The sequence below is a fragment of the Mauremys reevesii genome, linkage group 7, assembly GCF_016161935.1.
Source record: "Mauremys reevesii isolate NIE-2019 linkage group 7, ASM1616193v1, whole genome shotgun sequence".
In the NCBI taxonomy this organism is placed as follows: Eukaryota; Metazoa; Chordata; order Testudines; family Geoemydidae; genus Mauremys; species Mauremys reevesii.
In genome coordinates, this window is record NC_052629.1 from 75035307 (window position 1) to 75103706 (window position 68400).

Sequence of the window (68400 nt, forward strand, 5' to 3'; positions counted from 1 at the left end):
TGATCTTAACACTTTCAGTGCCCTTATAAACTTAGATGCTTCTCACCGCAGGCTGGCTGGTTGCTCTTCAGCCAGGTTCTCCCCTTTGATCGGTGCTTCAGATGCTTGGTGTGGTACCTGTAGGTGTAGGTGGAAGAGGTAGGAAGACCATGGCAAATGTCTCTCCCTTTTATCATGTTCTTTCTTCCCTCTTGGTTCCCTCCCCCCACACTTCAGAGTCAGGTGAGCACTACCTCATTGCAGTCCCAAACTGACCAAAAGAAGGGGGATGACTCACTTAACAGTCCAACAGATCCTTTGTTGCTGCCTAGGCCAGCATCCTTTGTTCCTGTGAGGCCAGGCTGGGTTTGTCCCATACATGCCTTGATGAGGTGTGAACTGCCTCTCTGCTCTTAGAGAGTTTATGCCTGGGCTTATTTTAAGCCATGAGGATACATTTTCAGCCTCATAACTATATACATGAAATTATAACCTATAACATCACTATAACAATGCTCAGTGCATCATGAGCTTTCCGAAGACACACGATATGACAAACTTTGCATTGGATAGCACACAATCATTTTACAAGAATGAACATGGGGGTTCTGGGGGTTCCCCTGAGGTACAGAGCATCACAGGGGGGCCAGGAGCTGAGTGGGAACAGGGGTCAGGGGCCAGGGATTGGGAGGAAGCAGGGGTCTGGGGCCAGGGGCTGGGAGTGAGCATGGGTCAGGGGCCACAGGCTGGGAAGGAGCAGCAGTCGGGGGCTGGGAGGGAGAAGGGTTTGGCATTCACGCAATGGGAGGGAGCTGGAACTGAGGGCTGAGCCAGGGACCCCTAAGCCAGGGAATTGTTGCAGGCAGAAGGCCACTGGCACCTTAGGCCAGAAGGACTGGATGCAGGAAACACATCAGGAAAATGCCTTGCCCCCAGCCGAAGCGGAAGCCGCTTCGGCTTCCGTCCCTGACCTCGACCCCCAACTGTGGCTGGGCTCCTGGCTCCCAGCCCCTGGGGGGGCAGAGACAGATTACAGTACAACTAAAGGGAGGGGGATTTGCAACAAATTAAGTTTGGGGGCCACTGCTTTAAATCTTGCTGTGTAAACATCTATCGGGGGAGGGGGCAGTAGCTCCATGGGGCTGCCCCAGAGCAGCACGGGGCCTGGGCTCTAAGCAGGGGCCTCTGGCTGATGGGCTGTAACACGTGCTGCTGCCATGCCAGGGCACCCCAGGACATAGGCATGGCGAGCTCAGGGAGTGGCATGGAGCAGGACAGCCCAGTGTGAGCCTGCAAACAGCCCTCCAGGGCAGGGTCAGCCCCAACCAGCTCCACAGCTCTGCCCTGTGGCCTTGCTGCCTTGCCGATGAAGGTGCCATGTCTACAGGCTATGCTATGCTGCTTGAACCACTGTTCTGGTCACAAGATCCCCACTCCCTGTCCAAAGCCAGAGATGAACCCAGGAATCCTGGCTCCCAACCACCACCCCCCAACCCACTAGAACACCCTCCCTCCACTCCCATCCCAGGGCAGGGACAGAACCCAGGAGTCCTGGTTCCAACATTCTAGCAAACATTTGTGTTTGCAGAAGGCAGGTTGTGCACTCTCCTGCTCGGCACACAGGACAACAGTCTACTGCTGCCGCAGGTGTGGGGAGCTCTGTGCTGTGTCTGTGAAGGGCCTTGCAGTCCCCTCAGCTCAGGGATCCCAGGCTGGCAACCAGATGGCAGGAGGGGCTTGTCAGAACTAAACCAACAGATTTTAAACGGAATTTAGGGTTATATACAAATATGCAAATTATTTGCCAAAATGCAAACTAGTTTATTGAGCGATTTGCATACACAGTGCCCCTCTTTTCCCCCAAAGGGGGCAGCCTGGTCCTCTGCCACCAGCTGGCCCTGCAATCTCAGCACACCCAGAGTGGGCATCCTCTGTGGGGACTGCCCAGAGATTCCAGCCGAGCACAGACCACCACCCATCAACTGCCTGTCCCCTCCGCTTAGGGTGACCAGATGTCCTGATTTTATAGGGACAGTCCTGATTTCTGGGTCTTTTTCTTATATAGGCTCCTATTACCCCCACCCCCTGTCCCAATTTTTCACACTTGCTGTCTGGTCACCCTACCTCCGCACCCCCACCCCGCATCCACACCCAGCCTCCACAGCCCCTGCCCACCCAGAGCTCTGCAAAGGCCTTTCCTCTCGCACATGCAGCACCCCCATGCGCCCACCCTAGCCCCACCCACAGCTCTGCAACTGTCTGTCCCCCCAGGCTCCCCCACACAAACCCCATGCTTACCCCAAGCCCCCACCCACCCAGAGCTCTGTAACTGACTGTCCTCCACGTGCCCACCCACGCAAAGCTCTGCAACTACCTGTCCCCCCGCACACACCCCCGCACACACACCCAGCCTCCGTCCACTCAGAATTCTGCAACTGCCTGCCCCCTTGGGCCCTCCTGCACCCCCCCACCAAACCTCTGCAACTGCCTGTCCCCAGTGCCCACCTCCCCAGTGCTCTGCAACGGGGCTGGGGGGCTGGTGCCCGCAATGCCCGGGGCTGGTGTGCCCATGGTGCTCTGGCTTGGGGGAGTGGATGCCCCTGGTGCCTGGGTTGCCCAGAGATGGAAGGACCGGGCCCCCACCGGGGCCCCTCGCGCCGTCTGGCCCCGGCCAGTCCCGGGGATGCCCCTAGCGGGCTCAGGCCCCCGCCGCCCCGGGAGTCACGTTACTGCGGCCTCCCATTGGCCCGGCCCGGCCCCTGGGTCGCGGGGAGACCGGGGCTCATTGGCTGCTCCGGGGCGGGGGCCGGGCCTGGGACAGCGAGCGCCTGGGATCCAGCTCGCAGCTCCGGGCCAGCGCCGAGCGCCGGGCTGGCGGGGCGCCCTGGGCTTCCTGCGCGCACCAGGGCTGCCCGCCTAGCGCCCCCCCGCCCGACATGCGCCGCGCCCGGCTGGACGCCTCCTCGGCCGCCTCCGGGCAGAAGTGGTGAGTGGCCAGACTCGGGGCGCGCTGGGCCCGGGAGGGCAGCGGGTCCGGCCGGGCAGCCTGGCTCCCCCTGGCAGCGGCGGGGCAGGGTGGGGCTAGACCGGGGAAGGGCGCTGAGGATGCAGGGCAGAGGCCAGGGACGTGCCTGGAGTACTGGGGCTCAGCTCTGCCCGGACCACGCGTGGCACCGCTGGGCTCGGTCGCCTGCCCGTGCTGGGCACATGCCAGCCCTGCCCGCTCCTGTGCCCAGAGCGGCACGCGGGGCCGAGCAACCCCAAGCGGGGCGTCACCAGGGTCAGGCCACAGTGTCGAGCCAGCCTCTGTGCTGGCCCAGAGCTACCCCCAGCCCCTGTGATTGGGCCTGCCCGGCTCTGGGACCTCCGGGACCCTAGCAGGGCCCAGATTGCCCCCAGCCCCCCTTCTGCTCTGCTAGCTTCGGGAGCTCCATGCCCAGGGACTCAGCCCGGCTCCAACCTTGCCCTCTCTGCATGGGGTGAGGAAGGGGCTGGCTGCCCACAGGGAGGTGGGCGCTGGGCTGCCCTGCCATGGGGTGGGGGGGCTGGGGACGTTGGTGGATGGCAAAGTGTGACCCGGTCGCAGTTACTGGCGGCTGGAGGAATCTCCGGCCATAACTTCAAAACGTGACCAGGGACTTGGGGACTGACATGAGAAGCCACAGGGGCCTGATTCCCCCCCATCCCCCGCCTGCCTCAGGGACCTGATCTCCTGTGTGACCCGGGTACAGGCCCCCTCCTCTCCCCCGGTGGCCTCAGGGGCCTGATCCCATGTGGCCTGGGCACTGCCCGCTGCTGGTCTCAGCCAGTGCTCTTCTGAAAATCTGGTTTTTGGCCCCAGGGTGGGTGGGCAGTGCTGGTGCAGGGCAGGGTCCCTGGAAAGGGTTGTGCACACACGCACACACACATCTCCGGGCACCCACATGCACTTTTACCCGCGCAGGGCAGCAGGCACGTGTGTTTTGTGTCCAGGGTTGGGTGGTCCCTGCAGGCAGGGGAGGAGCAGCAGGATTCCTCCTCTCACAGGCGGCTGACACAGGAAGCCATTTTTGTTGGTTTACATCTGATGTCAAGAAAGTGCTGATTGCCGAACAACTGGTTGCTGGGTGACAGGATAGTGATGTCAGAGCTGGGGGAGCCAATCCACCTGAGGGGATAGTGACATCAGAGCTGGAGGAGCCATTCCGCCCAAGGGGATGGTGACATTAGAGCTGGGGGAGCCAGTCCGCCCAAGGGGAAAGTGACATCAGAGCTGGGGGAGCCAATCCGCCCAAGCTGGCCTCAGTTCAGCCCTGACTGGCAGTGGCAGAGGTGCTGTTGGGCCCTGTCACTTGGGCCCATGTCTCCCTCCTGTAGGGACTGCCCTGGGCTAGGGCTGGGGCTAGGGCTAGGGCTGAACAGGCAGATCCTGTGGCTGTTCTGGAGCCCTGGCCATGGCCTCTGCTATGGGCGTGGGCCCCTGGCACTAGTCCTGCTGTCTCGGCCCGTGTGGGTCTGCACACTTGGCAGGGCAATTTCCCTGGCCCCTGGGGAGCATGTGGCCCTGATACCCTCAATGCCCCAGTTCAGGTTGGAGCTTTGACGGAGCCAGATGATAGATGGTTTCCATGGCATGTTGGATGCCAGGCTGCCAGGACCAGCTGCCCAAGCTACCCCCTGCAGGGCTGCGCTTGGCCGGGGCCTTAGCTGGTGTGACTCAGAAGAGCTGGGAGCAAATGAGAAAGGACCCGGCACTGCCTGCAGGGATCCTGGAGCTGGACATGCCCTGGGTCCATCCAGCCCCCCAGGACCCAGGGCAGTCTGCACACCCCATGCCTTGCAGCTCAGCTGCCCTCAGCCAGCAAGTGGGAGTCACCGACTCATTTCTAGGACAAAGGGACTGAGCCTGAGCCGTGGTGCTGTCGCTCACAGTCGGGGACACAAGGGTGGAGCCGTGGGGCGACTGGGTGAGCAGCCCCTCGTGGTGCAGTAGTGCAGGAGGTTTCCAGGGCTTGGGGCTGCAGCAGGCAGAGTGGCCGGGCTGCAAAATCCTGGAATTGCCAGAGTTTCCCTGCAGGAAGTGCAGCAACGCCCTCAGTCGGGGCGCGGAGGGGGAGGCGTGGTGGCTGGCAGGCAGGGTGGGATGTGGGGGTGGCTGGAAGCAGGAGAAGCCCCACCCCAAAGCACAGAGCTGGCAGCACTAGGGAGCCTCTCAGGCTGGGTTCGCCTTGTTAAGGCCCCAAATGCTTCTGCTCCCATGGCCTCCCCTTGGCAAGGCTCCTGGCACTCCAGCCCCGACATGTCCCTGCTGGTCACCTGCCACACAGTGCACTACTCTGTGTACCTGGTGGGGCTGGGAGTCAGGACTCCAGGGTTTGCTTCCCTGTTGTGGGCGGGAGTGGGGGCCAGTGGTTAGAGCCAGGCCAGGGAGTCCAGACTCGTGGGTTCAGTTCCCAGCTCTGGCACACTTGTGTGTGTCCGTGGGGCAACCCCAGCCCCGATGTTTGCCCAGCCGTCTGGGTGTGACTGCAGCGGTTGGTACTGACAAGGGGACCTGAGCAGGTCTCATCAGAGCGTGCCTGTTGGCGTGGCTGGTGCCCCATGTGTGCCTGGCCCTGGTGAGCAGTTCAGCTCCCTCCTCCCCAGTCCTGATGCCTGCCTTGGCTGTGTGGGACAGCTCCGATGGGCCCCAGAGCGCATGTCGCCCCGTGCTGTTGGCACGTCCCGGTGGAGTGTGGCCCGCGGCTGCCCAGGCCCTGGCTCATGGCCCTTCGCCAGTGGTACATGCCTGCCCTGAGGAATTCCCAGGGGTCGGTGGGAGCCAGGGTCCTTCCACACCACTCCGGGCCAGGCCCATGTGGTGCCCCTTCCCTCTGTCCCCCAGCGCTGGGCTCTCCTGGGCACCCAGCATCTCTGCCCAGGCCCAGCTTGTGTAACTCCAGCTGCCGTCTCTATTTGTCATGTCCCAGCGGCTGGGCTGGGGCTGGAGCTGGAGCTGCAGCTGCCGATGCGGCGGGGCGGCTGCTTGCTCACCCCGACATGCCGCAGCACGCGGAAGGGATGGGCCCACTCGGTGCAGGAGCAGCAGGAAAGTGGTGCCCTGGGGCTGGGTGCACGTCCGGGCAGCAGGGCCCTGCGTGTGCGGCTCCCCCTTGCAGCTCCACACCTAACCTGGGCAGACACTGCTGCAACCACAGAGACCACTGCTTGAGTGCCTAGCCGGACCCCCGCATCTCCCAGGGCAGCTCCTGTAGCTACCCAGAGAGAGGACAAGGACTCAGCCCCAGCTCTGGGGGCCCTGGGCCCAGCTGGGCTTGCTGCCCAGGAGCCCAGAGCCTGGTAAGTCGTCTGAGGGCTCCCCTGGGGGCTGAGTGACATGGGGATCAGAGCGGGGCTCCTTGCAGTCGGTGCTTGGTGAGCACGGGTGGTGGGGGATAGCATTTGTGTGGAGGTAGGGTGTTTCTGGGGGAGGGGGGGGGGAGGGGGGAGGGTGTGGGGGACGGTATGTAGGTGGTGGTGGGGTGTTTATGGGAGGTGTGGAGAAAGGCCAGAGGGTGTATGGGGGAAGGACATGGAGAGGGTGTATACAGGAAGGGGATGTGGGGCATGGTGTATATGAGGTTGTGGTTGCATATGGGGTATGTGGGGACAGTACGGGGGGGTGGATGGGTGTGTGTGGATGGAGGGTGTGGGGTGGCAGGGGGTGTATAGGGGCGTGTGGATGGGGGGCATGGGGTGGCAGGGTCAATGGGGGTGTGTGGAGATGGAGCGGGGATGGATGGGGAGCAGAGGGTGGATGGGGGGATGGGGATGGGGTGAGGGATGGATGGGGGCATGGGGTGGATGGGGAGTGTGTGGACCGGGCTTGGGTTGGATGGGGGCATGGGGGACGAGGGGATTGGGCGAAAGGTGAATGGGGGAAGGGGACAGGATGGGGTGGATGGGGGTGTGGGGTGGTAAAGGGTGGATGGGGGCATGAGTATGGGGTAGGGAGGTGGATGGTGGGCGTGGGGACAGGGCAGGGGTATGTGGGGTGGCATGTGGTGGATGGGGTGGGCACTCTGGTGTTCCATAGCCGGTCACTGGGGACAGGGTTGCTGCCATGGAACGACCTGGCCCGTGGGGCTGGGCCCTGCCCTTGTGCCCAGCTGATAATCCCTGAATGTCCATCCCATCCTGGCTCCTGCGGGGCTTGTTGCCATTGGGCCGGTGCTGGGAGAGCATTGGAGAGGACCAGGACCGCGGACAGGGTGACACGTGTTGGGATGGGGGAGACAGTGATGGGGCTGTTTGAGGCAGGGGATGGTAATGGGGCTTTTTGAGGGGACAGGGCTGTTGGAGGTGTTGGGATGGTCAAGGAGCTGATGGAGGCAGGGGACGGGGCTGTTGGGACAGGTGATTGGGGACGTCGCTGCAGGAGGCGGGGGATGGGGCTGTTGGAGGTGTCAGGCCCGGTGATAGGGTTGTTGGAGGCGGGGGACGAGGCAATTGGAGGTGTTGGGAGAGGTGATGGGAGACAGGGCTGATGGAGGTGGGGGATGGGGCTGTCGGGATGGGGGACAGGGCTGTTGGGAGGTGTTGGGATTGGTGATGGGTGACAGGGCTGTTGGGACATTGATGGGGCTGATGGAGGTGGGGGACGGGGCTGTCAGGACAGGGGACGGGGCAGTTGGTGTGGGGACGGGGCTGATGGAGGTGGGGGATGGGGCTGTTGGAGGTGTCAGAACGTGATGGGTGGCAGGGCTGTTGGGAGGACAGGGCTGTTGGAGATGAGGGATGGAGCTGTTAGGGGGATGGGACTGATGGAGGTGTCGGGATGGCTGGGGGGGTGGGGCTGTTGGAACGTTGATGGAGGTGTTGGGATGGGTGACGGGGCTGATGGAGCTGTTGGGATGAGTGATGGGTAATAGGGCTGTTGGGAAGACAGGGTTCTTGAGATGGGGCCGGGGCTAATGGATGTGGTGCATGGGGCTGTTGAAGGTGTCGGGACGGGTGATGGGTGACAGGGGTGTTGGGACATTGATGGGGCTGTTGGAGGTGTCTGGACGGGGTTGATGGAGGCAGGGGATGGGACTGTTGGAGGTGTTGGGATGAGTGATGGGGCTGTTAGGGAGATGGGGCTGTTGGGACGGTGACAGGGCTGATGGACGTGGGGGACTGGGCTGTTGGGTGACGGGAGACAAGGCTCCTGGGGAGACGGGGTTGTTGGAGGTGTCAGGACGGATGATGGGTGAAAGGGCTGTTGGGGGGATGGGACTGTTGGAGGTGTTGAGATGGGTGATGCGGACAGGGCTGTTGGGTGGACAGGGCTGTTAGGGGGATGGGCCGGCCATGCTGTGTGGGAGGGCAGCGATGACGTCACCATGTTCCTCTCCCCACAGTTGTGCCTGCGGGCAGCGGGGGACACGCTGCGGGACCAGATGCAGGGCATGATGCGGACTCTGCATGAGCTGAAGCGGGTGCCAGGCCCAGCTCCACAGCTGGGCCTCCCCAAGCCGGCGCCAGCTCTCCCCGGGCCCTGCTGGGAGAGGCCTGCAGAGAACCGGGCATCGGCTGTCTCAGAGGCAGACTCTGCCTGCTGCCTGGAGCTGGCGGAGGAGGAGGAGTGCGCGCCACCTGCTAGCGAGAGGAGCCTGGAGTTCGACTCGGGCTACTCGGAGGTGTCAGGGGGCACGTGGCGGGAGGAGGGACCAGTGCTGCGCAGGAACCCCCCGCCCTCCTGCCAGTGGGCACACAGGCTCTCCACAGGGGGCTTCCTCCGCAGCAGCCCTAGCCAGGTCCCTGGCTGGCGGGTCCGGCCCAAGTCCACCTCAGATGCCTGCCTGGAGCAGTGGCGGGTGCTGGAGCCGACGGAGACGCAGGACTGGACTGTGGCACTGCTCTCACAGAGCCGCAACCGGCAGCCGCTCGTGCTGGGTGATAACTGCTTTGCTGACCTGGTGGAGAACTGGATGGACCTGCCTGAGGAGAGTACACTGCCCCGCCGGCTGGCCAAGCCCCACAGCTTCTTGCTCAACCTCTCGGGCAATGTGCGGCGCAAGCTGGCCAGCCTGGCGCGCCCCAAGGGCCCAACTGCCCCCCAGCCTGGCCCCAAGCACCTTGGTGGGCGGGTGCAGGGACCCCTCTTCCACCAGTCACATGGCGACATTGCCAAGCTCACCATGGACTGCACCCGCTTCGCTGCCCTCCTGAACAGCCGCAGCCGGCAGCCAATCATCTGCAACGATATCATCGGCTACATTTAGCCCTGCCCTCAGCACATTCCTGTCCCAGCTCTGCATTTTTACCCAGCTATGTAAATAAACAAACAGCTTTTGTATGGAATGTGCGACCAGAGCCCATCGCTTGGGGGAGAGGGGGCAGCACTGGGCACGGCCGGAGACCGTCACTGGCCCAGTGTGCTCTTGTCCTCACCAGGGATTTTGTGCCAGCTTCACCTGGGTGGCTGCAGCCTGCACTGGAGCAGGGGAGGGAGCCTGGCTCACCTAGATGGTGCAAACGCAGTGCACGCACCCACACACACAGAATGATCAATGCACGCACACGTACTCCCCCACAGTGCACATGCATGCACTGCGTGCTGCACAATCATGCTGTATGCACAGGGCACACCCATTTAAATGCTGATTTTTTCCCCCCTTTTCCCTCGCCAGCTGCCAGGGAGCCGCCGGTGCGGGGGTGCCAACCTGTCCTGCCCCTGCCCACCTGAGGCTGCCATGCCCAGCTCCCATGGTTGAGGTGGCACCAGGCTGGGCCCCGATCTATGGCACAGAGTTGGTGCTGGTGCCAGACTGTCCTGAGACTAGGGGGTCCTTGAAACACCTCCAGCCAGGCCCCTCGCTGTCCCAGAGGCTGCCCAGGGAGTGGGGCTATTGAACCTGTTATGCCTCTCCCTATTTCAGCAGGAGAATTGCAGCAGGTGAGTTAACGGATGGAGGTACTGCCCAACCCCCCCCCAGAATGAGCAGTCCTCTGGTCCTACTGACAGGGGCAGGAGTTTATTAGCTGTAGGGGGGGGCGGGGGCAGGCCTCACTCCTAGGGCGCCCGTCTACATCCTGGGCTCTCCACTGCAAGGCCAGCGTCCCGCTGAGTATCTCAGGGGCCCTATAGCGTACAGCCGAACCCTTGCTGCCTGTCTGTGCCCAGGGAGGCACCTGGCAGCAGGCTTCACTCAGCCACAGGGCAGCCAAACATGCACGGGCGGTAAGACGTCGTCGTCCTGTTGGTCCTCACAGACCAGGTCCAGCACCAGGATCCGGGGGGGCGGCCAGGCTGCTCCAGGGGGGCCGCCCACCAGCTGCGTCAGTCTAGGGAAGGGAAAGGATGAATAAGCCATGGGACATCCAGCAGGAGCCAGGCCCGGTGTATGTGCCCAGAGGCTGTGCCAGTCAAACCCCTGGTGACCCTGCATCAGTGGAGACTTGGCAGTGCCACTGGGCACAGCCCTGGCTGGGGAGGGGGCTGGGGTCCAAGCACCCAAAGCCAGGTTTGAAGAGCCCCTTTGTGTGGGTGTCCAGCTGGCCTGCCCAGGGCAGCAGCCCAACCTCTGAGTGACTCCCCATGCCAGGCCTGCGGGGGTCGGTCCCTGCCCCTCGCCAGGCTCCCCTAGCCCCATCCACCCCGTGCTGAGCCTGGCCCCAGTCCTGCTCCTCACCGAGCCCAGGGCGCTGGCAGGGGTCTTTGGCTGGAGGAGCTCCCATGGCTAGGCCTGAGGGCAATGCCACCTGGCCCTCGGAGCCTCCCTGCTGAGCACAGCCAGCCAGGGGCCAGGCGGGGGTCCCGATGCAGGAAGCAGGATGTTTACCCAGTGGTCAGACTGGCTGGGAGCCAGTGATGCAGCTGTCGGAGGAGGGGGGAGCTGGAGTCCTGGTGAGTGGGGGAGGGGCAGTAGGGGGGAGAGCTGGAGCCCTGGATGGGGGGAGGGGCAGGGGGAGCTGGAGTCCTGGCGACTGGCAGGGGAGGGGCAGTGGGTTATGCAGGAGCTGGTAGCGGGGGGAACTGGTGCTGGACCCCAGGACCCCACTGGGGATGGGGGCTCATGGGAGGCCCATCAGTCCCCTGCAGAGCCAGCCCAGGGCCAGAGGGGAGCCGGCTGCCAGCCCAGATGCCCAGGACAATGCTTACCTGCGGGCGAGCTGTGCCTCACGTTTCTGCTTGGCCCAGAAGCTGGCATAGAGAATGGTCACCCCACACAGCACTGTGCGCACTGGCAGGCCATGCACCCCCTGTAAGGCAGGAGGGGCGACAGGAATGGAGCAGGTCAGTGCCAGGCCCAGCACTGGGCGCTGGCTTCCCATAGGATTTTGTGGAATAGGAAAAAAGGTGTAAGTGGGGGGTCTCCCCACCCCCACCACCAGGTCTCTCCCAAGCCCCAGATGAGGCTGTTTCCCCAGCCATTGGGTAGCATCAGTGGCTCCCCACAGCACAAGTCCCAGACTGGATGTGCCTGGACTAGGCCAGCACGCAGCGGGCTGTCTGGAGAAAGTGGGCCAGCCAAGACCTTCCCAAGCAGCCATGTCTGCAGTGGCCACCCCAGAGAGACCTGGCTAAAGGGTGGGTGAGAGCTGCGGGGGAGGTGAGTGCCTGCCCGGGGTGGGGGCAGACTGCCCAAGGCCCAGCCACTGCCTTTAGGCAGCGGGGACAGGGCTCAGGTCCCAGAGGGAAAGGGGGGGGTCAGCAGGATCTGGGGGGACACAGGCCTGTTCCCACAGCCCCACCCAGCCCAGGCTGTGGTGAGGGGGAGGAGGGGAGGGTCACCTGCAGCTGGTCCAGGAGCTCCTGCAGGGTCAGCTCCTCCCCGTGGGCACCAATCCCGGGCACCTCGACCCGATGCCAGCAGCTCCATGTCTTCTGGCCATACTGATAGGGACACAAGGGCAGGCTGATGTCAGCATGTGGTGGCACCTCCCTCCCCCACCTCTCTGTAGCCACCACAGGGCCAGGGAGCCAGATCTCCCCATCTTCTTTTCCACCCCTCCCCCTGAGTACCAGCTCTGTGCATGGCCATGTACACTGGCACTGCCCCTCAACAATGACACACGGGTCTCTCCCTGCTCTGCCCATTAATACAGGGCTGCGGGTCGTGAGGGGCACTGCCAGAGCTGGCAGGAGCTCAGGGCTGGGCTAGCAGGGGCTGTGGGTCGGGGGGCATTGCCAGAGCTGTGGGGGGAGCCTAGGGCTGGGCCAGCAGGGGCTGCGGGTCGGAGATGAGGGGCACCCAGGGGGGTGGGTTGTCTGGCCGGTCTCTTTTGAAATTCCCTCCTTTTCAGAATAATCAAAATCACCCCAGAACGTGAATTAGAAAATCCACATCCTGACAGTGGGGCCCAGAGCCTCCCTGGCCAATCCAGCACCCAGCCCACTTCCCCAATGCCTGTCCCAGTCCTGGCCTCTGGCTGGTGAGGGCGAGTGCAAATAGGACCCTGCATCCGAGGGGAAGCAGTGTTAGGGCATGGGGGCCATGCCCAGCCCTTCCACCCCCTCACATGGGGACGGGCAGGATGCAGAGGTCAGGGCAGGACATACGGCCTGGGGGTGGGAGTGGAGACACTGGAGGGGGAGGCACTGGAGCCCCTGGCTGGCCGGGCTGCCACAGAGGACAACCCACCTCCCCTGTGAGCATTGCCAAGGTGGGGGACTGGCGGCCCCTGCTGCCGTCTGTGCCGCCAGCGCTGCCAGCGCCAGGGGGGTCTGGGCTGCTGAGCTCTGGAGAGGCTGGGCTGGGCAGCCCTGCACAAAGCCCCATTGAGGCAGTGCTCCCCCCGCACACACACAATCAGTCATTTCTTCTGCCAAGCCCTGCGGATCTCTGCCCTGCACAGGACCCAGTCAGCTGGGGCTGGGGGCAGCTTTGACTGCCAACAAGCCAGGCCTTTCTGGGCAGCCCGGATGTGAGGAGAGCACACATGGCACACAAGGTCATCAAAAGGGAGATATGTGGAGTGCCTGGGGGGTGGGGGCAGGAGTTCACTGGCTCGGCCCTGGCATGGCTCATCCCCCCAACCCAGGGCCAGCATCGCCCCAGCTGGTCCCACCCTGGGCTGCAGAGATCTAGGGGGCAGCATGGTCACCCCAGCCACCTCCTGCACCACAACCGGCCAGCCCACAGCACTTCCCCCAGCCTCACAGCTTCGCTCCCAGGCCTAGTGCCCATGCTGCTCAGCGCCAGCCCCAGGGCAAGCCAGACCTCTGCCCCTCCCCTGCTGGGCTCTCTGCTCAGCCTTCCAGCAGGGCCCCACTGTGCCAAGTCCCAGCGCCCTGCTCCTGGCCACTCTGCTGCCCTTCAGGCAGTGAGCTCATGGTAAGGAAACTGAGGCGCAGAGGCTGCAGGACCTGAGAAAACCCTTGCAGCAAGCCTGGCAGAGCTGAGCATGGCCCCTGGCTGGGCAGCTGGGGCTGGGGTGGGTGTGCTGGGAGCAGAACAGCCTGACCATTTGCTGCAGCTGGCCCTGACCATTTGCTCTTGCCAAGTGCTGCGGTGGCTCCATGGGGCAGCGGGACTCCACCCCTTCTCACCTGGGTGGGACAAGGCATTAGCACCTGGCTGCTCCCCCCGCCCATCCCCTTCGCCACCTGCAGCCTGAGAGCCTGGCAGAGTTAACACTGTGCCTGCCATGGCACAGCTCCTCCTCTGGCCCCCACACGGAGCTGGGGGCCCTGCCTATGTGGGCACTGCCCCACATCCCCTCAGCCCAGCCTGGGAGATGCCAGCTGTGCCCCAGGAGCTCAGAGCACAGGCCTGGGCCCAGAACTCCTGGGTTCAAGTCCTGCCTGATGCTGCCCCGTTGGATGAACCTGGAGCAGCCCATCTGCTCCCAGCACCTCAGGTCCCCTCTGGGAAAGGGGCTGATGCTCCCACGGGGGCTGGCAGGAGACTGTTCTACTCTTGCCAGCCTGCGCCCCCCTTCCTGCTCCGAAGGGCAGCAGGGCGCTGACCCGGACGTCTCCGCTCCTCCGCACATTGAGCCAGAGCTGGAAGCCAGCCTCTGCCCCTGCTGCCCTTGGCCTGCTCTCCTGCCAGCCCCTGTGTGCTGGAGCCATGGCCCCACTGGTCTCCCAGCCAGGGAAGGGCTCCCCCAAGGCGTCCAGGCCTTAAGAGGGGCTCTGGACCGCCTTGGGCTGCAGCTTGGAGCGCTCAGCAGGGGGTGAATGTCAGGGACTGGGCCAGCATGGACGGGGTGCTCTGCAGCAGGGTGTGGGGAAGGGGGTTCTCCCTGGCCCACAGGGCCAGCCCCCTTGCCCCTGTAGGGGGTGCTCTCTTTGCCCACGCTGGGACCAGCCCACAACCCCATTGCACCCCAGGCCCAGGAGCTGCGGTGTTGCTGTTGTGTTGCCAGGGTCCTGGCCAGGCTGTGGGATGCCCTGCTCCTTGTGGGGGGTGGGGGGTAAGGGCTGTGGGGTGCACTGCTAGGGGAGGGCTGCAGGAGGGCAAGTGCAGGCCGGGAGCTGAGCTAGCTGCGTTAGTGGAGATACATTGAGAGACACATGCCTGGTGCCTCCTCTTCCCCGTCGCCCCAGCCAGCCTGGCTCCCCTTCCCCCGCCCCCACAGGCAGCCTGGCTTCATCCGCGCTTCCTGTGCAGCAGGAAACTTGCCTCCTCCCCCTGACACATGGTCCCAATTTAGGGCCCTGCCTTCCCCTCCCCCCGCTCCCCATCTGCTGCTCAAGCGGAGTGTCAGGCCTGCAGAGGGGAGCAGAGCGGGGGTGCCCGTCCCAGATGGGGAAGAAGAATGTGGAGGGTGTCCATCACAGGCTGGTGGGGCGAAGAGCTGGGAGGGTACCCGTCCCAGGCCGGGGAGAAGCCAGGCATTGGCACACAGCCGGGATGGGAGCAGATGCTGGGTGGCGCTGGCAGGGGGACAGCTAGAGATGGGCAGGGGCTCCATGCTGAGCACCCAAACTTGGGATGGGATGGCCCCTGTCCCCCTGGCTCCACAGATGGCCTCTCCCCACCATGCCCCACAGACAGATGGCTCCTGCCCCCAACCCCATAGTAACAGGTCCCGTGCTCTGCACACAGGCCCCTGCTGCCCCATTGCTCCCCACACCTCTGCTGCATCCCCTGCTGCCCTACAGCCCCCCGCTGCCCCACAGTTCTGCCTGCTCCCCCAACTGCCCCACTGCCCAACAGCTCTGCCTGTTCTCCCCACTGACCTACAGACCCCCACTGATCCCCTTGCTTTGCCTATCCCCCCACTGCCCCACAGCTCTGCCTGCTCCCCCCGCTGCCCTACAGCCCCCCACTGCTCCCTACAGCTGTCTGCTTCACCCGCTGCCCCACAGCTCCATCTGCTCCACCTCCTGCCTTACAGCCTCCCACTGCCCTACAGCTCTGCCTGCTCCCCCACACTGCCCTACAGCCCACCACTGCCCCACAGCTAAGCCTGCTCCCCCCACTGCCCCACAACTCTACCTGCTCCCTGCACTGCCCCACAGCCCCTCCACTGATCCCCTCAGCTCTTCCTGCCCCCCCACTGCCCTACAACCCCTTGCTGTCCCACAGCTCTGCCTGCTCCCCCCACTGCCTCAGAGCCCCCCAGTGACCCACAGCTCTGCTTGCTCCCCACACTTCCCCACAGCCCACTGCTCTGCCTGCTCCACCCGATGCCCTACAGCCCCCACTGTCCCACAGCTCAGCCTGCTCCCCCCACTGCCCCACAGCACCTCCACTGATCCCCACAGCTCTTCCTGCTCCTCTTTCTGCCCTACAGCCCCTTGCTGCTCCACAGCTCTGTCTGCTCCCCACACAGCCCCCCGCTGATCTCCACAGCTCTGTCTGCTCCCCCCTCTGCCATACAGCCCCCCACTGCCCCATATCTCTGCCTGCTCCTACTGCTTCCCTATAGACCCGCTGCCCCACATATCTGATGCTCCCCCCACTGCCCCAAAGCCCCCCACTGATTCCCACAGCTCTACCTGCTCCCCTCACTGCCCTACAGCCCCTGACTGATCCCCACAGCTGTCTCCTCCCCACGCTGCCACACAGCCCCCCGCTGATCCCCAAACCTCAGCTTGCTCCCCCCTCTGCCCTATAGCCCCTGCTGCCCCACAGCTCAGCCTGCTCCCCTGTCTGCCCTACAACTCCACACTGATCTCCACAGTTCTGCCTGTTCCCAACGCTACTCCACAGCCCTTCATTGCCACCGAGCTCTGATGCTCCCCCCTCTGGACTACAAAACCCCGCTGCCCCACTGATCAGCCTGTTCCCCGCTGCCATACAGCACCCTGTATGGGCACTGATCCCCAAAGTTCAGCCTGCTCCCCCGTCTGCCCTACAGCCCCCACTGCCCGATATCTCTGCCTGTACCCACTGCTTCCCTATAGACCCCGCTGCCCCACATATCTGATGCTCCCAACACTACCCTAAAGCCCCCCACTGATCGTCACAACTCTGCCTGTCCCACCTTTGCACTACAGCCCCACACAGTCCCACAGGTCTGCCTGCTCCCCCCACTGCCCCAGAGCCTCCCATAGTCCCCTACAGCTCTACCTGCTCTCCCTCTGCCCTACAGCCCCCCCACTGCCCCACAGCTCTGCCTTCCCCCTAATGCCCTACAGCCTCCCAACTGTTCCCCACCACTCATCCTGCTCCCTCCGCTGCCCCACAGACCCCCAGTGCCCCACAACTCTGCCTGCTCCCTGCTGCCCTACAGCCCCCAACTAATTCCCACAGCTCTGCCTGCGCCCCCCGATGCCCCACAGCTCTGTCTGCTCCCCCTGCTGCCCTACAGTGATCTCGTGCAACAAGGCCTGGCCAGGGGCAGGACGGGGTAGCTCCATGTGGTAGAGAGAAGGGCAGCTACCCAGCATGGTCCAGGCGTCAGGGGCTGGACAGCTCCCCACTGTGCACACAGGATCTCGGCCCCCCACACATGCTGTGCCCTGTGCCCAAGCAGAGGGCACAGCATAGGCCAGGCTCACTCACGTGCACGGCGCCCCTGCAATGCCCCGGCTGTGGCTCCCCTTGCTCCAGCACCACCCAGAGTGGGGGATCCCTAGCTACAGCTGCAGCCCCTTGCCCAGAGCCATGCTTCCCTCCACCACCACTGAGATGCAGCCTGTGCTGGTGAGGAACGCGGAGCAGCCAGGCAGCCACCCCAGACCCGATAGCATACAGGAGATGTGAGTGTAACAGTGAGCCAGGACCCTGGGCGCACCTTCCCTGTGCCAACCTCCCCACGGCCACAGGCTGGGACCATTCCCACACTGTACTTCCAGGGCACAGTCAGGGTGGGTGCAAGGATGTTTCGCGCCCTAGGCGAAACTTCCACCTTGCGCCCACCCCCCCGAGACTTGTGGCAGCTCTCCACCCCCCCTCCACCCTAAGGCGCCCCACAGAAGCTCCCCACCCCACCCCGTCCTGAGGCACCCCCTCCCCCGCAGCAGCTCCCCACCTCCGCCCTGTGGCGCCCACCTTCCCCCTGCGGCAGCTCCCCCCAGCCCGGGAGCCGTGCGACAGCTCCCCTCCCCAGCTCACCTCTGCTCCGCCTCCTTCCCGAGCATGGCGTCGCCGCTCCACTTCTCCCACCTCCCAAGCTTGCGGCGCCAATCAGCTGTTTGGCGCCGCAAGCCTGGGAGGGAGAGAAGCAGAGCGGGGCGGCGTGCTCAGGGATGGAGGCGGAGCAGAGGTGAGCTGGGGCGGGGAGCAATTCCCCTGTGTGCCGGCTCCCCCCCTTTACTAGCTGCAGGTGGCCCTCCCCACGCCCCATTGCCCCAGCTCCGTCCGTTTAAATGCCGACAACGACCGGGGCGGCCGAAGATCCAGCCGCCACAGTCACCAACGATCTTCGGCCGCCACAGTCACCAACGAAGAACCCAAAATGCCGCCCCCCAAATGCTAGTGCCGTAGGCGACCGCCTAGGCCTAGGTCGCCTAATGGGTTGCACCAGCCCTGGGCACAGTCCCCATAGGGCCACGCTGGGGCATCGGGCCAGCCGCAACTGCCAGGGGAGACTGTATGAGTCTCTGCAGCACAGTGCCCCTTGTGCTGTACTGGGGCATAGGTGCCAGTCCGGACTGCCAGGGAGACTCCCACCCTGCTCCCTGCAGCACAGCGGCCCCTAGTGCTGCACTGGGGCATTGGGCCAGCCCTCACTGCCAGGATGCGGGCACCAGGGTCCAGCATCCCCCCAGCCACTGAGTTTGCTGCCCTTGAGGAGGGTCTATCCCCCCCCTCCCTGCCACTCAGCCCCTGCCCAGGTGTGGGGGAGGTCATTGGCAAGGCCGGGCATGGGGTCTCACCTTGTAAGTGGCTAGGGGCGACAGGGGATGGAAGCGGGTGAGCAGCGGCTCCGCAAGCTGCAGGAAACTGTTGCAGTAGGAGCCGAGGTCCTGGTGACCCCACACCAGCTTGTAGAGCTCTAGGCATGCCAATCCGGCCACTGCTGCCGTCGTGGTGGCAATGGCGGGCACGATCCTGCCCGCCACCCGCTTGCTCTGCCAGGCAACAGGAAACTATGTCAGCAGTGGCTGTCAGGGGAGGGCGCAGGGCCCCAAACCTCGCAGCTATCCTGGGGAGGCCTTCACCCCACCTCCACCCCCGCCCCCACACTATGTCTGTCCCCGGGGGGCCCATAGTCCCACCCCCATCCCACATCTGTGTGCAGGGGGGCTGTCATCCCACCCCCATCCCACATCTGTGCCCAGGGGGGCTGTCGTCCCACTCCTGCCACACATCTGTGTCCAGGGGGGCCCATTGCCCTGCGTCTGTCCCTGGGAGGCGCATGGCCCCAGCCCCACCCTTCATCTGTCCCCAGGGAGGCCATCGCCCCACCCCCGCCCCATGTCTGTCCCTGGGAGGCGCATGGCCCTGCCCCCACCCCACCTCTCTCCCTGGGGGGACTGTCCCCCCGCACCTTGTGCCAGTCAGCAGGGGCGATGCCGTAGTTCGCAGCCCGCAGGTTCGACGCAGCCATGATGAAATCCACGTGGCCATTGCTGTCGTCGTCCTGCAAGGCCAGTGCGAGAGAAGCGTGATGAGAACTGGGGGAGATGGGAGGGCACGTGGGTGCCCAGCACGTCTCTGACACGAACCCCTGTTCTGAGTGACTCGGACAGCCAGCTGCCTGGCAACTCTGGCCACTTCCTGACCTGTGGCCCCTGCCTGACCCCATGTGGCCATGCCAGCCCCTGTTTGACCCACGTGGCTTCAATAGCCCCTGCCCAACTGCTGCCTGACCCCACGTGGCCATGCCAGCCTCTGCCTGACCCTGCATGGCTTCACTGGCTCCTGCCCGACCTCATGTGGCAGTAATAGACAGTCCCTGCCCAGACAGCACCCACAGGGCAAAGGCCAGCCAGCTGGTGGGGCCGTGTGCTCCACCCTAGCCCCTCATGCTGCCCCCGGGCACGTTGGAATCTCCTGCAGCCCCAGCCCCTGGGCGATGCCAATCAGGCCAGCCACCCACCCCAGCCACAATGGTGGCTCACAATGCCACCACCTGCCCACCAGCACCTGGGGGAGAGTGACCCCGGCCGGCAGAGCCCCCACTACCTTCTCAAAATGAATAGGCTCCATGAGGTGGGTGCTGCCACACCCCACCTCCAGCAGCGCCTGTCTGCGCTCTGCCAGCTCCTGCCTCAGCGCTGCCAGCTGCTCCTCGTCTGCAGAGGACACAGAGAACAGTGGGGCTGCAGCAGGGGGCGGGTTCCTTGGGCCCATCTGTGGTACTCAGGAAACCCCCGAGCCAGCAGCAGGGCGGGGCAGCTCTGGCAGAGAGACTGGTGCTGAGCACTGTCCCAGGGTGAAGCCACAGACAGCAATGTCCCCAGCAGGCACTGGCCCGAGCTGTTCTGGGATGGTGCCAGGAGCACTGCCAGGCCAGCAGAGCAGGAGCAGGGCCTGTGAGGTGCCCATTGGGGAGTGGAGCCAGTACACACCTCAGAGGGGCCCAGGGGCAGCATGGGACCTGCAGCCGAGCCTCAGGCAAGGAATGGGCCAGGCTCAAGTCCTGCCTGTGCCAAGGCCCTCTGAGCCCCAGCGAGGGCGGTGGTGAAGTCAGGGCACCCCTTTCCCCGGGGAGCCAGGCTAGGACAGGATTCCTCTGGCCCAGGTGGGGGGCACCCATCCGCCCTGGGCAGCAGGTACAAATGGAGATGCAGGCTGATGGGCGCCTGCGAGGGAAATGTCAACTCCAGAAGGGCCCAAGCCAGGCCAGTGAGCCTGCAGGTGTCTGCAGAGGGCGATGGGCTGCTCTGCGCTGGGCCCTGGGGTGCCTGGCCACCAACTCCCACAGGACAGAGCAGAGCCCCTCCCCCCCGGCGTCAAGCAGAGCTCCCTGCTCGCCGGCACCAGGCAGAGCCCCTCCCACCCGACTGGCACCAGGCTGAGCTCCCTGCCCCGGCCGGCGCCTACTTCCCTCCCCCACTGCACAGCCCCTGGCACTGCGGCCCAACCATGGCCCTTACCGACCCCGGCAGGCACCTCCTCCATTTCCTCCTCCGTGACAGGGATCCGCACCGCCACCTCCAGCTGGAAGGGAGGCATGGCCATGGCCCGTAGTGTCTCCCTGGCAGCTGCCCGGTCCCGGGGCACCTGCAGCCTGTGCGTCTGGGCAAAGAGGCTGGCAGCTGCCATGATATACTCCATGTGGGTGCTCTGTGAATACAGTCTGGCTCAGCAGGGGGGAGGGGCAGTCCCTGCTCCCCCTGTCCCACCCCTCCCTGTCCGACCCCTCCCCCTACTCTCCCTGCTCCACCCCTCCATCTCCCACCTCTCCCGCCCACCTATACCTTGCACCGTCAACCGCCCACGCCCAAAATAATTGCCCAGTGCCCTTGCCCATCCATACCATGAACCATCACCCACCCATGTCCAGTGCCCTTGCCCACCTGCTGACCTGTGCTCTGTACCGTCACCCACCCCACCCACCATTGCCCTGCACCATCATTCACCCACCAACCTGTACCCTGCACCGTCACCCGCCCATACCTGGCGCCATTGCCCTGTGACATCATCCACACACCCGTCTGTCCCTGCACCCACCCGCTTCTACCCTGCACTGTAACCTGCCACACCCGGAATCCTCACCCATGCACCCACCCATACCCTGCACCATCACCAGACCATGCCCAGCACCCTTGCCCACCTGCCTGTGTGTACTCTGCACCCAGGTCCAGCACCATCATACGGTCGCCCATCTGTACCCTGCCCCACCCACCATTGCCCTGTTCCATCATCCACACACCTACTTTTACCCTGCACCATCCCACGCCCGGTGCTCTTGCTCATCATTGCCCTGTGCCGTCATCCACACATCTGTCTGTACTGTGTACGCGCCTGCCTGTACCCTGCACCATTACCCATGCCCAGCACCATCATGAACCCGCCTGCCTGTACCTTGCTCCATCACCTGCCCCACCCACCATCACCCTGTGCCATCATCCACCCGCCCTCCTGTACCCTGCACAGTCACTCGCCCACACCCAGCGCCCTTGCCCACCCGACTGCCGGTACCTTGCACCATCACCCACACACACCCGGCACACTCGCCCACCTACCGCCTGTACCCTTTACTGTCACCTGTGCCCACCCACCCTTACCATCACCTGTGCCCACCTGCCCATCACCCACCCGCCCGTACCCTGCACTGTCACGCACCCATGCCCAATGCCCTCACCCCCCACCATCACCTGTCGCTTTTGTCTGCCCACCCGCCTTTACTCTGCACTGTCATGCATGCCCACCTGCCCACACCCGGCACCATCACCCACTCACCCCTACCCTGCACCATCACCTGCCTGGTGCCCGTGCCCACCCACCTGCCTGTGCCCTGCACTGTCACCCACGCCCAGCATCATCACCCTGTGCCATCATCCACCCTCCTGTCTGTACCCTGCACCGTTACCCACCTATACCCAGCACCATTGCCCTGGCCATCATCCAGCCGCCCGTACCCTGCATCATCTGGGATAGAGTACGGAGTATTAACCTGGTAATGTTGCATGGGGGTTTTACTAGTTTACTGTCTTCTGCTAACATGGGGCATGCCTCCGTTTCCCTGAGGTACTGCACCAATACTAGATGGTGATGGGAAATAAGGGTCTGACTTCGCTGAGGGATGATACTTCAGGGTCAGCGGCTGCCCTTCGTAACCTGAGCCCAGGATGGGGTTGGGGCCAGGTGACACCTTCTGCCAGGGAAACTGGACAGAGGCTAGAGGAGGAGCTGAGGGTGTGGCTGGGTGAGACTGCTGGAGGGAGGTTCAGTTTGGAGCTGGCTGGGGAGATGGGGGAAGCCCAGAACCTGGATCTGGGCTCCCCACCTCCCAGGATGGACCTGACTGAGGGGTCCTGTTTTCTGTACCTACAAGCTCTGTTTTAGACTGTGTTCCTGTCCTCTAATAAACCTTCTGTTTTACTGGCTGGCTGAGTCACAGTGAATTGCAGGAAGTGGGAGGTGCAGGGCCCTTACTCCACTACACTTCATGACACCATCACACGCCCACGCCTGGTGCCCTTGTCCACCCACCCGCACTCTGCACTGTCACATGTGCCCAGCACCATCGCCCTGCGTCATCATACACCCACCCGCCTGTACCCTGCACCATCACCCACCCCACCCACCATCACCCTGCGCCATCATCCACCTACCTGCCTGTACCCTGCACCGTCACCCACACACACACTGCACCCATCGCCCACCCACGGCCTGTACCCTGTACTGTCCCATGCCCAGCGCCCTCACCCACCCCCATTCCCTTTACCATCATCCGTGCCCACCCACCTACCAATGCCCAGTGCCCTCGCCCACCCACCCATACCCTGAACTGTCACCCGCCCATGCCCAGCACCATCGCCCACCCACCATCGCCCTGCGCCATCATCCACCCACCCACCTATATCCTGCACCATCACTCACATCCAACCGCCCATGCCTGGTGCCCTTGCCCACTCCTGGTGCCATCACCCGATCACATGCACTCACCTGCTCCCAGGCTCCCCAGCCTCTGCCCCAAGCACAGATCCTGCCCCTCACAGTCTCACCCCCAACATGAGCCCTGCCCCTAGCATGGGTCCCACCCCATGGGCCTTGGTCACCATAACCCGAATTCTAACACAGGCACCACCCCAACAGGGGCCACGCCTCATCCACTAGCCCCAGCACAGTGCTCCCCGCAGCATGGATCCTGGCTCCACTACTGGCCCCGCCCCCATAGCCACACCCCCGACCCACAGGCACCCTCACCGGCTCCCCACTTACATTGTCGCAGTCAAACTCCAGGGGCCGGGGGCATCTCTTGGGTCCTGCCCAGAAGGGGACCCCGGGACTGGTCTCCTGGGGACAGGGGAAGCCAGGAGTCAGGCCAAGGCAGGGAGGGGCCCAGCCAATGGAGGTTCCCCTCCCTATATGCAGCTCCAGGGCAGGTCACACGAACCAGGGGGCCGAAGCTCCATTGTGGGAAATGCAGCAGGGACTTGTGGGCTCAGGGGGCCCCGCTGGAGGGTTCACTGGGAGTTTGGGGGGGCCAGGAGGCAAGGGCCAAAGGGTTAGGAGGGCGTCAAGAGGTGGATTGATAGAGGTCTGGGGGGAATGAGAGCCCAGGAGTTCAGGTGGGGACCAGATCCATGTGAAGTACAGGGGGCAGAGCCCGGTGTACTGAGCCTGGAGGCCCTTGGAGTGATTGGAGCCCAGAGGGATTGGAGCCTGGGATACCAAGCCGAGGGCTACTGGGGGGTGGGGATTGGTGCCTGGGGTACACAACAAGAGGGATCGGAGACCCAGGGCACTGAGCCGGGGGGATCGGAGCCAGGGGCATTGATCTGAGGGGATGGGAGCCCAGGGCACAGAGCCATGGGGATGGGATCCGGGGGCACTGAACCGGGGGGATGGGAGCCTGGGACACTTTAGCCGGGGGGATGGGAGCCCGGGACACTGAGCCGGGGGGGTGGGAGCCCGGAGTACTGAGCTGGGGGGATCGGAGTCCGAGGTACAGAGCCAGGGGGGATCGGAGCCAGGGGCATTGTGCCGGGGGATGGGAGCCCGAGGCACTAAGCTGGGGGGATGGGACCCCAGAGTACTGAGCTGGGATGGGACCCTGAGGCAATGAGCCGTGGGTATCAGAGCCTGAGGGATCGGGGCCTGGGGCACTGAGCAGGGAGGATCGAAGCCCAAGGTACTGAGCCAGGGGAGATGGGAGCCTGTGGCACTGAGCCAGGGGGTGTGACATTATTGACATGAACTGTGACCGTATAGATCATTGCTGCAACAAGGTCCTATGGTTGCACCAAAACTTGTACAAAGGAGGTTCAGTAAGGTGTCTATGGAAAGGTTATGATTTGCTGGTTATGATTATGCTGTCTGTATGTGTGTATCATTTTTGTAGTTGAAGTTATGAATATTGGTTATGTACTTGTATATCAATGTGTTTTGATCCTAAGTAGCCTCAGTGAATCATGTGGTCAGCTTCTTGAGAAAGGACTAGTCTCAGGCCTGGTCTACACTGGGGGGGGGGGGGGGGTTTCGAACTAAGGTACGCAAGTTCAGCTACGCAAACAGCGTAGCTGAACTCGAACTACCTTAGTTAGAACTACTTACCCGTCCTGACGGCGCGGGATCGAAGTCTGCGGCTCCCCCGTCAACTCCGCCACCGCCGTTCGCGGTGGTGGAGTTCCGGAGTTGATGGGAGCGCGTTCGGAGTTCGATATATCGCGTCTAGATGAGATGCGATATATCGAACTCCGAGAAGTCGGTCGCTACCCGCCGACCCGGGTGGGTAGTATGGACGTACCCTCAGTAAGTGCCCAATCAAGAAACACTTAAGTGACCATGGACTTTCGGAGATGCTAATCCACATCTGAGCTTTCCTGGGAACGTTCAAACTAACATGTGAACAATGGCATGGGCCTGTAAAGAACTGAGTCATGCCTGGACATATGACTTGCCCATGTGGCTCCAAATTCCATCTTGCTACTGTGATTTTCCAGTCAGAACAAGGTGTGACGAAGTGGGAATGGTCTTGCTGTGTTATGTGAATGGTGAGTGGGGAGTATTGACCTGGGAAGGTTGCAGGGAAGTTGTGCTGGGACGGCCTGCCTTGGGGAAGGGAGCATACCTGAGCATGTAACCTGAGAACCCGGAGGGGGTTGGAGGCCAGGTGACACCTCTGTCAGGGGAAACTGGACAAAGGCTGGAGGAGGAGCTGGGGGGAGGCTGAGTGAGAGGCTGGAGGGTTTTTTCGTTTTGGAGCTGGCTGGGAAATTGAGAGGGGTGCCCCGACGGGGCTTGGGCTTCCCAATGGGGCTGTGGCCTCCCTGGGAGCCCCAGATGGACCTAACTAAAGGGGGTCCTGTTGTATGTACCAGCAAGACCTGTTTTGGACCGTGTTCCTGTCATCTAAATAAACCTCTGTTTTACTGGCTGGCTAAGAGTCACGTCTGACTGCGAAGTGGGGGTGCAGGACCCTCTGGCTTCCCCAGGACCCCGCTTGGGCAGACTCACCATGGGAAGCACATGGAGGGGCAGATGCTGAATGCTCCAAGGAGAGACCCAGGAGGTGAAGACGTGTGAGCTTCTTGCCCTGAAGACAGTCTGCTCCAAGGGAGAGGAGGCTCCCCAAAGTCCTGGCTGACTTTGTGGGGAGCAGTTCCAGAGCATCGCCCAGGGACTCCGTGACAACTTGTGGTAGTGGTGGGATCTACTGCACCCTGTAAATGGCACTTCTTGCAGTAAGTGACAGGGGAGCAGTAAAACAAAGGAGGGATAATGAGGACCAGGCGTGCTGAAGACTCAGAGAGGGATGGTTTCAGGGGGCAATTAACCTCTGGGAGTGGGTGACCAGTGAGAAGGACTGTTGGAGTAATGGGGTCCCCCTGAGGACTGCAGCGAGCAGTCTCAGGGGCGGAGGAGCTTGCCGCTTGACCCTGGGAGAGAGAAGGACTTTTGCCGTAGCAGGGTTCCCCGGGGATTGCAGCGAGCAGTCTCAGGGGCAGAGGAGTCTGCCGCTTGACCCTGGCAGAGAGGTGGTGACCTCGAGAAGGGCTGGCACACTAGGGGTTCTTCCTGGAAACTGTGGGGAGCAGTGAGCATAAGAACATAAGAAAGGCTGTACCGGGTCAGACCAAAGGTCCATCTAGCCCAGTATCTGTCTACCGACAGTGGCCAATGCCAGGTGCCCCTGAGGGAGTGAACCTAACAGGCAATGATCAAGTGATCTCTCTCCTGCCATCCATCTCCATCCTCTGACGAACAGAGGCTAGGGACACCATTCTTACCCATCCTGGCTAATAGCCATTTATGGACTTAGCCACCATGAATTTATCCAGTCCCCTTTTAAACATTGTTATAGTCCTACCCTTCACAACCTCCTCAGGTAAGGAGTTCCACAAGTTGACTGTGCGCTGCATGAAGAAGAACTTCCTTTTATTTGTTTTAAACCTGCTGCCTATTAATTTCATTTGGTGACCCCTAGTTCTTGTATTATGGGAATAAGTAAATAACTTTTCCTTATCCACCTTCTCAACATCACTCATGATTTTATATACCTCTATCATGTCCCCCCTTAGTCTCCTCTTTTCCAAACTGAAGAGTCCTAGCCTCTTTAATCTTTCCTCATATGGGACCCTCTCTAAACCCCTAATCATTTTAGTTGCTCTTTTCTGAACCTTTTCTAGTGCTAGAATATCTTTTTGAGGTGAGGAGACCACATCTGTACACAGTATTCGAGATGTGGGCGTACCATGGATTTATATAAGGGCAATAATATATTCTCAGTCTTATTCTCTATCCCCTTTTAATGATTCCTAACATCCTGTTTGCTTTTTGACCGCCTCTGCACACTGCGTGACATCTTCAGAGAACTATCCATGATAACTCCAAGATCTTTTTCCTGACTCGTTGTAGCTAAATTAGCCCCCATCATGTTGTATGTATAGTTGGGGTTATTTTTTCCAATGTGCATTACTTTACATTTATCCACATTAAATTTCATTTGCCATTTTGTTGCCCAATCACTTAGTTTTGTGAGATCTTTTGAAGTTCTTCACAATCTGCTTTGGTCTTAACTATCTTGAGTAGTTTAGTGTCATCTGCAAACTTTGCCACCTCACTGTTTACCCCTTTCTCCAGATCATTTATGAATAAATTGAATAGGATTGGTCCTAGGACTGACCCTTGGGGAACACCACTAGTTACCCCTCTCCATTCTGAGAATTTACCATTAATTCCTACCCTTTGTTCCCTGTCCTTTAACCAGTTCTCAATCCATGAAAGGACCTTTCCTTTTATCCCATGACAGCTTAATTTACGTAAGAGCCTTTGGTGAGGACCTTGTCAAAGGCTTTCTGGAAATCTAAGTACACTATGTCCACGGATCCCCTTGTCCACATGTTTGTTGACCCCTTCAAAGAACTCTAATAGATTAGTAAGACACGATTTCCCTTTACAGAAACCATGTTGACTATTGCTCAAGAGTTTATGTTTTTCTATGTGTCTGACAATTTTATTCTTTACTATTGTTTCAACTAATTTGCCCGGTACCGACGTTAGACTTACCGGTCTGTAATTGCCAGGATCACCCCTAGAGCCCTTTTTAAATATTGGCGTTACATTAGCTAACTTCCAGTCATTGGGTACCGAAGCCGATTTAAAGGACAGGTTACAAACCTTGGTTAATAGTTCATAACTTCATATTTGAGTTCTTTCAGAACTCTTGGGTGAATGCCATCTGGTCCCGGTGACTTGTTAATGTTGAGTTTATCAATTAATTCCAAAACCTCCTCTAGTGACACTTCAATCTGTGACAGTTCCTCAGATTTGTCACCTACAAAAGCCAGCTCAGGTTTGGGAATCTCCCTAACATCCTCAGCCGTGAAGACTGAAGCAAAGAATCCATTTAGTTTCTCCGCAATGACTTTATCATCTTTAAGCGCTCCTTTTGTATTTCAATCGTCAAGGGGCCCCACTGGTTGTTTAGCAGGCTTCCTGCTTCTGATGTACTTAAAAAACATTTTGTTATTACCTTTGGAGTTTTTGGCTAGCCGTTCTTCAAACTCCTCTTTGGCTTTTCTTATTACACTCTTGCACTTAAGTTGGCAGTGTTTGTGCTCCTTTCTATTTGCCTCACTGGGATTTGACTTCCACTTTTTAAAGGAAGTCTTTTTATCTCTCACTGCTTCTTTTACATGGTTGTTAAGCCATGGTGGCTCTTTTTTAGTTCTTTTACTGTTTTTCTTAATTTGGGGTATACATTGAAGTTGGGCCTCTATTATGCACCCAGGCCTGTGAGTGGCCATCAGGAAGATGTATACCAAGCGCCTTAAGAGCGATCTGGTGGTGCTGTGCAAGCAGAGGGGGCTGTGCACTGGGAGGCTCACCAAAGACCAGCTCATTGCCCAGCTGGAGGAGGGAGATTGCTCGAATGAACTGATTCCTGTCTCTGAGGGAAGCAGCCTGGCAGATGCAGCGCAGGCACCAGTGTCTGTCCCAGCTGGGAGTGGTCAGCCAGCTGCTGAGGGCTTCCTGAGACCCCTCCTGCCTATGCCTAGGGGAAGGGTGGGGAGGAGCGCAGCGAATACCGAGGGCACCATGACTCCCCAGCCCAGCAGGGGATCCTCCTGGTGAAGCTCACCAGCCAGCAGGGGATCCTCCCGGCGATGCTCAGCATCTGTGGAGCGGAAGTGGCTGGAATGGGAGAAAGAGCTAAAACTGAGAGAGCTGGAGGATCGTGAAAACAGAGGCAGCATGAAGAGAGACAAAGGCAGCGTGAACTGGAGCAGAAAGAGAGACAGAGGCAGCATGAACTGGAGCTGGCCAGGCTGAGGAGCAGCGAGACCCCAGCTGCGGTGAGTGAGAGGGGACTCAGGACTGCATGGAGCTTTGATAAATGCATCCTGGCCCAGCGTAAGGAGTGGGAGGACATGGATGACTTCCTGGATGCCTTTGAGACGGCCTGCAAGCTGCACCAGGTTGATGCTGCGGACAGGCTCTGGGTTCTCACCCCCTTACTGGACCCCAAAGCCGTGGCATTGTACCGCCAACTGGAAAGGGCAGAGAAAGGGGACTATGAACTATTCAAAAAGGCCTTGCTACATGAGTTTGGGCTGACTCCTGAGCTGTACCGGGGTCAGGATAAAACCCCTGAGGTCTCATATCTGCAACTAGCCGCCCGCATGGAGGGATACGCCAGTAAGTGGGCAGATGGGGCCCAGACGAAGAGGGACCTGGTTAAACTGCTGGTACTGGAGCAACCGTATGAGCCGTGCCCGTCCGACCTGAGGCTGTGGTTGAGGGACCAAAAGCCAGAGAACCCGCAACGTGCAGGGCAGCTGGCCGATGAGTTTGTGAAGAGTCGGTCAGGGGGTGGCAGGGAGGAGTCCCAAAAGAACAGGCCCTCCATGATGCAGAAAGAGAGTGATCCTGGGACCTCCCTTAAGGAAAACGTGGAGAACCCCTTCCCAAGGGGAATATCCGGCATCAGGGCCAACCGACCAGCTCGAGGGGACCAATGGAACATGAAGTGCTATTACTGTGGCCAAAGAGGCCACATACGGACCCAGTGCCCCAGTCTCAGGTACAGACCGAGCAGACCGGACCCACAGAGGGTTAACTGGGTAGCGGCCCAGCTTGATGAGGGGCAGGCTTCCCAGGCAAGGGGGGCTGGCAGCTTATCAACTGTTCAGGAGGGAGGAGGGCCCCAAGCCAACTCCTCCACAGAGCTGGATGCTCCGGACACCAGGTTCTCCGTTTACAGGGTGAGCGCAGGGCTGTCCCTGCGGAGCGAGTGCCTTGTTCCCCTGGAGGTGGATGGGAGGAAAGTCTATGGTACTGCCGATCCTGTGACCCCTGCCAGAGGGTAAGGAAGGCCCGGGACAAGGGGAAAATAGCTTTAGGACCATTGCCCAACATAGAGGAGCCTTTCCAGAGGGTGGCCAAGGTCAAAAGGGGGGCTCTTAACCAAGAGAGCCCGAATCACAGCCCTCCAGACTGGACCGCAGGGAAAAGACCCCATCCCAGTTTGAACCCCAGGAGTATTGGGGTGGGAAAAGGGCACGGGCCACATAAGCCTTCCCACCTGCAGACTATGAGTGCCCTCGAGCACACCCAACCTAAAGGGGGGTGTGAAACTGGAAGGGCTTGGTGTAATTCTCCCCCAGGAAGGGGGGGAATGCTGGGGCATCCATGGGAGTGTAGGTTCAAACTTCCCCAGGTCACTGGCTGAAGTGACCCTGCTCAGTTCGGTCTCGAAGGGGGGAGAGACCAGGTCAATACTCCCCACTCAGCATTCACATAACACAGCAAGACCATTCCCACTTCGTCACACTGGGGTATTGGTTTTCATAACCATTCATCCCCATAATGAGTGGCACTGGTGGCGATACTAGGAAACTGGAGTTTCTAAGGGAATTGCTTGTATGACTTACGGTTAGCCAGCGGGGTAAAACCAAAGCCCTCTCTGTTTGTCTGATTTGGTTTGCCTTAGAAGTGGAGGGACCCCAGCCTTGGGCTGTGACTGCCCTGCTCTAAGCAATTTGTCCTGAATTGATACTCTCAGAAGTGTCCCACCAAAGGCAGCATCGTTACAGTGGACACTTCTGACACTTCTGACACTGAGCTGGGGGCATCGGAGCCCACAGGTACTGAGCTGGGGGCATCGGAGCACAGGGTACTGAGCCGGGGGGAGCCTGGAGCATTGAGCTGAGGGGATTGGAGCCCAAAGTACTGAGTTGGGGGGATGGGAGCTCAAGGTACTGAGCCGGGGGGGATGGGAGCAGTGCCGGGGGGGCACTGAGCCGGGGGCATCGGAGTCCGGGGCACTGAGACGGGGGGATTGAAGCCTGGGGTACTGAGCTGGGGGGATCGGAGCCAGGAATATTTATCCAGGAGGATCGAAGCCTGAAGTACTGAGACGTGGGACCATAGCCAGGGGTACTCAACAAGAGGGACAGGAGATCCAGGGGATGGGAGCCCGGGGCATTTTGTCGCAGGGATGGGAGCCTGGGGCACTGAGCCAGGGGACATGGGAGCCTGGGGCACTGAGCCAGAGGGATGGGAGGCTGGGGCACTGAGCTGGGGGAGGGATCAGAGCCCAGGGCACTGAGCCAGGGGGATGGGAGCCCGGGGTGCCCGCAGTGTTGCTCACGTGGCCGGGCGGGAAAGCATGCAGCAGGTTCAGGATTGTGTGGCGATAGAGGCTCTCCCAGCGCTGCCGGGCCCAGCGCACACAGTCCTGCCAGCTGCACGGCTTCTCCTGCAGGCTGCTTCGCACCCCCTCCAGATCCTGTGTCGTCCGCTGTACCTCCAGGAAGGCCGGGTCCCTGTGGGTACAGGGCAGTGTCAGGCCGAGCCCCAGCCCCACACACACATGGCACAGTACAGTGCCAGAGACAGGGCCCAGCAGGGAAGGGTCACCCACCCAGAGAGAACCCAGGCATCCTGGACCCTTCCAGGCTGGCCCCTGAGCCCTGGTACGTGTGAGCCGCTGGGCCACGGAGACCATGGACAGGCCCCAATGTCAGAGCCCCACTCTGGTCCCCCAAATCCTCAGTGGCCCCCTCAATTGCCCAACCCCTGCCCCCCAGAGTCCCCCTCTAGTCTCCAACCCTCACACCTCCCATCAGCCATCCAACCCCCCAGAACCTCCCTCAGCCCCCCACCCCCCAGAGGCACCTTCAGCTGCCCAATCCCTGCCCCCCAGCACCCTCCTCAGTCCCCCAACCCCCACAGCTCCCTTCAGCCACACAACCCCCGCCCCCCAGAGCCACCCTACAGCCCCCTCCGGCCCACACTCACTCCAGGAATTTGTTGACATTCTCCGCAGGCACCTTGAAGAGCCCGTCAAACTCATCCCGGGCCCACTGTGCGGGAGGGGGTGAGTTACACAGAGGCTGGGGTCGCCCCACTCCCACCCAATCCTATCAGGATGTGACAGGACCCCCATGCTGCCCCCTGGCGTGGCCCATGCTGAGGGCCAAATGCCCCAGCTGTGGGGCAGGAGCAGGGGCAGGCGGCCAGGGCAGGGGGTTTCTAGGAGGGGGCCCGGCGACAGCCCCTGCAGCCCCCAAGGCCTAGTGCTAGGCCCCGAGACAGGGAGACAGGCAGGGCCTGGACCGTGCACACAGTGTGTGCAGGGGCTGCATGTCCAAGGGTCTGTGTCGGTAGGGGGCAGCATTTGGGCAGGAGGGGCAGTGTGTGGGCTGGGAAGCAGGAAGGCCCTGCCAGCAGCCCTGGCAGCCCCTTCCTTTGCCAAATAAGCAGGCCAGAGGCCGGGGACCCAGTGCAGGGCTGGGAATGGCAGTTCCCGGAGAGCCACCTGGCAGGTCAGAGTGCTCCCCTGCCCCCCAGCCCTGCCCCAGGCACAGTCGCCCCTGCCCTCGCTGGGCCCCAGACGACCTGGGCCTGCATCAGACAGTGAGAGAAGGGCTATGGCGCAGCCTGGTCACTGGCTCCAGGACTTCGGCCTGGGGCGGGCAACTGGGGTCGAGGAAGGCACTGGCTGGGGACAGGGCACAGATTGGAGGGGGTTCAGGTCTGGGGCAGGGAGGAAGGGCCGGGCCTAACCTCAGGATGCAGGGAGGGGCCAGGCCCAAGCCAGGGGTGGGGAGGGCCTGATCTCTGGCCAGGAGTGGGCCAGACCAGGGGTGGGGAGGGGCCAGGCACAGGCCCAGGATGGAGAGGGCCCAGGTTCCGGAAGTGAGGAGAGACGGCCACCTGCAGGGTGTGTTCGATGGTGCTGGGAAAGTGGCGCAGGGTGCACAGGGGCACGGCAGACTCTGTGAGGTCCAGGGGGCTTCCAAACGGCTGCGTCAGATGGGGCACGACGACCTGCACGTGGCCCTTGGTGCCCTCGGTGCCTGAGTCCAGCAGGGGCTTGAGGTAGCGGATGCAGAGGCTGTCCACATAGGCCCCTATGGGAAACGAGTGGCCAGGTCATGGGGATGCCACACTTCTGCCCCTCCCCCTGCCCAGGCAGCCTCTGGGGCAGCTAGAGAGCAGGGCCCTGAATGAGATCTCAGGAAGCTCCACCCAGCAGCGACCCCCAGGAAACGCCCCAGCCAAGGGGAGGAAGAGCAGAAACTGAGCCAAGGCCAGGGAAGGAAGCAGCAGCCTCTTCCCAGCGCCTGTCCCAGGTCAGTCCCTGTGCCAGGCGGGGCCTGTGGCATGCTGGCACAAGCTGGTGATGTGGGTGGATGTGGCAGGGGCGTGGGAATGTGGTAGTGGGAGTGGGGGCATAGGAATGTGGCGTGGCGGGCTGTTGGGCATGGGCATGGGCAGTGGCAGTATGTGGCAGGGACGTAGGAACGTGGCAGTTGGCGTGGGGGCACAGGCATGTGGCATGGTGGGGTGTGGGGCGTGGACAGTGACAGTATGCGGCGGGGCGTGGGAATGTGGCAGTGGGTGTGGGGGCACAGGCATGTGGTGTAGCGGGCTGTTGGGCATGGGCAGTGGCAGTATGTGGCAGGGGTGTAGGAATGTGGCAGTTGGCGTGGGGGCACAGGCATGTGGCATGGTGGGGCGTGGACAGTGACAGTATGCGGCAGGGGCGTGGGAATGTGGCAGTGGGCGTGGAGGCAGAGGTTTGTGGCATGGCAGGGTGTGGGCAATGGCAGTATGGGGAGGGACGTGGGAATGTGGCAGTGGGCATTGGAGCACAGGCATGTGGCATGGTGGGGTGTGGAGTGTGAGCAATGGCAGTATGTGGCAGGGACGTGGGAATGTGGAAGTGGGTGTGGGGGCACAGGCATGTGGCGTGGCAGGATGTGGGGTGTGGGCAGTGGCAGTATGTGGCGGGGCCTGGGAATGTGGCAGTGGGCATAGGGGCACAGGCATGTGGCATAGCAGGGTGTGGGGCACGGGCAGCGGCAATATGTGACAGGGGTATGGCCCCAGGTGCTCAGGGCCAGGCTGCCTGTGGCAGTGCCGGGCACTCACGGGCCTGCATGCTGTCCAGTGCGTTGGTCACACCGTCCAGGGCCATGAAGAAGTCGTCTCCGTAGAGCGTCTCCGTGTCGGGCCCCACATGGTGTGGCTGGGCAGTCACCCTGGTCGTGGGGTTCATGCGCCGTACAGCCGCTGCTGCCGTCTCTGACTTCAGCTTCTGCAAGGGCCACGGGAGCCGTGAGCAGAGGCGGGACCAGGGAGACCCACCTCCATTGGTGCTGCACCCCCCAGAGAGACCCCATCTCAGGTACTGGGCCAGGCTGGACTGCTCCCTTGTTCTCTGCCAGCTCCACGGACCCCTTCCGGGCCCAGAGCCAGTGGCAGGGAGGATAACAGTCCAGGCTATGGAAAGTCAGTGCCCCTGGCTGGCGCCCGACCCCTCACCAGGGACCCCTTGAGTTCAGCCAGGGGGCAAAGGGCAAGAGTCAGAGCCAGGCAGGAGGCTGCACTCCCTCTCCCGCTCCCTAAAACGCACCCATCCTCATCCCCCATGCAGAACCGCTCAGGTAGGGGCTGTGGGTCTGGAGTCAGGGGCAATGGCAGAGCTAGGGGACGGCGGAGTCCAGGGCTCAGCAAGCAGGGGGCTGCAGGTCGGGAGTGAGGGACACCAGCAGAGAAGGGGGAGCCCAGGGCTGGGGCAGCAGGGGGCTGCGGTTTGGGAGTGAGGGGCACTGGCAAAGCTGGGGGATGGGAGAGCCCAGGGCTGGGCTAGCAGGAGGCTGCAGGTTGGGGAATGAGGGGCACGGGAGGAGCCCAGGGCTGGGGCAGCAGGGGGCTGCGGGTCAGGAGTGAGGGGTGTCAAGGGCTAGGGCTGCCAATCCTCCCAATTTTGAAGGGAGTCTCCCAGAATCGGGCTCAATCTCCCGGAGGCTACTGAAGCCAAGCCGGGAGATTTTAGGTGCTAAAAATCTGGCACTGCAGCAGGGTGAGGCAGGCTCCCTGCCTGCCCTGGCTCTGCGCTGTTCCCGGAAGTGGACAGCACATCCCTGCAGCCCCTGGAATGGGGGCAGGGGGTCTTCATGTGCTGCCACCGCCCCAAGAGCCAACTCCGCACCTCTTTCTGCACCCCAACCCCCTGCCCCAGGCTCAGAGCCCCCTCCCACACTCCGAACCCCTCGACCCCAGCCCAGAGCCCACACGCCCCCCTGTCCCAGCCTGGTGAAAGTGAGTGCGGGTGGAGGAAAGTGAGTGATAGAGGGGATGGATGGAGTGAGTGGGGAGGGGCCTTGGAGAAGGGACGGGGCAGGGGTGGGGCCTCAGGGAAAGGGGCGGGGTGGGGCAGGGCTTTTGGATTTGTGTGATTAGACAGTTGGAAACCATAGTCAAGGCCTTGCCTGGCCCTCACCCCACTCACACCCACATCCCGAAGGCGGAAGAGCAGCTGCCGGCTGAGGTTGGAGCGCTCGATGGTGTCCATGTCCGTCACGGTGACGCTCCCGCCCTCGCCAGCCGCCAGCCCAATCATTGCAAAGTTCTTCAGCAGCTCACAGCCAATAGCTCCGGCTCCCACCTAGCGAGAGGAGGTGGGGTCAGCATGGTCTCGCCCTGAGCACCCTGCCTCACCCACTCCACCCCCTAGCCCTCCACCCCACCTCCTGGCCCCTCTCCTGGCCTGCTCACCACGAAGTACTTCTGCCGGCCCAGCCTCTCCTGGAAGTCAGCCCCGAACACAGCGATCTGCCCATCGTAGCGGCTGCCACGCTGTTGGAGCAGAGGGACAGACTGACATCAGCTCCCTCACAGCACCCCTTCCCCAACTAACTTCCCTCACAGCGCCCCTCCCCCAGCTGGCTCCCCACACTGACCCCCTTCAGCAGGGCCCACCCTGCTCCTCCCCCAGCTGGCTCCCCACATAGGGTTGCCAACTTTCTGATTGCAGAAAACCGAACACCCTTGCCATGCCCTGAGGCCCCACCTCTGCCCTACTCCTTCTCCGAGGCCTCGCCCCCGCTCACTCTATCCCCCCTCCCTCTGTCACTCGCTCTCCCCCACCCTCACTCACTTGCTCATTTTCCCCAGGCTGGAGAAGGGAGTTGGGGTGTGGAGCGGGTGAGGGCTCCAGCTGGGGGTGTGGGCTCTGGGGTGGGGCCAAGAATGAGGGGTTTGGGGTGCAGGAGGGGGCTCCAGGCCGTGGCCGAGGGGTTTGGAGTGTGGGAAGAGGCTGAGGGCTGGGGCAGAGGGTTGGGGTGCGGGAGGGGGGTGCCAACTGGACTTTTAGCGGCCCGGTCAGCTGTGCTGACCAGAACCCCCAGGGTCCCTTTTCGACTGTGCGTCCCAGTCAAAAACCGGACACCTAGCAACCCTATCCCTGCACAGGGCTGGGTAGGGGCCCAGCCCCAGAGCCAGTGGCTCCCAGGCTGTGTCCATCAGCAGGCGGCAGTGGGCACAGCACTCACCGGGGCACAGGACTCCTCCGTCAGCAGCGTGGTGCCCTGCTCGGGCAGGCACTCCAGCGCGTCAAAGTAAAGCCATTGCGCCAGCGGCAGGAACTTCCCCGAGGCAGCCTGGGCACAGCGAGACGGGCAACGTCAGTTCTCCTGGGGCCCTGAGTGCCTGGCCAGTGCCTGCCTGTAGAGCAGGGCTAGCTGCGCTGGGTAGCAGAGACTGGCAGCACCATGGGCTGGCTGCCACAGGAGGACACAGCACACTGTGCCAGGCCCAGCAGTATCACTAGGTACCCAGCAGAGCAGAGCTGCCTGGCACAGGAACAGGCACCTGAGAACCCCCAGACCTTCCCATCCCATCCCGCTGCGAGGTGCTGCACCCCCAGACCCCTAACCCCGCTGCAATGGCACTGCAGTGGGTAGCGCCACCTGCTGGCCATTTGTACAGATGTCGCTCAGAGACAACAGGATCCTGCCACTGGCTCCCTGTGAGTACACAGGCCTGTCCCCAAGACGAGGGAGTCAGGGATCCTGCCCAGCCCCAGCACTACACACACAACATGTCACATCCCAGCAACCTACTTTGCAGCAACTAGCTCCTCTTCATTAGGGCACCCTGCACTGGGACAGCTGGAGGCTACGGGTCAGGAGTGAGGGGCACCAACAGAGCTGTGTGTGGATCTCAGGGCTGGGCTAGGAGGGGGCTGTGGGGCGGGAGTGAGGGGCACCGGCAGAACTGGGGAGGAGCCCAGGGCTGGGCTAGCAAGGGGCTGCGGGTCAGCAGTGAGGGGCACTAGCAGAGCTGAGGGGAGCCCAGGACTGGGTTAGCAGGGGGCTGTGGGGTGGGAGTGAGGACCACCAGCAGAGCTGGTGAGGAGCCCAGAACTGGGCTAGCAGGGGGCTGTGGGGCGGGAGTGTGACAAAGTGGGGATTTCCCCTTGTTATGTTATGTTATGAGTCTTACTGTTGAGCCTATGTCAGTTTTACTGTTTTGCATGAATACTGTGTGTGCCTCAGTTTCCCTGTGTGCTGCACCAACACATCGGTGGTGGGAATAAGGGTGTGTGACTTTGGCTGAGACCTCTGAGGCAGGTCAAGCTGATCCAGCTGCCTGCACATATGCTATGACAGGTGCCCTTCATAATCTGAGACCCAGGAGGGAGATGCGACCAGGTGATGACCAGGTGACTCTTGGCCCTGAGCGTTAAAGACAAGGAGGAGCAACTGGGGTATCTGAGGTTGTGTCACTGGAAGCTGTCAGTCTGCTTGGGGGGGCTGAAAGAGGGGGTATCCAGGGCTTCTGGCCCAGGACTCCCCAAGATGGACTTGGCTGAAAGTCACTGATTTCTGTGCTAACAAGTTCTGTCCTACGCTGTGTTCCTGTCAACTAATAAACCTGCTGTTTTACTGGCTGGCTGAGAGTCACATCTGACTGCAGAGTTGGGGTGAAGGGCCCTCTGGTTTTCCCAGGAACCCCACCCGGGCGGACTCACTGAGGGAAGCGCACGGTGTGGAAGGGGATGCTGAATGCTCTGAGGTCAGATCCAGGAAGGTGGAAGCTGTGTGAGCTGCTTGCCCTGGAAACAGTATGCTCAGAGAGAGGAGGCTCCCCCAGAGTCCTGACTGGCTTCGTATGGAGTAGTTCCAGAGCATCGCCCGGTGACTCCGTGACAGGGAGTGAGGGGCACCGGCAGATCCTGGAGGAGCCCAGGGCTCGGCTAGCTGAAGGCTGTGGGTCAGGAGTGAGAAGCACCGGCAGAGCTGAGGGGAGCCCAGGACTGGGCTAGCAGGGAGCTATGGGACGGGAGTGAGGAGCCCCGGCAGAGTTGGGGAGAGCCCACAACTGTGCTAGCAGGGGCTGCAGGGCAGTAGTGAGGGGCACCAGCAAAGCTGGGGAGGAGCCCAGGGCTGGGCTAGCCCAGGGCTGTGGGACAAAAGTGAGGGGTACTGGCAGATCTGGGGGGAGCCCAGGGCTGCTCTAGCAGGAGGCTGTGGGGCAGGAGTGAGGGGCATTGCAGATGTAAGAGGACTGTTAGCCCCTTACTAAAACTGAGTGAGGTATTGTGGTTGGCTAGCTCCCAAAACCAAAAGGAAGGGGAAGGGTCGATGGGAAATCAGGACCCTGAGACTGACAGTCCCCAGGGGCAATGGGGAGAAGCCAATGCTCCAGGTCAGCCTGATTGACAGGGCGAGCAGGCTAATGAGGGAGTCATGAGTGCAGAGGGGTCCCATTCTCCAGTGAACTGGGGCTGCCTGGAACAGGGTGGGGCTGAGCTAAGGAGAGAGCCGAGGACCAGGCTGAGCTGGGAGCCAGCCGAAGCCAGAGGGGCCAGAGGAGCAGCCCAGGGGGCTGGAGGTAAAGCAGCAGCAGTGCTGGGGCTGAAGCTGGGGCAGTTCGGAGCCGCGTGCAGAGAGAAGCTGGGGAGAGCGAAGCGGGGATCCTGGGCAGAAGACCCAGTGCAGGGAAGAGTTGGGAGGGGGATCATAACCCTGATGGGAGGCTGACACTGGGAAGGCAACCTAAAGCCTGAGGGCATGTGGCCACTGCCAGAGCAAGTGTCCAACCCGCAGCATCCCTGCAGCACAGCCAGGTCCTGGGCAGGAGGTCTGGGCCATATGAGGAACAGACTGTGAACTTCCCTTACCCTCCGGAGATGGCTGGTTGTGGTGGCCCCATGTCACAAAGTGGGGTGACGGGTTTTCCTTTCATCTTTCCTGTTTTTCCCTTATTTTTAATTGATTGCTGTTTAATAAATTGTATTTGCTTTGAATTTTATGTAATGATCAGTAGGTCAGGGAAGCATCCAGTGCAGAGAGAGCACCCCAGAGTGGGAACACCCTAACCCCTGCCCTAAGTGACCACAACAAGGTTGGGGGTTGAGCCCCCCCCCCCCCAGGAATTCTGAGCCCAGCCTTGTTGGGGTTATGAGGACTCTGCCACACATGAGAGCAGAAGGGGTGTCTCGAGGTTCAGGCAGGCCTCTGGGTAAAGGGAGTGAGAGGGAGGACCCATTCCACTGTGGTGGTGTATAAGCAAGGAAAGTTCCCCACAATAGCAGGGTCAATCCCCCGCTTACACACAGCTGCAGGGAGACCAGGACTGGGGTAGAAGGCAGCTGCCAGGGAGCCAGCTCCTCCCAGACATGAGTCCCAGCCTAACCCAGCTTCCTCCTGCCCCAGCTGCACCCCCCATCCCCTAGGAGACCCACTCTAGGGCACTCCTTGAATTTGCCCACAAAGGTGAGCTGCAGCTGGAGTCTGGCTTGGATGGGGGCACCACCTGGTGGCTGTGTCAGGAACCCAGTGGTTTTGGTCCACGCTGGCATGTGGCAACACCCAAGGGCATCAGGAGCAAGGTCTGGGTGTCTGGAAACCCCCTCCCACCCCTTCCCCACTCCCCAGGCACTTATTGTGGTCCTGCCCCTCCCCAAGCCAGCAGCCAGGCCTCAGGCTCCCCCCACGGGTGCCAAACCTGGTCACGCACCTTCAGCACCTCCTGGGCAGCCAGGCCTCCAAGGAGGGCGGCCATGGGGCTCAGGTCCCCTGCGCTCACATGGGCAAACGTCCGTACCAGCCCCTCATCCAGTAGCTCCTGGTGCGTGGTCAGGCCTTGTGCCAGCTCCAGCAGCCTCTCCGCATCCGCCTGCAGGGACAGGCACAGGTCAGATGGGGGCGAGGCAGGACCCAGGCAGGGGCGGAGCACAGGCAAGGCACAGGTGCAAGTTGGGTCAGGGCTTGGGTGGGATGCAGGTGGGGGTGGGGCACAGGTGCAAGTTGAGTGCAGGCAGGGATGGGGTGCAGGTGGGAGCAGGATGCAGGCGGGGGGCATGAGGCCGGAAGGTGGCTGACTCCCAGGCAAGGACCCTCCTCACCTGGACTCTGGGCCGGGGCAGCCGTCCCATCTCGGCAGTGAAGGTGTGCAGTGCCCGGAAGGCCAGGTGCAAGCTGTGCCCTCGGTCGTCCATGGCTTTGATCTTTGGCTTGGCCAGGGAGGCTCTCAGGGGCTCCTGCAGGCAGAGATCAGAGTCTGGGGTGGTGCTGCCCAGGGAGCTGGGTACAGGCTGGGATGCACCCCCCACAGAGCAAGGCAGCTGGGCACAGGCAGGGCTAGGCTACTCTGCCCCATGACAGGCTCTTGGCATGGTACTGCCAGGCTCTGAGAGCCATGCCAGGGCCTGGACACATGCCCTGCAGTAGGACATGGTGCCAGGCCCACACATCCATGCCCTGAAGAGCTGTTGGGTCAAGACCTGGCACAGAATGGTCCCCCCACCTCCGCCAGGGACCCCGGGTGCAGATAGATGATGGGCCTGGCTGGGGGCTGTGTTACAAATGGCTACCGTTCAAGCTACTGATGGCAGGGGCTCATCTGCTGCCTCTGCCAGGTGTGTGTGTGTGACTGGGCAAGGCCGATATAGAGCACAGGGCAAGCATCTGGCAGAGCTGACAGGTCTCGGTTTGTCTGTGTTTGTCTCTTGCCATCGCAGATTATACCCTGGCCCATATAACCACTGTTCACTGCCCTGGAGTTATGTGAAGCGGCAGGAACAGGTTGGGGAATGCTCAGGCTGGGGAACGCTAGGCAGAAAACTGGCCTTGGTCCTTACACAGCCCCTCCCCCCCGTCACTTCTACACACACTGGTCAAGTTTTCAAATTTGCTCTTCCACCTTTGGGGCCTGTGGGCACCTGCTGGCCGCTGTGTCAGCTTCCCGCTGTGCCCACTCTCCACTGCACCCACTGAGCCTGCTGCCCAATGAACCCTCTGGGCCCGCTCCCCACACACCCTCTGGGCCCGCTCCCCACGCACCCTCGGGGCCCGCTCCCCACGCACCCTCGGGGCCCACTGCCCACTGAGCCTGCTGTGCCCACTACCTGCTGTGCCTGCTTCCCACTGAGCCTGCTGTGCTCACTCACCGCTGCGCCCGCTACCTATGAGTCCACTGCCCTGTGTCTCCTCAGGCCTCATTCTCCCTGGAGTTCTACTGCAGAACAGCCCCCACGGCTCAGTTCCCCATGTTAACACCACAGCAATCCCGGTTTCTAGCCATGGGGAACAGGGCTAATTTCCAGAGGGCCTGGGGCACTGCCCACTCACTGTTTCAGCACCCAGCCTCAGGAACACCCCATGGTGAACACAGCCTGAATGGGGCACCTAGACTCTCTGTGCCAAGAATGGGGGGACTCAGAGTGGGATCCCCAAAAGCCAGTATGCTGGGTGGGGTCTTCCCCCCAGAGAGGGGCATGCTAAGCCCCACCCCTCAGAGTTCAGCACCTAACTCCCCAGGGCAGGGAGACATTAGGTTCGGCCTGGTGATCCATGAACAGGGGCTCCTCTGGAGTCAGGCAGCTCCATACACAGCAGCGGGTGAGACCCACCTTTTAGCCCTGGGGTTAGTGCCCTGTTCAAACCCTTCTGATGGGGGGGAGGGGGCTGGGATCTCCCCACCCTGGGTCCGTGCTCTAGCCATTGGGCAAGCAGTTGCAAGGTGGATGGTGCCCCATCTCCTCTCCTCCAGCCAGCCTCTGGTGGGGCCCGATCTAGCACACAGCCTCTGAGCACACTGACTGGATCAGGCCCATATGCCCCATGAGCATTGCCCCCATCTGCCTGGTTCGCAAATTGTTCTGGTGCATTGGTGGGATGCTGACACACAGATGCTGGAGCATGGCAGCAGTGCGCTGGTGCTGTGGGGAACCGGGGGCACTGTGGGAGCATTGACCTGACAATGTGGTGGCAACTGAGCTCAGGTGCCTGCAGCGTTTGGTGGGAGTTTGGGGAACTGCAGTGGAGCCTAAAATTGGGATGTCAGCACCGAGCCCTTTGTGAATCAAGCCTTAAGTCTCCATAAAGAGGAACAAAGAGGATGAGAGAATTACAGACCAGTCAGCCTCACTTTGCTCCTTGAGCAAATGAACAAACCAGCCGGTTGTGAGCACCCTCAGGATGATCAGGGCTAAGGCATCACCAGCAGGCATTGGTCAAATCACAGCAAACCAGCCTTCCTGCTTCATCAGGGTTCCTGGCTCGGTGGACAGGAGAGGAGCAGTAGAACTGATGTACAGTAACTCCTCAATTAAAGTTGTCCCGGTTAAAATTGTTACGTTGCTGATCAATTAGGGAACATGCTCGTTTAAAGTTGTGCAATGCTTCCTTCTAACATTGTTTGGCAGCTGCCTGCTTTGTCCACTGCTTGCAGGAAGAGCAGCCTGTTGCAGCTAGCTGGTGGGGGCTTGTAACCAGGGTGGACCGGCAGCCCCTCTATCAGCTCCCCATTCCCCTAAGTTTCCTGTGCTGCAGCCGCCCAGCAGACTATCAATCGGCAGTTCAGCTGTCCCTCCCCCCACTGCCATGTCCTGCTCCTGCCCTCTGCCTTGGAGCTGCTCCCAGAGACTCCTGCTTGCTGTGCAAGGGGGGAAAGGGGGGGGCTAATGTCAGGCTGTCCCCCACTGCTCCTGCACCCCGATTACCCCTTCTCCATATAGAGCAGGGAGGGGACAGAGACAGAGAGAGAGAGAACTTAGGGCAGCAACTGCTGTCTCAGCTTCCTGATCCACTTAAAAAGACAATGCACTTTAAGAGTGGGTCAGCTTACTTAAAGGGGCAGTGAGCATCTCTCTCTCTCACACACAAGGTGTGTGTCTATCTCTGTCTGCTATGCTGTCTCCCCTCCCTCCTGTTCATGCTGCCTTGATGAGAGCCTATATTAACAACGTGTTAACCCTTGAGGGCTCAGCTGAGTGCTAGTTCATCATTTAGCAGCAAGGCATTCCCTGGGAAATATCCCTCCCTCTTCCACCCTCTAACTTCACCACCTCAACCAAGCTTCACAATCATCATAGCTGTGAACAGTATTAAATTGTTTGTTTAAAACTTATACTGTGTGTATACAGTGATGAGCTGCCAAAATATTAACAACCGGTTCCCTCCTCCTCACCCCACGAGGGTGACCCCCCCACCCCCCGGGACTCCTGCCCTGCCCCATCCACCCCCTTCCCTGTCCCTTAACTGCAAATTTTTATTTGCAGCAAATGTACAAAAGTTGTCATGCAAGGTGACTATGGAAAGGTTATAATGTGCTGGGTATGATTATACTATCTGAATGCATGTATCATTTTTGTAGTTGAAGTTATGAATATTGGCTATGTACTTGTATATCAATGTGTTTTGATTCTAAGTAGCCTCAGTGAATCATTTGGTCAGCTTCTTGAGAAAGGACTATTCTCAGAACGTGCCCAATCAAGAAACACTTAACTGACAGTGGACTTTGGGAGATGCCAATCCACATCTGAGCTTTCCTGGGAACGTTCAAACTAACATGTAAACAATGGTGTCGGCCTGCAAATTGAGTCATGTCTGGACATGTGACTTGCCCATGTGACTCCAGACTCCATCTTGCTACTGTGATTTTCCACAGTCAGAACAAATGGGTGTCCTTCCACGGGAAGAGACTATAAAAGGCTATCGCATCTCCTCCATCTTGTCTTCAATCCTGCTTCTTACTTCTGGAGGGACTTTGCTACAAACTGAAGCTCTGAACAAAGGACTGAATGACCCATCCCAGCTGTGGATGTACTCCAGAGACTTGATTTGAACCTGCAGCTTATTCCATCACATGTTAAATATGACTCAACAATGTAACACTTGCAAAAAAAAGCGAACATCATTCTGGGATGTATTAGCAGGAGTGTTGTAAGCAAGACACGAAAAATAATTCTTCTGCTCTACTCTGCGCTGACTAGGCCTCAGCTGGAGTATTGTGTCAAGTTCTGGCGCCACATTTCAGGAAAGATGTGGACAAATTGGAGAAGGCCAGAGAAGAACAACAAAAATGATTAAAGATCTAGAAAACATGACTTATGAGGGAAGATTGAAAAAAAATGGGGTTTTTTTTAGTCTAGAAAAGAGAAGACTGAGAGGGGACATGATAACAGTTTTCAAGTACATAAAAGGTTGTTAAAAAGAGGAGGGAGAAAAACTGTTCTCCTTAACCTCTGAGGGTAGAACAAGAAGCAATGGGCTTAAGGATGGACAATAGGAAAAAACTTCCTGCCGGGGTGGTTAAGCATTGGAATAAATTGCCCAGAGAGGTTGCGGAGTCTCCATCACTGGAGACTTTTAAGAGCAGGTTGGACACACACCTGTCAGGGACGGTCCAGATAATACGTAGCAGGCGGTAGGACTAGATGACCTCATGAGGTCCCTTCCAGACCTGCATTTCCAGGAGTCTGAGTGCTTGTGTGGACCCCACACAAGGCCTGGAGGGATGAAGCTAGTAAAGGGGCCAATCAGCTGTCCACAGAGAAGGAGCCAGGGAGCAAGGAGCTGGGCAGGAGCAGGTGGGCCCATACAAGCAGGAAGCTGGCACCCGTAGGGACTGCAGTCAGGGCCACCGAGAGTGGATTTGGGCCTCGGTGAAAAAAAAATTTCGGGCCCCCCAGCAAGGACGGACCGGCTAAACAGGGCCGACGGTAATTTGTACCGGCTTCCCCCACACCGCAGTCCCTCCCTGGGAGGGGTGTTGGGGCTGGAGCAAGCAGCCTACTCCTGGGAGGAGGGTTTGAAGCTGGTACATCCAGGGGTAAATGGGGATGGGGGGGAACCAGATGCTGAAGGAAGGAATCCAGGGAAGGAGCAAGGGCTGCAGGGAGCAGCCAGAGTTTGATTAGACTCATAAACTTTAAGGTCAGAAGGGACCATTATGATCATCTAGACTGACCTCCTGCACAATGCAGGCCACAGAATCTCACCCACCCACTCCTGTAATAAACCCCTAACCTATGTCTGAGTTACTGAAGTCGTCAAATCATGGTTTGAAGTCCCCAAGCTGCAGAGAATCCTCCAGCAAGTGACCCATGCCCCTTGCTGCAGAGGAAGGCAAAAAACCTCCAGGGCCTCTGCCAATCTGCCCTGGAGGAAAATTCCTTCCAGACCCCAAATATGGCGATCAGTTAAACCCTGAGCATGTGGGCAAGACTCACCAGCCAGCACCCAGGAAAGAATTCTCTGTAGTAACTCAGATCCCACCCCATCTAACATCCCATCACAGACCACTGGGCATACTTACCTGCTGATAATCAAAGATAAATTGCCAAATTAATTGCCAAAATTAGGCTATCCCATCATACCATCCCCTCCATAAACTTATCAAGCTTAGTCTTGAGGCCAGATATGTCTTTTGCCCCCACTACTCCCCTTGGAAGGCTGTTCCAGAACTTCACTCCTCTAATGGTTAGAAACCTTCATCTAATTTCAAGTCTAAACTTCCTAGTGTCCAGTTCATATCTATTTGTTCTTGTGTCCACATTGGTACTAAGCTTAAATAATTCTTCTCCTTCCCTAATATTTATCCCTCTGATATATTTATAAAGAGCAATCATATCCCCCCTCAACCTTCTTTTGCAGGTATGGGGCCCCAGACTGGACCCTCGAGTAGCAGGCGGGCTGGGTTCCTCTGCCAGCCCCTGCAGATGTGGCGCCAGAAGACTGCCTGAGGCTGTTTGTGTGGAAGGGCTTTGGGTAACCCCAGAAGGGGAATCCTGTAGGGAGTCAGCTGGAGGCAAAAGGGGCTGCAGGGCAAGCCAGGACAAGGGAAGACACTGCCAGAGGAGGCTGCAAGCCTGACAGAGCTAATCCCCAAGAGGCCCTTACAGAGGGGAAGCAGGGGGCTGTAGGAGGGAGCCCAAGGAACCAGCTGGGCTGGACCTATGAAGACAGAGGCTGCTGGGGAAGGCCGCAGTCCCTGCTGGGCAGGGGGAGGAGGGTTGGGAGGCTACAGGACCAGGTAGCCCACAGTCCCTCCGGGGGGGGGGGGGGGGGACGGTGTTGGGGGGCTGGCAAACCCCAGGGAGGGACAGGGCCAGGTGGCAGGAGAGGGCTCAAAGGGAACAGGCCTTGGTGGCTGAGCAGAGGGGCCCTGAGTCGGAACCTGGAGCAGAGAGTAGGCCTGGGGCCCTGCCAGCCACTGAGGAGTGGCACTGGGGCAGTGAAAGGGAGTCTGCCAGGGAGGGAGGCTGGTGCCTGGAAGGGAAAAGGCTGGTAGTGGCCTGGCCAGAGGCTGAGTCACCAAGAGGCAGCAGTAGCTTGGGGCGCCGCAGACCCGGCAACAGAGACGGAGGGAGGGAGGGCCTGTGACTGCAGGAAGAGGCTCCACTGGGCAAACTATTCCCCAGTGACCAGGGGAGGAGCCAGCCCAGTGGAGCCCCCATCATGGGAACGAGACTTTTACCAATGTTCAACACACTTACAGGCCTGATGATTAACAGTGGGTTGGGATGGACGCCAACCTCCTGGGGCTACCCTGACTTATGCTGGGCACTTCACCCCTGAACAAGAGCATCCACATAGGGGTTCAGGGCAGTGCATCCCCAGGGCATGGCCTGGTTTCACACCTTTAGTGTCACACCTTGGAGACATGCCCTTACTAAGACAAGCCTCAGGTTCCTTTAGTTTCACAGGCTTTCCCTGGGGTTCCATGGCACACCCACAGCAGGGCCTGCAGCCAGTCTGACACAAAGCCCTGTGCTGGCAAAGAAGCAATGCAAGGGCTCATCTGCACTAGAGAAATAGGTTTGTTTAACTACCTCAGTCAGGCATGTGAAAAATCCATGCCCTTCCCCCCAGCGGCGGAGTTAAGCTGTCCCACGGTAGACAGCACAAGAATTCTTCCATTGACCTAGTTGGTGCCGCTGAGGGAGGTGGATTGCCCACACTGACCAGAGAGCCCCCCCACCATTGGCACAGGTAGTGTCTACACTGAACACTATAGCAGCATGCTCTAGTGTTTTAAGTGTAGACAAGCCCTTAGCCACACAATCAGTATCTGAGTTGTCAAGCTCTAGATAATAATGGTTAATTTAGCATTATAGTCTGTGTCCTCACTATTAAGAAAACGTGTGTTTACTGTGGGAGATCTATATGCATTAGCACAGGTATGGGCAAACGTTTTGGCCTCAGGGGCACATCTGGGTATGGAAATTGTATGGCGGACCATGAATGTTCTTGAAACTGGGGGTTGGGGTGCAAGAGGGGGTGAGAGCTCTGGCTGGGGGTGCAGGCTCTGGAATGGGGCCAGAAATGAGTTCAGGGTGTGGGAGGGGGCTCTGGGCTGGGGCAGGGGGTTGGGGCATGGAGGGGAGGGAGGAGGGCTCTGGCTGGGGGTGCAGGCTCTAGGGTGGGGCGGGGGATAAGGGGTTGGAGGTGCAGGAGGTTGCTCCAGGCTGGGCTGGAGAGGGTTGGAGGGTGGGGGGGAATCAGGGCTGGGGAAGGGGGTTGGGGTGGGGGAGGGGGTCAGGGTGCAGGCTCTGGGCGGCGCTTACCTCAAGCAGCTCCCAGAAACAGCGGTATGTCCCCCTTGCAGCTCCTACATGGAGGTGCAGCCAGGCAACTCTGCACACTGCTCTGTCTGCAGACACCACCCCTGCATCTCCCATTGGCCACATTTCCTGGTCAATGGAAGCTGCGGGGGCAATGCTTGGGGTGGGAGCAGTGTGCAGAGCCCACTGACTGCCTCTACGTGTAGGAGCTGGAAGGGGGACATACCGCTGCTTCTGGGAGCCCCATGGAGTGACGCAAGCCCCCGACCCCACTCCCCAGCTGGAGCGCCAGAGTGGGGCAAGCCCCAAACCCTGCTGCCCGACGGAAGCTTGAGGGCTGGGTTAAAACATGGAAGGCTGAATGCAGCCCCTGAGTCTTGGTTTTCCCACCACTGCATTAGCATCACCCTGTGAAGATCCAGTGCTCTACATGTCCCACTAACAGCTATACGGGTGAAATCAGACAATCTCTATGGAATGAACTCGCACAGGAAAAAGACAAAGGACAAAAACATGCCATCTGCCACTGGTGGGTGAACACTTCTCACACAGCGATCACTCCATGTCTGACCTCTCAGTCCTCATCCACACAGGAAATCTGCACAACTCCTTCTAAAGACGAGCCTGTGAGTTTACATTAATAACTTTGCTAAACACTAAAAATTGTCTTAATAAAAGACACTGGATTTATAGCTTATTACAACAATCTGTAGCCACTAAACCCCTTTCCCTTTGTGTCCTGTGACTACAGAGGTGTTAATAGGCCACTCTACATTAAATGGTTCCTTACAATATGTGTAACTACTTACGCTAAGTATCAGAGGGGTAGCCGTGTTAGTCTGGTTCTGTAGAAGCAGCAAAGAATCCTGTGGCACCTTATAGACTAACAGATGTTTTGCAGCATGAGCTTTCGTGGGTGAATACCCACTTCTTCGGATGCAAGCAGTGGAAAAATACGCTAAAACTATCTGTTCAATCTTATATTTAGCCAGGACACTCTCAGTAGGTTTCCAGAGCTGAAGAAGAGCTCTGTGTGGCTCGAAAGCTTGTCTCTTTCCCCAGCAGAAGTTGGTCCACTCAAAGCTATTCCCTCACCCACCTCATGTCTCTAATAGGCTGGCACTGACACAGCTAAAACACCACTGCAAACATAGTGGAGACACAGCATTTTAGTTACTCCTTTGCATTGGCTGCCTTTTCGAGAAACAGCATAATTCACCTTAAAAATCCTTGCTTTCGGCAGTAGAGAGCAGTAAACTTGTCAGAATGATACTGAAATGTATCATAACACGATATGTAGAATATATAAAAAGCTATTAAATTAAAATATGCAGGGAAAAGTATAAACAATTCAGCAGAAAAAAAATCAACATTTAGGCATGCAGCAAATGAAATAACATGTGTCTGAAGGAGGGGGGGATTACTTACAGAAATAAGGATTTTAAATCAATTTTCAGTGACGACAGGAGAGGGAACACGTGTTCCTGGAAGTCCCAAAGGGGATTGGATGTCATAGGAATTTATGCCTATTTTAGGTCTATGGTGTCTTTGGGAGAGGGAACAGAGAAAGTACAAAGCTAGTGCAACTGAAAGGCTCAGGAACAAAAAGGTAAAATACAAGTCCCGCAAACCGATGCATTTAGTTCCTTTAATTCCATGACTTTCAGGTGAAAAACTCATGATTTTTGAACACTCGTGGCTGCCAATCGCATACCTCTCTCTAGTAACAATGGCAGTAGCAATTTGCCTTTTCAGAAGGGCTTCATACACGATAGTATAATGCCCTTTGGGCCAGATTTTTAAAGGCATTTAGGCAGCTACTGGGATTTTCAAAAGCACCGAGCTGCTCTCACCCTTCAAAGATCTGTCCTGGGGTGAATATTTGGAAGCCAAGTGCTACACACCCGTGGAGAGGTGAAGAAGCCCCAGGGGGCTGGCTAGAGAAGCAAAGGAACAGTTGACAAGGCAATTCCCATTGGTGGATCAAAGGAAAGGGAAGAGGTTTGACACACAAGCAGGAAATCACCCAGCCTTGATGTCCTGAGCCCAAAGAATTAACACGTGGATTAAAACAAAACGAGAAAAGGATGAAATTTAGAATTAAAACCTAATGTCGCCAGACAGACAGGAAGTGCTGTTCCAGAAACACCGTGAGCTGTGACTGCTGATGGTAATAGTGATACATAGTCAGTAATTTGCTCTCAAGTGGCAGTGCCACCCACCAGCCCTCCCCAGTAAGGACGGCCCACGATGAAGTACCAAGGGAAATCAGGGTAACATTTTCAAATAAAGAATGGCCAGGAGTGATACTGGCCTGGCAGCAGCATGCTGGAACAAGAACAGCAGCCAAGGCAAATTTGTGACGGGCGTTCAGTAGAAAGAGAAGCTGAGCCAGGATGCCCATATACACTAAACCATGGCTGTAAAAGCAACAAAGAATCCTGTGGCACCTTATAGACTAACAGACTATGTGTGATTAGAATGTTGGAAACCCTAAGCTGAGCCCAGGGGGTGGGGAATCTGGGGAGTGATCCCATCTTTTGTCTGTTAGTCTATAAGGTGCCACAGGATTCTTTGTTGCTTTTACAGATCCAGACTAACACGGCTACCCCTCTGATACTTAAACCATGGCTGACAACTGTCACTTTTGGGGGGCAAAATACAGCACTGAATGGAGTCTCCTTCAGCCACCCAGCACATCCCAGCGGCTGAGGCACAGCTGCCTTGGCTAGGCAGCATGGCCCTGGGACACAGGAACTGAGCTGCACTGTCCTGGCACAGGAAACAAAAAGCCCCTCTGCTCCCCTGTGATACATGAAGGGGGGAGGGGGAGGGAGCTCCCTTTAATGGACACCCAGCCAGCCAGTTAGCTGTAAAATCCCTCTTGGTCTGTTCTCTACTTGCTTTACCTGTAAAGGGTTAACAAGCCCACAGGTAAAAGAAAAGGAAGTGGGCACCTGACCAGAAGAGCCAATAGGAAGGTAGAACTTTTTAAAATTGGGAAAGAAACTTTCCCTTTGTCTGTTCTTCTCTGGGCTGCAGGGACAGAGCAACAATGTTGTAAGCAGCTTAAGCCAGGTATGATTAGATTATCAATTCATATCTCAAACCTACTTATCTGAAGCCTCAGATATGTAAGTACAATTAGGGAATGTCTAAAAAGACGTGATTAGGGTTATTTCTTATTGGCTTGTGGACTCCTCTATGTTAACCTCAGATGCTTTGTTTGCTTGTAACCTTTAAGCTGAACCCCCAAGAAAACTATTTTGGGCATTTGATTTTTGGAATTGCTCTTTTAAAATCTAGCAAAACCCCAAGTTCCATATGTATTTTCTTTTTGTTTTTAAATAAAAATTTACCTTTTTTAAGAAGCGAATTGGATTTTTGGTGTCCTAAGAGATTTGTGCATACATTGTTTGACTAGCTGGTGGCAACAGCTAATTTCCTTTGTTTTCATTCTCAACTCTTCCTTGGAAGGGGGCGGGGTGAAAGGGCTTCAGGGTACCCCACAGGGAAGAATTCCTAAGTGCTCCTTCCTGGGTCCAAGGGGTTTTTTTGCATTTGGGCGGTGGCAGCGTTTACCAAGCCAAAGTTAGAGAAAAGCTGTAACCTTGGGAGTTTAATACAAGCCTGGAGATGCCAGTATTAATTTTTAGAATCCTTGCAGGCCCCCACTTCCTTCACTCAGAGTGACAGAGTGGGGATTCAGCCTTGACACCCCCACACTCCAAACGCCCCCCCCCCCCGAGGTAACTGTTACTCCTTCTGCCCCAAGCTGGCAGTGCCCCGGCTCCTAACCCCAGCCCTGATTTGGCCCCTCTCCAACCTCTGCCTCCAGCAGTTTGCCCCTCCTGTGCAGTCAGTTTGGCCACAGCCTGGCCCTCCCCCTCCAGACCCAGGGAACAGGAGGTCCCCCACAGGGAGGCAGTGTGAGGCCAGCAACTCCAGCACACGTTACTGAGCATCCGCAAGGACATGTTTGGTCCCAGCAAAGCAGCAAATTCTCATGGGCAGCAGTTTGTAACACTGCACCCATTTGCGGGGAAGGGGCCTGGACAGCCGTGGGAGGGGGAGAGCAAGGAGCAAGTGTGTGGGGGGGGCTGGCTATCTGTGAGGGGTGGGAGTTGGGCGGCCCAGCCAGCCATAGGGCAGCCCAGCCAGCCCCGGGGCAGGCAGAGTGGGGGGCCCAGCCGTGGGGGATAAAACTGGGGGCTGAGTCTGGGGCCCAGCCAGCCATGGGAGCTCCGGGAGAGGAGGGGGAGCAGAGTTGTGGGGCCCAGCCAGCTGCAAAGGGGACCATGGGGGGGCTGGCCAGCCATGGGGGACCCTGCGGGGGGGTCAGCTGGGGGCATACTCACATAGGAGTGCAGCTGTGGCACCTTCACCTGGGTGATGACTCCACCACGCTGGTATGGGGCAAAGGAGCCGGTGTCCCCAATCTCCAGTGTGAACTCACCTGGGGGAGGCAGTGCCCGGGTGAGGGGGGCCCTGAGTCCCCACAACTCCTCCCCGGCTCTGTAAGCCTGGGGCCCCACCCCTGGGGCCCCACAGTCTGTGGCAACTGGGCAAGGCCTGTGTGTAAAGGCGTCTCTGCCATCTCGGTTTGGCCCAGACCTGCCTAGGGCCCAACCCAGACCCAGGAGCCCAAGGCCAGCCTAGCCTTGGCACTAGGGAACTCACACGGACCCAGGGTTGGTCGGAGCCCAGCAACCCCTACACGGGGCTGGGCTGAAAGCAGGGAGCCAGCAGGGAAGCCCTCATCCCTCTCTGCCCCCCCCCACCCCCAGAGAGGTGGGGTTAGTGACTTTCAGTGAAAAACTACATCCCAGCCCCCATTGCAGTGGCCTCCCCCCACAATGCTACCCTGCCCTCAGAGCGGGATCCCCCAATACTCCCTGGTCCTCAGAGAGGGGTCTGTCAATGAGTGTGGGGGAGTCAGGGCTCTGCACTCCCCACTTTCTGCAATTCACTGTGACCCTCAGCCAGCCAGTAAAACAGAAGGTTTATTAGACAACAGGAACACAGTCGCAAGCAGGGCTTGTAGGTACAAACCAGGACCCCTCACCCAGGGCCCTCTGGGGTGCAAGGATTTTAGACCCCAGACTTGGGGTTCCCTGCCTCTACTCAGCTATCCCAAAACTGAAACCAAAACCCACTCCAGCAGGCTCTCTCTGCCCCCTGCCCCCTTCCTGGCTCAGGTTACAGGCTCAGATACCGTCCCTCACCTAAAGTCATCCCCTGCTCTCCCATTCCCCATGCAGACAGTCTCAGTAAAACTAAACGACATTCCCAGGTCAATCCACCCCATTCCCTACTGTGTCACAGGGTCCCCCCAATGCTCCCCAGCCCTGGGATCCCCGACCCTGTACTCTCCTGGTCCCAGCCAGCGGGGGCTCACCCAGAACATGGATGGCACGGGGCTTGCAGCCATTCAGCTGGCTCATGCCCTCCACGTCCGAGAATGTCACAAAGTCGCCATCTGCAAAGCCATGGCCATGGCCCTGCCCGTCCCTGCAGGTCACCACCCCAGGCGTGCCCTGGGGAGAGAGAAGGGGTCAGCAACCCCACTTGGGCCACATGGCAAGGGAGTTACAGGATGACCCTGGGGCAACCCACATAGAGAAAGGGCTACGGGGTGGGGGAGGATGTGACAAGGTGGGAATTTTTGTAATATTTTTATAAAGCCCATGTGTGCCTCAGTTTCCCCATATGTTGCACTGTTCCCTAGGGTGGAAAAGGCCTGTGTGCTCTCAGGGGTGGAAGGGGGACACGGACATGTGGACGTTGCCTGGGAGGGGGACATGTGGGCATCACCAGGGAGTCTCATGGGTGCGTGGGCATCGCCCAAGGTGGGCGTGTGTGGGCATCGCCCAGGGATCTGAGCCGGAGGGGGGGGGCAGTCACTGAGGACTGGCCAAGGCCGACTTGTAAGATGGAGACGCTGAGGAAACAGTGGCAGAGCCAGTCACCAGGACAGGGACCCACAGCCCAGAGGGAGCCGGATCACACGGCTCCGCAGGGCTGCTGGGCACAGAGCCTGCCCAAGAGCGAAGGCCTGAGGGGTTGCCCTGGCAGAAGCTGGGGCTCTCACCTGAGAATAGCTGAGCAGAAAGGACGAGGGGAGCCAGGGTGGGCAAGGGATGAACTCCTGCCTCTTGGGATTCCCTCTGTGGTACCGGGGTGACTCCTGGCTGGGGGCCCGGGCCCTGAGCGGGGAGACAGGCTTCCCCAGGTGCCCAGCCGAGGCCCCAACAAAGGTGCTCAGCCTGGCTGTACCTGCGAGATGTGCTGGACGTAGGCGCAGACAGGGTCAGCCTCCGAGGGTTCGTCGACCACAAAGTTCTCCCCAAAGTCACAGAACAACTGCCTAGAGGCAGGAGCAGGGGCTGAGTCAGCACTCCTAGCCAGTGCACCTCCCTCCCCACAGCACCCCCTGCTGGGAAAGGCTGGGACTGGGCTAGTCGGGGGCTCCCCACACAGCCACCGCCCCTACCCGCCCCCCACAGCACCCCCTGCTGCAGAGCACCTGGCATGCGTGTGTCTCAGCAGTGCAGGTAGCATCTTATGCTTACCCGGCCAGCCCTTTGGTGTCAGCCAGGACGAAGCGGATGCTGCGGGCATGGCAGATGTCGCTGATGCGGAGCTGTTCCTCCAGTGGCGAGTTGCTCAGAACCACAACCTGAGCCAAGACCCAGCATTAGTGCAACCGAGATCTGGCTCGGGGGTGGCTGTGCCCCCCAGGAAGAGTCCTCCAAGCCCAGTGCTACATCCCCTGGGCCAGCATGTCTCCCTGATGCCGCTTCACAGCCACTCAACTGGCTTTGGCATTAGCTAGATGGGAACTTCACTCCCCCTACCAGCCGCTGGGCAGTGCCAGCCAGATGGGTCAGTGTGCTGCAGGCCCACAAGGGGGCACTTACATGGCTGTTTGTGCAAGCCCTACGTAAATACCTGGATTGTTCTTTGCAGGGAGAAGCAATCCCAAAATTGTTTGTTTAGGAACTCAGAAAGCTACAGCCAGCCCTCAGCTGGGACCTGACACAAGACTCCCTGCCACCCCAGCCTCAGATGGGATCACTCCCCAGATTCCCCACCCCCTGGGCTCAGCTTAGGGTTTCCAACATTCTAATCACACAAAACTGAACACCCTTGCCCTGCCCGCCCCTTCCCTGAAACCCTGCTCCTGACCCACCCCTTCTTCGAGGCCCCGCCTTCTTCTCACTCCATCCCACCTCCCTCCATTGCTAGCTCTCCCCAGCCCTCACTTCCTTTCACGGGACTGGGGCAGGAAGCTGAGGTGTGAGAGGGGGTGAGGCCTCCAGCTGGGGGGTGCCGGCTCTGAGGTGGGGCCAGGGATGAGGGGTTTGGGGTGCTGGAGGATGCTGAGGCCTGGGGTTGAGACGCTGGAGAGGGTTCAGGGTGCAGGCTCCAGGAGGCACAGACCTCAGGCAGCTCCCGGAAACAGTTGGCATATCCCTCAGCTCCCAGGTGCAGGAGCAGACACAGGGGGCTCCGCATGCTGCCTCTGCCCACAGGCGCTGCCCCTGCAGCTCCCATTAGCCGCAGTTCCTGGCCAATGGGAGCTGCAGAGCCAGTGCTCAGGGTGCGGGCAGAGTGCGGAGCCCCCGTGGCCATGTGCCTAAGAGCCAAACATGCTGGCCTCTTCCAAGAGCCATGCAGAGCCAGGTAGGGAGCCTGCCAGCCCTGCGCCAACCGGACTTTTAATGACCTGATCAGCGGTGCTGACCAGAATCACCAGGGTCTCTTTTCAACCGGGCGTTCCAGTCAAAAAACAGATGCCTGGCAACCCTAACTCAGCTGGGACCCCATCCCAGACTGCCCTGCCAGGCTCAACTGGGACCGCACCCCAGACTGCCCCTTAGACCCCCCAGCTCCCGCTACCCTCGGACTCAGCTGTGGATCCTCCCCACCCCAAGACTCAGGCTGGTTATTCTGGCTGTTTCCAGAAGCTGAGTGACACCTGCCAAGCCTCAGCTCCCGGCTGCCCCACGGCGGCAGCCTGGACCCAGCTCCTGCCTGCTTGAAGCCCCTGCAAGCCCACAGATGCGAGTGCCCGAGCCACGACCCCTCTTCACCTGGAAGGCTGCCAGAAAGCTCTCGGACAGCTCCCTGGTGTAGGCTGTCACAGGCACATAGCTGTTGAGCTCTGCCAGGCGCTGCTGGGAGGCCACGGCTCGGTTCCGGCCCACATCGCTCTCAGACAGAAAGAACTGCAGAGATAGCCCCAAATGAGGAGGCTGTAATGGGACATGGCCGCAACCTCTGTACCGATGGGCTGAGCTTTGGCCACGTGGCACACAGCCCCCTCGTGCCTCCCCAGTCACAGTGCTCACCTGGGCACCACCCATTGCTTCGGGGGACATTAGCAGCCGGCCCTGAGCATCAGGGCTGCACAGGCTGCCCATGGCACTGCAGCCTCAGCTCCTCACACCCTCAGCAAGCACTCTGGAAAGCGGGACATGTGCAGGGGGAGCCCTTACAAAGAAGAGACATGGGGATTTAGGGAGAGGGCTCCCCACATCCAGATCTCCCCTTTGCACAGCACCCGCCCTCCCCCAACCCAGGCTGTTTGAAAAGCCAGAGAAATTCCCAGCAGAAACTGACCCTGAGCTGCACGGTGCTATGGCCAAGAGCCCCAAGCATGGACTGAAGGGAAAACCCAGCCTGGCTGGGGTGAGGATCCCCAAGGTAAGCGCTTGAACCTGGTCAGTAGGTTAAACTGAATGATACCCGAGGGCTGGGGCTGAGCCAGCCTGCACCCACCCCAGCCAGGAGAGAGCGTAATAATCACATTGGTTGTTAAAAATCTCCTTCTTTGGAGCTGACCCACACCAGTCTGTGGCCAGGTCAAAGCGGGCTGGCAGTGTGGGGCCAGGAGGGGATGGGGCCAAACTGTGGCTCCACACCTGGGCAGGGCTGGATCTTCTTGGCGTTCCACTGTACTTGGGAGAGCCAGGCACTGGGGACAGGACTGATGGAAGCACTCAGGCTTAATGTGGCTTCCGTCGGGTTTTGGGGGACAGCTGCAGGGAATCAGCAGGTGAAGCTGTCACTGAGCACTCCAGTAACCACTGCCGCCAATTGCAGAGGCAGGACAGAGCTACTGTGGAGAAATGCCTGTCGCTAGTCGTGGTGCAATTCTCATCAGAAGCGGAGTCCCTCTCAGTGCCCTGGTCTCCACCAGAGCAGTTCTTGAGTGGCAGCTGCTGCTGACAGGTTGGCACCAGGCAAGTAGATGGGTGTGCTTGGGTCCTGGTGGCATCCCAACCCCAGAACACAGGATGAACACAGGCCAGTCAAGGCTGGGAGGTACATGCCCCCCAGAAAGGAGGGACCCAAGCCCTGCCCCCCCACCTCGGGTACCTGTGAGGAGAGGTCACTCCATTGGGTGTTGCCTGGGTCGTGCACAGTGACGGATTTGACCCCAGCCAGGATGATGTTCTTGGCAATCTCCACACCCAGGCCCTTCATCCCCGACACCAGCACAGCAGTTTTTGCCAGCCTCCGCATGGCTTCATGGCCCAGCACATAGCTATGGGGCAAACACAGTGGGCATATGGGGGAAGAGAACATGCAGCTGGCACAGCCCCTACTCCACCATGTCCCCACCACACCAGTGCCCCTGGCCCCTCCCCCGCCACGGCCCTGTCGTACTAGCCCCACCCCATCACACCCACACTGGGGCACTGCACCTGGCACGCTCCTTGGCTGACCCCAAATGCCCCCTGATCTCCAGGCCCAGCACTCACAGCTGCCGTGAGTACAGGCCCGCGTCGATCTCGCCCAGGCTCTCGGAGCGCCTCATGCTGCTTCTGCCCAGTGCAGACATGGGTGAGGTAGGTGCGGCTGTGCCCAGCCCTGCATAAGAAAAGAAGCAGGCTGGGAGCCAGGACTCCTGGGCCCTGCTCCTAGTCCTCCACTGGGGCTAGTGGCTCCACGTCAGCTCCGTTCCTGGCTGCAAAGGGCAGTGGGATGCTCCACGCAGCCAGCCAGGCTGCCCTGGGCCCCCTAGCGCCGTCCAGCTCCAGCCCTGCCCAGCCCCCAGCTGTGGGTGGGCAGCTCCTCTCTCTGGGTCCCAGAGCTGGCAGCTAACACAGGGCTGTGGGCAGCAGAGCCTGTCCAGAGGGATGGGGGAGATTGGCAGGGCCTGGCAGGAGGCTGGCACCCAAGCTGGGCTAGAGCCATGGTGCAGAGCACCCAAGGGGTCACAGATGTCACTCAGGGCTGCAGCCAGAAGGGGCCAGCCCATTGGCCATAACAGGGCAGCGGGCACTCAAGATGCTGGAACGCACCCCATGAGATGGTGGATGCTCCCTGCCACAGGTTGGCGGGCTCAGGGGCTCCAACCCCATCTCCAGCATCTCCTGGCAGAACGCAGCCAGGGGCTTGGCCATGAGGAGGGAAAGGCAGCTCTATTCTGGCACCCTAGCTCAGCCCCGTCCCAGCAGACCCAGCCCTGTGACTGTCAGGAAAGTGAAAGTGAAAGGCCAACAATGGGAGGGGGGAGGGGAGCTGCTGCCAATGACAAAGTGGGCTGCATTCCATGACAGGGCTGCGGGGGGGGGGGGGGGGGCAAGGCGGGCAATTTTCCCCAGACCCTGCAGGGGTCCCCACGAGAGTTTTTCAGGGCCCCTGGAGCGGGGTCCTTCACTCACTCCAGGGGCCCCAGAAAACTCTCACAGGGCCCGGGCCCCCAGAGCTTCTTCTGCTCCGGGTCTTCGGCAGCGGGGGGTCCTTCCACTCCCGGCATTTCAGCGGCAGGTCCTCGGTGGTAATTCAGCGGCGGGGGGACCCCAGCAGCCAGTCTTCAGGGCACTTTGGCAGCAGGTCCCAGAGCGGAAGAACCCCCCGCTGCCGAATTACCACCAAAGCGGGGGCCCCCCGCCGCCAAAGACCCCAGGCCCCCTGCATCCTCTGGGCGGCCCTGTTCCATGAGCCCCGCCCCCCGGGGCAGCAGCCTCAGATGGCACTGCTGGGCAGGTCCCTGTGCCACACCCCATGCCATCCAGGAAGCCCGCCTACCACACAGGGACAGATGGGAGCAAAGACTGTGGCTGAGGGAAGGGAGCTGGCGCCAATCCCTTCCTAGCCCCCAAGGCTAGCTTGGCAGCACCCTCATCCCAGCACGTCACTGCAGCCTGATGGAGCTACAGGCACAGCACTGCCCTGCCATGGGACAGCAAAGACCAATCCACCCCTGCAGAAGTTGGGCACATGGCACAAGAAGCTGCTGGCATGAAGGCCACTGGAGCAGGGACAGCACACCTGCTGGGTCAGGGGGGCTTGGCACCATGCAGCAGGAAGGGGACTCCTCTAGACATCCACCCAGCACGGGCAGGGGTCTGCCACACACCCCACTACACATCGCCTCATGGGGGCCTGCAGGGCACAGAGCTAGTCAGAGCACAGCACAGCAGCAAGGCCCTGGGGACACCAGGGCAGGGGCCTTGCAGAGTGATGCCAGTAGGAGGAGAGGGCAGGCGCCAGAAGCCCACACATATAGGGGCAAAAACATCCCCGCCCCGTGCCTGGGTCTCGTTCCCATGGGCAGAGGGAAAGCAAGGCAAGGCCCCACACAACCAGGCCACGCTCAGCCCCTCTAGGGCCCGGAACAGAACCTGCCTCCCAGCCCTCTGCTCCAGCCACCACTCCCTGCCCAGAACCAGCCCTGAGGTAGGGAATAACACGGCTGCTTGGGTTCACGCCCGGGGGGGCTGGCGAACCTGCCTGGCCCAGCGGGGCGCTGGGGCAGCACTTACCCAGCCAACCGGTGCCCACACAATCGCCTGAGAAGCAGCGCAAGGAGAGCAGGAAACGGCAAGTCCTTGAACAGCTGCCTCCAGGCTCAGCCTCTTAAAGGCACAGACACGCCTGAGCCACGGGCAGTGGAGTCACCGTCACCAGAGCTCCGCTTGGACAGACAGCGAGGATATCGGAGCTCTGCCAGGACGCAGGTGGGCAGCGAAAACGCCAGAGCGTCGCCAGGGCAGGGGCTGGTGCGGGAACAGCAGGGACACTGGCAGGGGCGGCTCTAGAAAATAGGCTGCCCCAGGCAGCGCGGTGTGCTGCGCCGCCCTTCCTCGGTCCCGCGGCGGGTCCCCTCTTCCCGCGGCTCCGGTGGAGCTCCCGCGGCAGGTCCACCGGAGCCCCGGGACGAGCGGACCTGCCGCAGGCATGACTGCGGGAGCTCCACCGGAGCCGCGGGAACAGCGGACCTCCCGCGGGCACGGCTCCGCTTGAGCTGCCGCAGTCATGCCTGCGGGAGGTCCAGCCGAGCCGCGGGACGAGCGCCCCCTGCGCAGTCATGCCTGCGGCAGGTCCGGTCGTCCGCGGCTCCGGTGGACCTCCCGCAGGCATGACTGCGGCAGGCCCAGCCTGCCGCCCCCTAGATTTGGCCGCCCTAGGCAACAGCTTGGTTTGCTGGTGCCTAGAGCCGCCCCTGGACACTGGAGTGTGTAAGGAGGGCATGGTCTGGACACAGCCTGGACTTTCCCCTCAGCAAAGACACACACATCCCCTTCCACCCTGTCCGAGTGCCCAGCCCAGGGCCTGGTGCAGTGCACTAGGGGCTGTGTACAGCTGAAGGGGAAGTCTGGTAACCCGCAGCAATGGCATCTATGGACTGTGTCTTGGCAGAGGGGACCACCTGGCATCATGCAGCTCCCACTGTCCCTCCCCTGCTGTGATATCTGGGGCTGACTGTGCCAGTGTGTGGGTTTGATGCTTCTCAGAGCACCCAGGGCTGTCAGCACCTTATAGCCAGCAGTAGGGAGTCTTGCCTGCACCAGTCGGGTGGAAGCTCCCCAACCCCACCAGCCTGTCAGCTGCTCATGCCTCCAGGCTGTGCCAGTGCTGCCTGTGCCCTGCAGGTCAATAATGGACCCTCAAGTGCCTTGAAAACATGTCCCCCTGTGCTGTGCAGCCTCTGGTCACTGGATCCCCATTGAAATCCCAGACCCTCTGGTCCCAGAGGAGCAGCTGCCTCAGTTTACCAGCTGTCTTTAGCCTAGCACTCTGGTGTCCTCCAGGCCTGAGGGTAGTTATAGTGAGACAGGAGATTGGGTTAACAAAAGCCAGAGACTCCCTGAGATGGGGAGTGACCGATGGAAACCACTGGCAGGGGTGCAGTCAGTGTGGAGGTGGAGCCAGACTGTAGGGGAGGGAGGGGCGGGGTCAGGGCAGAAAGCAGGGGATGGGGCTGGGCCAGGGGTGAGCTGCAGACGGTTCGCAACGGTTCGCGCGAACCGTTTGCTAAAATTAGACGCCGGATGCTAAAGTTCTCTGTCCGGCGTCTAATTTTAGCAAATGGTTCGCGCGAACCGTTGCGAATTCTGCCTCCACCTCCTACCATGAAGCTCCTCCTTGCTTCTCCTCCCCCACGGCTTCCCGCGAATCAGCTGTTCGCACGGGAAGCCTGGGAGGGCTGAGAAGCAAGCAGGCTTCCCCGGCCCAGGAAGACGACGCTGAGGTAGGAAACTTGGGGGGGGGGCGTGTGCCCTGGCCGGTCCCTGGCCACGGCCGGGCCCCGCCTCCCCGGCCGCGCCCCTGCCTGGCCACCCGCCCCCCCCCCGTCCCCGGGTCCCCCCCCCCGTGTTCCCGGCCCTGGGTCCCCGCCCGACCCTCCCTGGCCGCGTCTCCCCACGTTCCGGCCCGCGTTCCCGGCCACGACCCTGCCCGGCCCCGGCCCGGGTCCCCGCCCGACACTCACCGGCTGCGGCACGGCGCGTCCCCGTCCCGGCCGTGACCCTCCCGACCCCACGTCCCGACCCCTGAACCCCTCCCGGCCGCCCAGCTCCGGCCGCACCTCCCGGGTCCCCGCCCGACTCTCCCTGTCTGCGTTCCTCCCCCTGCACTCCCGGCCCCACGTTCGGCGCGACCCTGCCAGCCCCGTCCCGGGTCCCGCCCGACCCTCACCGGCTGCGGCACGGCCCGCGTCCTGGCCCCGAACCCCTCCCCGGCCACCCGGCTCGCCGCACCCCGGCCCTGCCGTGCCCCACCTACCGGGATGCTCGGCTCTGGACACAGCCCCCCACCTCCAGCCCGGCCTGGCCCCATGGCTCCAGCCGCCCCTGCTGTTTTGCCAGGGGGCCGGGCTCCGGCAGCGCGGGTCTGGGCGTGGCGGCGGCCCCGGCTGCCCGGCTCCAGCTCTGTCCGCAGCCCTCCCTGGCTCCACCCGGCCAGCCACCTGGCTCCGGCCACTGGGCTCCCGCCACATCCTCCGGCTCCAGCCGCGCGACTCCTGTCCCGGCCCAGCCACGTCCAGGCAGCGCGGTAAGGGGGCAGGGAGGGGGTGTTGGAGAGAGGGTAGGGGAGTTTGGGGGTGGGGGTCAGAGGGCAGGGAACAGGGGATTGAACGGGGCCAGGGTCCGGGGGGGGCAGTCAGAAAGGATCTGGGGTTGGATGGGGCGGTGGGAGGCAGTCAGGGGCAAGGGTTCCAGGGGCAGTCAGGGGACAGAGAGAAGGGGTGGTTGGTTGGGGCTGGGGTCCTGGGGGTCCATCAGGAATGAGAGGAGGGGTTGGATGGGGCGGCGGAGGGTACTCAGGGTACAGGGAAGGGGGTGGATGGGGCAGGGGTCCCTGGGGCGGCTGGGCCCTGGTGCCGGCCCGGGAGTCGGGCCGGCGGCTGCCGCCGGCGGTGCCTGCTCTGGTCGGCCGGGCTCGGGAGTTGGGCCCAGCGCCGGTCGCGGTCCTGGCAGAGTGGACCCGGTCCCCAGGCAGTGTGGTAAGGGGGCAGGGAGGGGGTGGGTTGTGGGGGTGGAGAGGGGTCAGGGCAGTCAGAGGGCAGGGAACAGGGGGCTTGAATGGGGGCAAGGGTCCCGGGGAGCAGTCAGGAAAGAGCAGGGTTGGATGAGGTGGTGGGGGCACTCAGGGACAGAGAGAAGGGGTAGTTGTATGGGGTAGGGGTTCTGGGGGGCCATTGAGAATGAGAGGAGGGGTTGGGTGGCGGCAAGGGGCAGTCAGGGGACAGGGAAGGGGCTGGGCTGTGAGCGGAGGGGCACAGGCAGGGCCAGTGTGGGGGTGTGAACTAAGAGAGGAGGGGTGGGAGTCAGTCGGCATGGGGCAGATTGGGGGAGGAGGTGGGGGGCCAGTGCAGGTGGGGTCCGAACTGTGGGAGGAGGGGCCAGGCCAGTGGGGGGGGTGGGCTGGGCTGTGAGAGGAGGGGTGGGGCCGGGGCAGGGTGGGCTGTGAAGGAAGGGGCGGACTCAGTGTGGGGCAGGCTCAGTGGGGGGGCAACAGGGCCATCCTTAAGATTTATGGGGCCCTATGCATTGGGCTACCAGATAGCAACTGTTAAAAAACAGGACATGGGGTGGGGAGTAATAGGCGCCTATACAAGAAAAAATCCCCCAAAACAGGACTGTCCCTTTAAAAATGGGACATCCGGTCACCCTACCTATGCGATATTATTAAACTGGTACCCCTATGCCCGATGGCCACCCGGGCTTGCAGCCCAGGGCAGGGAGGGATGAGGCAGCAAAGGATACTGAGACGTCACGGTGGCAGAGAGTCACAGTTCCCCACAGAGATTCCCGTACCCTCTCCCTCACGCAGAATGCACGGCGCCAGTGCATTTGGCTCTTGTGAATACGATCCCTGCCTAAGGACACTGCAGCAAGCGCTAGGTGTGCGGGAACCAACCTGCTCTTACCTGCTGTCATGGGCAGTGGGTGAAGCTGCCACTTGGGGAGGCTAGCTAGCTACCAGTCCACCTCTTCTGCCTGGGGCCCCACCCATACTCCACTCCTGCTCCACCCCAGGCCCTGCCCTCTCCCCACTGTCTCCCTCCTCTCTTCCCTCCCACTCCCTGATCACCCCCTTCCAGCCAAATCCCTGAGCCCAAATGAAGCAAATGATATTTGGAAAAAAAAAATCTTCTGCAATTTCTTTCTAAAGAAAATGAAGCATGTTTTCCACTGCATGCCAGATGGGGAAGACTGGACATGCAGAAGGCACCTAATTAAAAGCACTACATTTGGGAATAAAAAATGTCAGTCACAGGTTTTTTGATATGCCCTTAAGTTTGTCAGAGATTTATTTGCAAAAACTTTGTAGTAAGGACAAGTCAACTGTCTTGCTGAATACAACATTAAATATTATGGAATACATGATACAGCTCTTCTCTGTTTTACATTTTCTTAATCAGTATTTCTAAGCTGATTTTATATTTTAAATGTACTCTTAAGCCTTCATAAAGTAATCATTCCAGATTACTACATATTTAACTCACTCCACATCTCAGGCGCATCTGACGAAGTGGATATTCACCCACGAAAGCTTATGCTCCAATACGTCTGTTAGTCTATAAGGTGCCAAAGGACTCTTTGTTGCTTGAAACAAAGACATTATTTTAAATTAATCAGTCACAGAGGTTTACTGTGTTCATAACAATCATAGAATCATAGAATATTAGGGTTTGAAGGGATCTCAGGAGGTCACCTAATCCAACCTCCTGCTCAAAGCAGGACCAATCTCCAGACAGATTTTTTGCCCCAGATCCCTAAATGGCCCCCTCAAGGATTGAACTCACAACCCTAGGTTTATCATTGCTTTCAGAAAAAGGGAATACTAATGTATGTTGTGTGATCTCCATAACAATAGACATGTTTATGAAATTTCACCAACTTTAAAAAATATGTTTCCAAAGATTTTAGGCATAACAAAGGATTGCATATCTCACTTGGTACTGATTTTGCTGGAGGGTTCTCTTAAAACTAGTTCATCAGATAGTCAGAAGTAAAGAAAGGGAAACTCTTTGGGCAGGTCTACACTAAGGGCGGGGGTCGAACTAGGGTACGCAAGTTCAGCTAAGTGAATAGCGTAGCTGAACTCAAAGTACCCTAGTTCGAACTACTTACCCGTCCAGACGCCGCGGGATCGAAGTCTGCGGCTCCAAGGTCGACTCCGCCACCGCCGTTTGCAGTGGTGGAGTACCGGAGTCGACCGGAGCGCGCGGGGAGTTCGAACTATCGTGTCCTCCGAGAACTCCGCTTCGACCCGGCAGGTAAGTGTAGACTAGCCCTTTGTCCAGCTATCTGGAAGGAAAGGGGTGTTTGTTGTCCCTTTAAGAGCTCTCTTCAAGGAGCTGGGGTGGGGGGAGTGGAGGGAGAAAGGGATGGACAGAAAGACTTTGGAAGCAATTTTTTCAACCTCCCTGGCCACACAATAGCAGATTTTAAGGTGGCCATCCTACAGCAAAAAAACTTTAGGACCAGACTTCAAAGAGAAACTGCTGAGCTCCAGTTCATCTGCAAATTTAACACCATCAGCTCAGGACTAAACAAAGACTGTGAATGGCTTGCCAATTACAGAACCAGTTTCTCCTCCCTTGGTTTTCACACCTCAGCTGCTGGAACAGGGCTCATCCTCCCTGATTGATCTAACCTCGTTATCTCTAGCTTGCTTCTTGCTTGCTTATATATTCACCTGCCCCTGGAAATTTCCACTGCTTGCATCCAAAGAAGTGGGTATTCACCCACGAAAGCTCATGCTGCAAAACGTCTGTTAGTCTATAAGGTGCCACAGGATTCTTTGCTGCTTCTACAGAACCAGACTAACACGGCTACCCCTCTGATACTTGACACAAAATTTAAATGTGTATTTTAGATAAGGGTGGTCTTTTGAAGGATTTATTTAAAAATCTATATGTCTGAAGATCCAAGCATTTAAGGCTAAAGATGATTGTGCATCTAAAATATATGCAAGGATTTTTTTAGAGATGTGATTTTATAATCTTCACCAACTCACTAATGAAATATTTTAAAGCAAATTTTAAACTAAGGTTCTGTACACTAACATATTCTGAGTAAGAGGCAAAAGATTTATATGAGCTGAAGAGAAACCAGAGTATATTACAGTAATGCACAACTGTTTTTGTCAGTAAATTCAGAAACTGACAATATATACCTGGGGGTTAGCAAATGCCTATTCCATGGCTTAATTACCACTTGACTGGCTCTTTAACAGTTTCAATGTTGTGCTAATAGGTCTGGCAGGCTGGAAGGCTTTTTCACTATTAAGTTACTAGATCCCCTCCAGAATAAGAGTCATGAAGCTGCAGCAGCTAGCTGTGGGAGCCTTCAGAAAAGGTCAGAACCAGAATAGGAAGAGTTGGTCGGGTGGTGCCCCAAATTTTCAGGTGCCATACAGGGGTATTCTGAGTATGCCTAAGGACGCCCCTGGGGGGAAGGGCTGGGCTGTGGGAGGAAGGGCGGTGCCAGAGCAGGGCATGGACTATGAGGGGACGGGTGGGGGGTCAGAAGGAGGTGGTTGGGGGAGGAGGGACAGGGCCCAGGAGCTGGGGCGGGGCAGGGGGAGGAGGGGTGGGACCCGTGCCGGGGAGGGCGAGCTGTGGGGGGAGGCGGTGCAGGGCCACTGCAGGAGGGGGCCGGGTGATGAGGGGGAGGGGCGGAGCCAGGGAGCGGGCTGTGGGGGAAGGGGCTGGGCTGCAGCGGCTCCGCTCATTGTCTCGGGTAAGGTTCATGGGATGCTCCCATTCCAAGGAGGAAGGGGTTCTCGGCGCCTGCGCAGTGCAGTACTCCGTTGGCGCATGCGCAGGGTGATGGCGGCACCGTGGCTGGGCTGGGAGGCGCCGGGTCGGGCGCTGCGGGGCCTGGCCTGGCTGGGGCAGGAGTTCGCGGCCGACTGGGCGGCTCAAGACCTGCGGGCCGCGCTCTTCCAGCTGCTGCTGCTCTGGCTGGGCCTCAGCCTGCTGGGCATCCACCTAGCCTGGCGGCTCCATGGAGGCCGCGTCAGCCGCCTCTGCTGCCGTCCAGGTACGAGCCGAACCGAACCCGCTGGGCTGGGCTGCCGCCCAGCTACCGACCGGGACGAACGGAGCCGGGCCCCGAGCCCCCCACCCTGCCGGCCCGGCTGTGCTGCTGCGCAGGTACGGGCCCCCATCTCCCGGGCTGAACCGAGCCCCCGGCCTGGGCCCCGAACCCGCCCCCCGAACCCACCCCGGGCTCGGCTGTGCTGAATCAACCCCCCGGTCGGGTCAAACCGAACACCTGGGCTGGGCCGCTAGACAGGTACCGACCCGAAATCCCTGGGCTGAGCTCTGCTGCTGCCCTGGTACCGAATCGGATCCCTGGGCTGGGCCGCCGACCAGGTATCGACGTGAATCAAAGCCTTGGCTGGACACCGAACCCCCCAGCCCTGGGCCAGACTGCCGTCCGGGTGCTGACCCGAACTGAATCCCCCCGCTGGGCTGGGCTGCTGGCCAAGTACCGACCGAACTGAACCTCCTGCCCCGGGCAGGGCTGACGTTCAGGTACTGATTGGGCTGTGCTATGGGGAATCTGGAGAACCCGGCCCCCAGAGTGGCAGTACTTTGCGGGTCTGGGGTTAGAGCCAGCCCTGTCCCTGGCGCCCAGATCCCAGCAGCATACCTGGGCAGAGCAGCCTAGGCACCTTGTGCCAGGCCCTGCCCCAGCAGCTCCCCGCCCCACAGGTTGAGTGGGCCTGGCTCTAGTTGTCAGGGAGAACTGGGGCTCTGAGCTATGTAAGGCATAGCGCAGGGGTTGCTGCTGGGCCTGGGGTGGGAAGACGGGCCGTAGGTGAATTATAACACTGCTGGGGAGTAGCGCTCAGGCTCTCCTGGGCTTGTCTGGGCAGCTAGCCTGTTCAGATTGGCTTCCCGCCCTCTCCCAATGGCCTGTTGTGCACAGGTTCGTCCCATAGTGCCACCGCTTCAGAACCATTCCTTGTGGAATGTGGACAGGGGATGCTGTGCCCATGTCTCTGTGTGCCTTGCCCTGGTGCACATGGGGCTGAGTGATCCTGGGGAGCGGGTGAGGCCGCCAGGGGCAGGGCACGGTGCTCTTCTTCATGCTGTCTCACCTACAGGCTGGAGGGTGGCAGCGAGGACTAGGGCGCGCACACCTGCATGTTCCTGGCTGCTTGTGGGCTCCCACCCTGCCCGGAGGAGAATCCAGGAGCACTGTACCATTGCCCAGGCAGAGGTCCTCCCCCAGGCAGCATGGAAGGGGCTGGCTTGTGCCCAGCAGCTCCCTGGTATCGAGGGGGGGCGGAACCAGGTGCTGGCCTGGCTGTGGCATGTGGAGCAACTGCTAGGCATCTCCCAAGTATCCCTCAGCAAGGTGCCTGTTGCCTGCCCCCTCCTGAGCCCTGCCTGGCCCCACCCTGACTGCTCCTTCGCCTTGTTTCCAGGCAGAGGCGGCCAGAACGGAGGGACCCCCGCTGGTGCCTCATATTTCCCCACCTGGTGAGTGCTTCCCGCTGCTCAGTTCTGCGCCGCTCAGCAGGGGGCTTACAGGCCTGGGCTCTGGCCCCCCCCCCCCCAGCTCGCCAGTTCATAAGGCTCCTTCTCCAAGGGCACCCCCAGGCCTCAGAAACAGCTGATCCTGGCCTGTGCACCAGGGGTCCCCAACCCCCGGTCCGCGGCCCGGTACCGGTCCGCGGCCTCTTAGAAACCGGGCCGCGAACTGACCCAGTGGAGCTTACGCAGGGGTGCCTGCGGGAGGTCCAGCTGAGCCGTGGGACGAGCGCTCCCTCCGCAGTCGTGCCTGCGGGAGGTCCGCTGCTCCCGGGGCTCAGCTGGAGCTGCCGCAGGCACGCCTGCGGAGGGTCCGGCAAACGAAACCGGTCCCTGGACCTAAAAAGGTTGGGGACCCCTGCTGTGCACTGCCAGAATGCAGGGCTCTGAGCGGCTTCCCTGCCAGCAGGGGGAGCCCTGCCATGCCTGCCCTGGGTGGGGGTCACCCCAGTGGTGGCTCTTGTGCCCAGTGGGGCATATGGGTTGGTGTGCCCACTGGCAGTGTCCATCCCCACAGGATCTGTGTGCATGTGTGGAGCCTGCCAGAGGCTTTCCCACTCTGACCCTGGTCT

General features: G+C 60.1%; 2 protein-coding genes across 16 annotated transcripts in view; one reads left to right on the top strand and one right to left on the bottom strand.

Moving 5' to 3' along the window:
* Positions 1–9949: 9949 nt before the first annotated feature.
* UBA7 (ubiquitin like modifier activating enzyme 7) lies at positions 9950–59478 on the bottom strand. 11 transcript variants are annotated; one of them, XM_039547688.1, is made up of 25 exons: positions 59313–59470; positions 57303–57411; positions 56917–57085; positions 55629–55763; positions 54105–54211; positions 53809–53899; positions 52931–53069; positions 51891–51988; positions 40090–40224; positions 39702–39860; positions 36230–36337; positions 35454–35534; positions 35194–35343; positions 33825–33990; positions 32604–32800; positions 31686–31750; positions 31036–31210; positions 23160–23234; positions 20366–20555; positions 19452–19561; positions 18814–18906; positions 18200–18394; positions 11717–11818; positions 11084–11184; positions 9950–10266 (listed from the first exon to the last, which is right to left on the bottom strand). In XM_039547688.1, exons 2-25 carry the CDS (start codon positions 57380–57382, stop codon positions 10131–10133), a joined length of 3057 nt encoding a protein of 1018 aa, XP_039403622.1. In that variant the 5' UTR covers positions 57383–57411; positions 59313–59470; the 3' UTR covers positions 9950–10130. The 11 variants fall into 11 exon arrangements, with proteins under 11 accessions (XP_039403622.1, XP_039403621.1, XP_039403618.1 ...); XM_039547687.1 differs by having other exon boundaries at positions 35188–35343; XM_039547684.1 differs by having other exon boundaries at positions 35179–35343.
* A 6549-nt stretch (positions 59479–66027) lies between these two features.
* Positions 66028–68400, top strand: part of TCTA (T cell leukemia translocation altered) — a 4267-nt gene continuing 1894 nt past the window's right edge. For 2 of the 5 annotated variants that reach the window (XM_039481385.1, XM_039481386.1), the window contains exons 1-2: positions 66028–66439; positions 67723–67777. In XM_039481385.1, the coding sequence (XP_039337319.1) occupies positions 66038–66439; positions 67723–67777 (457 nt within the window). In that variant the 5' untranslated portion in view covers positions 66028–66037. The other 3 variants (XM_039481388.1, XM_039481387.1, XM_039481384.1) reach the window with 2 other exon arrangements.

Coding starts and splice junctions, on each gene's coding strand:
- UBA7 (XM_039547684.1), bottom strand. CDS start 57,382: ATGTCTGCACTGGGCAGAAGCAGCATGAGGCGCTCCGAGAGCCTGGGC. Junction 54,212..55,628: donor GCTTTCTGGCAGCCTTCCAG/GTGAAGAGGGGT, acceptor GTCTTGGCTCAG/GTTGTGGTTCTGAGCAACTC. Junction 36,338..39,701: donor CTGCCCAGGAGGTGCTGAAG/GTGCGTGACCAG, acceptor CGCTGTGCCCAG/GCTGCCTCGGGGAAGTTCCT.